This window comes from Carassius auratus, chromosome 40 (genome assembly GCF_003368295.1).
Source record: "Carassius auratus strain Wakin chromosome 40, ASM336829v1, whole genome shotgun sequence".
Taxonomy (NCBI): Eukaryota; Metazoa; Chordata; class Actinopteri; order Cypriniformes; family Cyprinidae; genus Carassius; species Carassius auratus.
In genome coordinates this window covers 14,550,562-14,608,764 of record NC_039282.1, presented here as the reverse complement: position 1 = coordinate 14,608,764, position 58,203 = coordinate 14,550,562, and the positions used below count along the sequence as shown (strand labels likewise).

Sequence of the window (58,203 nt, the reverse complement as noted above, 5' to 3'; positions counted from 1 at the left end):
CAGTCAAGTTCATCTACACCACACTCATCCAACCATGTTTTAATAACCCTTGATGTGCACTGGAGCACAGTCATGCTGGAATAGAAAAGGGCTAACTGTTTCTACGAAGTCGGAAACATAGCATTGCCCAAAATGTCTTGGTATTTTGGAGCATGAAGATTTCCCTTTACTAGGAGTAAGGGATCTATCCCAACTCCTGAAAAACAGCCCCATGCCATTATCCCTCTTCTTCCAAACTTTACAATTGACAGAATGCAGTGAGGCAGGTAACGTTCTCCTGGCATCCACCAAGCCTGGACTCATCGATCAGATTGTCATACGGAGAAGTGTGATTCGTCACTTCACAGAACAGGTTTCTTCTGCTCCAGAGTTCAGTGGCAGGATGCTTTACATCACTAAATCTTACGCGTGGCGTTGTATTTGATAATGTGAGGCTTGCATGAAGCTGCTTGGTCATAGAAACCCATTCCATGAAGCTCCCGCCACACAGATTTGTGTTAATAGCAGTTGAAGTTTGTTAATCTACAGCTTTGGAGCGGCTTTTATGCACCATGCACCTCTGCAATCTGTGAGCCTGCTCTGTGCATGTGTGTTCACGGTGTGTGTGTGTGTTCTCTGCTCTGTGTGTGTGCACTTTGGATGGGTTAAATGCAGAGCACAAATTCTGAGTATGGGTCACCATACTTGGCTGAATGTCACGTCACACATCACTTACATGATCTTCTGCTTCGAGGCTAAACTGTTGCTGTTCCTGAACACTTCACTTTCCAATAACACCACTTACACTTGACTGTAGAATATCTAGCAGGCATGGCATTTCATAAACTGACTTATTGCAAAGGTGGCATCCTATCAAAGTACCACAGTCAAATTCATTGAACTCTTCAGAATGACCCATGTTTTCATGAATGGTTGTAAATGTAGACTGCATTTCTACAGTAGGTGCTTGATTTTCTGATTCAAACACCTCAATTTAGGAATTAAGAGGTGTTTCCCAATTATTTTGCCTATGTATTATATAACTTAAAAGTATAAAGCTTTTATATAGATGCCTGCTTTGCTTATTTGTGAGCAAATGACCATCAGCACTGTTATGTGTGTGTTGAATGAGAGTTTTAAAAATGGTCCCCGTTGACATTTAAAAGTATTCTTTACATGGAATCTTTTATTCCATTCAAAGACATTGGAGACACAATGTGCCGTGTACTCAGTTATGATATTGTTTATATAAAGTAGTACAGCTCACATGCCAGCTTGGTTTGGCACAAATCTCTTTCCTGACATCACTGACTGTTAGTTGCATGCCTGCACATTAAGTTTGAGCTAAAAGCTCACTGATGCGAGGGTAACTCACATTAGCAGTGATCCGAGCTTCTTTTGCACTGATATTTTGTTGGCCTATTATGCTATTAAGTGCTGACTGCGAGATCTGCATTACAAGTACACAATGCAATCCACTGGAAACAATTTTCAGAGACATGATTAGGTAAAATGTATAATGTGGCGAAAATAACAGGCCTGTGTCCTCATCGAAATGGCAGATGGGTCCTGTTAGCCTCCCAAATGTGGCGTTCGGCTGCCAGAACAACCCAAATGACTCATGTTCAGATTGTAGCATTACACTGCTGCTTGCACCAGTTGGCAGAACTAGAAAGAAACAGGCCCATCTTTTATGTCTCCTAGCCTGGAATGAAACCCTTCCATGGGATGTTGACCACAGTAAAATATACAGTATTATGGGATTTGCGGCCTCATTTAGCCTTGTAACGAGATTGTTTATTAAATATGAGGCGTTTAGGTTGCATTTTCCAACTAGATGTTTACACTTTTGTCAGTAATTTGCTAATGGCTTCCAAACAGCTATTTATTGAAAAGTGCTGCACGCAGCATATTTAGACATTGTACTTAACTGAAAGGGATTGTTCATTCAAAAAAATTAATTTTGTCATCATTTATTCATCCTCATGTTGTTCCAAATCTGTTTGATTTCCTTTGTTTCTTGTGTGGAATACAAAAGAAGAAAATTAAACAATGTTTGAACAGTTTTATAGAATGTTATGTTTCAGTTATATTACAAATGTGTTTGTGAGTTATTTAGGGAAATAGAATAGATGCAGAAAGCTGTCAGTCATTTCACAGCTCGTGAATTAGTTCGCTAAGGGTGTAAACAAAATAAATGAACCAGCTATACCATGCATAACATCCAAGAGGTTTAGACCTACACAAAGGGTATTTAAGTCATTTTACCTCTAAAAGTTTAATTTTTGAATTTTCTTTTTTAGTGGTAAGGATTTTTTAAGTGTACATTTATAATTTAGGTGTACAATAACAAAAATTAGTTATAAAAAAATCTGGCAAATGTACATCATTTTGGGGCCAGTAAGATATTTTTTTAATTAATGTTTTCATTCAACAAGGATTCATTAAATTGTTTTAAGAATATATATATATATATATATATATATATATATATATATATTATTTTTTTAATGTTATAAAAGATTCAAAGAATCCTGAAGGCATTTTATCATAGTTTCACTTTGCACAAAAATATGTTTTTTTTTTTTTTTACTGATAATAGTAAGAAAATGTTTCTTGAGCATCAATTCAGCATACTAAAATAATTTCTGAAGGATTGTGTATGTGACACCAAAGACTAGAATAACCGCTGCTAAAAAAAAAAAAAAAAAACCTATTTAAAATATATTCTGCATAATTCTAAATGTAGTTAAATTATTATTATTATTTTATGGTATAATCTTTAAAAATTAACATTCATTTCTGCATATTCATAAAAATGGTTAATTTGTTCTTAATATTTTAAATAGAACAAACAAATCTTTAAAAAATATTTAAAAAATATAACAAATTTGTACAAATATTTCTAAATGTGGTTAATTTGTTCTTTAGATGTATTTATTTATGCAGATGAGTAGATCACTCTCGCTCTCTCACGCTCATTTCCCATAGATACAAACACAGTGGCTCTCTTAGAAGAGAGGGGGGTGACGTCCCCTCCAGACGATGCAGGAAAACACATAACATGCCTATTGGATCGCTGCTGTTGACTTTGAGAAGCATCAGGTGAGTGGAAGGAGAGAGGGAACTGTGTTTAATCTGTTACCAGTGACAACCTGATGGAGCTCTTGACTGTATTCACATTGCCACTACAGGCTGTATTGCAGACCGATGGTGACAGGGTTGAACAAACACTGTTGTATTTAATGTTTTGTGCTTTACGTAATTTGTACATTTGTGAGTTTATGTGGTTATTTTAACGGTGAGCTATGAGTAAAAGTCATTTTGAATGTGGGTTAAGGTCAAGATGAGGCCAAGATCATCCATTTTTCGTAGCCTGAGGTAACGCTGAGAAGAGTTTATTTTGTGTTCTTGACATGGCAGGCACTTTTATTCATAAATACAGATTTTCTTTCAGAAAAGACACTTGCCTCAGGCACTTCCTGCTCTCGTCGCAGGAAGTTCAAAGGCATGACAGGATGTAGAATTGTGTTTGCAGAGTTTTCCTTAAGTAGTGAGGCTTGTAGAATACTTCAGAAATGGATGAGTGCATGAGTTCACTTTATTTCAGAATCGTGCTATCTGGGGCAGTCATCATTTTTTATGAAACTCTGAATGTTTTGGCACAGTAGGCCTAATCACAGTTTAACTGTAATATTTGTTGTGAAATCAGGGAAACTGTTTACTCAGGTGAATATGGTTTATATAAAACAAATATTTACAACAAAAATAGTTTTTAGAAAATATCTGTGGCAATTGATATTGACGATATCTAGATTACCTTTGCCATCCTTTAACATCGAATCGGTTTTTGGCTATAATATGAAAATAATTATCAGTTTATCACTGCATCCTTATAATTGAAAATGCATACTTAATCCCCTTATATATTATTATTACATTTCATAAGGTATATAGACTAATATCTCACATTTAACAAGGTATTTATTTTTATTTTATAATATTTATCTTGAATAACACAATAAATTGGATGTTAAGCCAAAAATGTGGCTGATAATTGGAGGTTTGTATTTTTTATTTTATTTCCTTAATATATGTATTCAGTAAAGACACATTTGTTTGTATTCATCAAGTAATTCTGAAAAATGATCAGTTTCCACAAAAATCAGATGAACAACTTTTTCAATGATTATTATAAATATAGCTTCACAATGCTCATTTTTACCTCTGTGGCTGTAATAATTTTAAAGTGCCTAATTTCTCAGGATATCCAGGATACACGACAAAGGCTGTTTTAATACAAGAACGAACACTTCACACAATACGTTGTTAAAGGGTAAGTTCACTGAAAAATGAACTAAATCTAAAATATCTTAAACTGTGTCCCGAAGATGAACGGAGTTATTATTGACATAATTTTTCGGTGAACCAAGCCTTTAATGTAGTGACGGAATTTATTTTAACCACTAGGTGTCAGTAGTGTTACACTTACAAGTAGAGTGTGTAGATGACGAATCAGAAGTTAAACTTTTGTTGCTATTTCCCGTCCTGAAAAGTAGAAAAAGAAAAAGTTACAAACACGTTTCTTCATTGGATCAAGAAAAACACACTTATGTGAATCATGAGTAATTTAAATCTGTCCGTTCACACAGGCTGATGAACCTTTATTCAAACGTATTTTAAAAAACAAAACAGTATATTTATATCTATTCATATCTAATCAAGAAACCAACACTAGTTACTTTATTTAGAGAAAACATTTGTGAAGTCAGTTTGCACTACCAAAACTAATACCGTAATACATTTTGATCAAATAAACACAGCCTTGTTGAGCATCTTTCTTCCAAAGCATAAAAAAAATAAAAATAACTTACTGTTTTCTCCCAGAACACTACTAGAGCTACAGCTAGTGTAACAATATCCATTAAATCTCTTCATTATTTCCCAGTGATTTCAAAAAGTGACTAATAACAGTTAAAAACAACTTAATTGTGGTTTACAAGGCCTAAAACTTATGAAGTGACGCAGCTAGCCACCGAAGGTGACATCCTCATACGAATCTCTCGGAGGCCGGACCAGAAGTCAAACTTGAATTTAAGATCACTTACACTCAGAAAAAAAAAAAGGTTCAAAAGCTGTATACAGTATGGAGTCTTTAGGTGTGCCTTTTGAAAAGGTACCAGTGACAGCTTTTGTACCTTTTTCCTCTGAGAGTGTACTATATGGTACCATTCCTTCTAATTGACTAGTTTTATTCAAAGTAACTTACAGTACACTTACGAGTCCTTTATAATGTGGAAGAAGCTCTTTATTGGTTCAGGGTTCCCTTTTGGTTCCATAATTGGTTTCCATAATAGAGAAACACGAGGCTGTGCTTCCATCTACTGGCATTTTTTTGTCACATCTCTAATAGTTTTCTGATTGTAATTCCAGGCTGCTAGTTTAGAAACCTGTTACTGTGGGCTGCTCAGATGCTGATAACCTCTCACTGAGGTCTAATACTGCCTCTGAAATGCTATTATGCAAGAAAGAATAAACTGTTTGAATGCAGCACATTAGAGATGGGCTAGTTTTGGTTAAATCGTGCTGAGCTTGATTGAATTGTCTTCTTGAGAGATGCTGCCATTGGCTAATCTGCTGGTTTCCATGGCGACACCCACTTTATAATGACTCACATAAAGCTGAGATTGCGCTGAACTGAGATATTCTTTCCATAGATATTCTTTTTATTTTTGAAGAATACAGAGCAATTCAGTTATCAGATGATTTTAACATGCATAAATTATCCTTGTATTAAATCTTTCTCTTTTTCATCCTCTCTCTCTCTCTCTCTCTCTCTCTCTCTCTCTCTGTTTCTGTCCCAGTCATGTTTCGTTTTTATGACGCAGATGGAAATGGGGGTTTAGACAGTAAGGCAAGACTTTGTCTGTCTCTTTGGCTATCTTACTGTTGAGTTTGTTTCTAGACTTGCCTGCAATTTGTAATTTTATTGATGCTTTTCAAGACATAAAAAGGACAGATTCAAGAAAAGACATGAAAAAATGTGTAAAAAATATCTATCTATCTATCTATCTATCTATCTATCTATCTATCTATCTATCTATCTATCATTAGTGATAAATTGTGATGTTATACTCTGTTTGCCCACTAGATGGCGTCCTCGACTCATTTTAAATGCTTTGACAGCTGCATTAGCGGTCTGGTGTCTGATGCAGATTTGACACTTTTCAAAACATATTCCTTTCTTTTCAACTTTTGCATTCTCCCAGCAGGATTCCAGAATACAGTTTATGTAATTTCCTGTCATCACAGTTATAATAGTTGTTTTATCATTGACGTGCTCATAGCTGACTTCCTCTTATTCTCTTGCTATTATCTTTGTTTTTCCTCACTCTTTCTGTATTGCAGAAAGTAAAGGATGAATGGCAGCATGTGTGGAGACCGAAACACTTCAGTAAACATGCATACTGTAACCTGTCTAAAAATGTTGACTGGATTGGGAAAGCAAGGTCTCTGCTGCTCCTGTATGTCCAGCACCAGACCTCACAACATTTATTATATTAACCAACAGTCACTTCTGTTCACTTATCATTTTTGCTTTATGCTATATGTGAATATGGAAAAATGCAAACCAAGACCATCCAATTAATAATATATTCATTTGGAATATAATTAAGGTAGTGTATTAAATATCTAATCTTTAAACATTGACATTCAAAGAACTGAAGTTGGTTTCAAGGTCATAATAAGACACCTGAATTTCAAATGTTTGTATTTAATTTTTTTGGACCCACTTTATGTTAAGTGGCCTTAACTACTATGTACTTACATTTTAATTAATTATTTAGTACAATGTACTTATTGTGTACATACATGTTTTTACATAGTACTTATATTTAAAAAAACTACATGTAATTACATCTGTATTTAATTTCGGTAATTCAATTTATAATTACACTGTTGACCCATACTTTACACCTTTACCCACTCTTAAACTTACCCATACCTCCAACCCTCACACTAACCTTACCCCTATCCCACCTCAATAGCAGCAAAAGTGTTTTACAAAACAATATGAACACAATAAGTACATTGTACTTATGTTTTTATGTAAGTACATAGTAGTAAAGGCCACCTAATATAAAGTGGGACCATTTTTTTTGTTTGTTTTTGTAATTTGGTGAAGCAAAATGTGTTTTTAAGATAAAAAAATAATAATATATGAATAAATCAGCAATCAAATTTCTTTGCACGGTGAATTAATTTACTGTATGTCTGTTTTATAGTCTGTAAGTACACCGTTCATGAGAGATGTGTGGCTCGAGCCCCACTGTCCTGCATCAAAACATACGTCAATTCTAAGAAAAACACAGAGGTGTGTCGAATTGTAGTGTTTAAAAACCAGCACAATTGGATCACCAATACTTTACGGGGCTTACACCAACGCTTTCTTTTCAGCTAATCAAATTAATAAGAAATTATTTCTCTAAGCATTGCTAATTACATGATTAACCTATTATACACCAAATAATGAGTCCTAATCAAAGCTTATGCGCATTTGTTATATATCTGTTCTTTATTTCTTTCTTTCTCTCTCCCTCTATGAATTTATTTGCATTTTTTATATATTAACAAAAGCCTTTATAAAATAGATTATGCATCATTTCTGGGTTTAGGGAAAATTAAATTTTTGGCATTTATTTACATTTGTAATAAACTTATATACAGGTAACATCAGTCTGTATAAATAATATTGATGAATCATCCGACTTGTTTTAAGTTAGGTTCTGCTCTGTCTTGCAGTTACACAACAAGTGTGCTTCACATGTCAAACCTGAATGTGTCTGCGGATCACTGAGAGATCACGTAATTCCTCCAAACATAATATGCCGTGTTGTACTGGTAATATCTCTCTTTTTTTATGTTATTTTGGAACTCAGTTGTTATGTAAAGCTTAGCTCTTTTAGACCCTGTACATGTGACCTGTTATTCTGAGAAAAGACTCCAGCCAATCAGGAGGCCGGGGGAAAATACAAAGGACCAATTCAGGATCAGTGGATGGACAGGGGCTACAGGTGACCGACACACACTTATTGTTGGATATTAAAGAAAACAGGAAATCAATTTCCTGCAGACAGAATCAAATGAAATAACACAGTGCTTTAGTGAATCTAATAGTTGTAATTCTATCAGACGAAATACCAGATTTTTTTTTTTTAGGTTGATGATGTGAAATACTGTACATCTGGGAAGTAGACATGTTCTGTGGTGTCTCATACTGCATCTAAAATATTGAATTTATATATATATATATATATATATTTGTGTTATGTTTTTTGTTTACATACCATTTAAATGAACTAATGTAGACAAAAAAGTGATTAAAAGGACATTTTATGTAGGGATGTACTGATATTAAATATTCTATTTTTATGTATTATTATTTATTTGCATTTATTTAATATGGCTGATAACCTACAGTATAAATAATATTCATTATTCAAATTCCGAACTGTTTTGTCTAAATAAATATAATAATTAAAAAGAAAACACAACTAAAAGCAGTTATTTTAATGCTACAGGTGAATTTTTGCATGTGGTTTTCAAAAATAAATAATCTTCTTCGTCTTTTTTTTTTTCTTTTGCTAAAGATTACATTGAACAGTTTCCATATCAACTAATGTATAATTTAAAAATAATCATCCAATAACTGATTTGCCACAGATTTGATATAATCTGCATTGTTCATTACTAATTAAACTACAATATAATTATATAAATAACAAAGTCCACTAACATAATGTTAATGATGAACTTCCTAGTTATTATTCCTCAGCTAAGTTTGCCCAATACAACACTATCTCAGAATCACACTTCTAGGCAACAGTTAGGCTGCAGTGACCCGCTGTGATTGAGTGTTGTCTGCGCATAATAATGACAGAACAAAAAAAGATAAATCATGTCCTAGGTCATCCATCTTGGCTGGCGGTGGCTAACCAGTGTAATAATCAGGATTATTATTTATAATTAGAGGAAGTAATGGATCACTCGTCACCGGATGGGCGGCTCATTAATTCACCTGGGCCTGCTGGGATTGTTTCGAAGGGTCCTGTTTTAAATGCTTCATCTGTGTCACTGTCCACCGGAAGACGACTCACACTCTCTGGATTAGTTTGTACGTGCATAGTCCGCTCCAAAACCCCACAATCATCATGCATCCATGCAGAAAAGTGACTCATGGTCAAAGACTATCATCCATCCTTTCGATGAGACGTTAAAACGAGGTCCTGACTCTCAGTAAAAATCCCATCGGCATCCTGGCTAAATTCGCCCATTGGCCTCTGACCATTAAGGCCTCCTAACAGTCCCCATATCTGCTGATTGGCTTCATCTCCTCTCCACCAGTAAGCTGGTGTGTGGTGGGCACACTATGGCTGCCGTCGCATCATCCAGGTGGATGCTACACACTGGTGGTGGATGAGGAGATACCCCCTGACTATGTGAATCACTTTGAGTGCCTACAAAAGCGCTATATAAATGTAAGGAATTATTAATTATTATTAAGGGCTTAATATGGAGCTGATAACTGAGGTCTGCCAGTCACATGACGTGGGTTTCCATGGGTAGTGCATAATATACTTTTTGTACTGAAGAGTTATTCTGAAATCTGTTTGAGATGATCAGATACTAATAACATCAGTGTGATGTTAAGCTCTGTTTATAATTCTGTGTGAATGGAGAGAGAATTTTCACACTGCTGACATGAAAATAAAGGTTCAGGTGGTGAAAGAGAGATATGTTAAGCTACAGAATTAAGCAAAAGCTTTGTAGAAGAATGAATAATTTGTGAATTTTTTTGACATGTATCCGTAATAAATTTAAATGTATGAATTTAAGGACCTTTTGTGCTCTAGGGTTAGGGTTAGGGTTAGAGTTAGGGTTAGGGTTACTCTCTCAGCTGGTCAGTAAAATTTTAATCATGAAGAACAACAGCCAATTTAAAAGTTAAATTCACTCAAAATGTTTCACAATTAGGACATGTAATGTTTTGTGTTGTTGTTGTTGTTGTTTTTAAATCATTTTAATCTGTATATTACACCATCAGAAGGAACTCACCTGTGGAGGCAAACAAGGTGAAAGCCGAGAACTGTAAAAGATGGTGTTAGATTTTTATAAGAAAGTTACACTTTAGTATTTTCATACAGCATTTCAACAGTCTGTATCAATTTTTGCATAATTTATCCATCAGTACATTTTGTTTGACACCAGTACATACCAGTTGCACCCTTAGTCAAATTAGCAAAGCTCTGAATGTGTTTGAGGTTGTTGATTAAACTTCTTTGAGTTACAATTCCAGTTTCAGTTCCATTTCTGGTAACTTAAATGAGGTCTAATCAAATCAGTTGCAATTTGAAATCTATTTTTGGCATTCTAAAGATCCGTATCAGATTTTAGTTCCTCTTAATGGACAGTGTTGGATGAGATGGCCATGATGACCAGTATCTCTTGTATAGCAAACTTCTTGTAATAGCTACAGTAATAATGTCATACTCCTTAGTTGGTGGTAATGTGTCACACAGGAACTTACTGTCCTTTTTCATGATTAATTAAATGGTAATTCATAGTTTTTCATTCCATAGCCATACATTTGACAGTATTTTACAGTAAAATTGCACAGAGCATTATGTAATATAAGCATTTTTAGTGTTTTTAGACTTTTTCTTTACAAATTACAAACATTTTTTTACAGCAAGGGACATTTAATCTCATTTTTCCTAGTCACTGATTTGTTTACAACTTCTGCCCTATCTAGGATCTTCCGAAAGTTCCAGTACCTCCTGAACCCTTGTCAAGTCTACAACCAAGAACGGCCCCATGCCTGGGTGAGTGACTCACTCCAGAGAGGCGTTTCTCTTATCAATTTAACAGAAGCATTTAGTTCCCTGCTGTCTAGCATTCTAGTATTGTTGTGCCACATTCCCGTTTTATGATCACGAGAGTTATGACAACCCGATGTTAACAGTATATTGTGTATGCAGACACTGCTTGATAATAATGTGCACTAATTCATGCATGACAATCTCGCTCTGTATGTTAGCTGTAAATGTAGGCATTATTAAAGGGTTAGATCTGCTATCACAAACACTGCCGAGAACAAAGCTAGGTTGTGGAAGTCTGTAGGACTGACAGTCAGCTGGTAATAATAGATTCATGTTAGTGTTGCCGCTCTCGGGGCCTTGTGTGATCACACATAGCATGGCTGGTGTCAATCAAATGCACGCAACCATGAGGCTCTGTGATCACTGACTGAATTTTCTATTAGTATGCCAGCTGTGTGGTCACTTTTGAGTTAAGTGTGCATGCCATGAGGGTTGTGACAATATTCAATGAGACTATATTTTGAAAATGGAATTTTAAAGAGCAATGAAGAAAGCAGAATGTTTATTGTGGGATGTTGCCATGGAAATTAACTAAGGTTGTGAATATTTGGGTAGACAGTAAATCGATTCCATTCTCGGTTCTTACTGTAGGGTTTTAATTCAACTTTGGAAAATTCAGTATGATTCGGTTTGATTTATTAATTGATTTTATTCAGTAAGTGATATGATTCTATATGCATTTTTATAAATGCATGTATGGGTTTTGGGAAAAAAAGAAGAAACATAAACTACTTAGGTGCAGTTAAAGGAAATAAACTCTTTGCAACATTGATAATAATAAGAAGAAATATTTATTGAAAAAAAAAAATGTAAATCTTACAAACCCAAAACTTTTTTGGCTGTAGTGTATATTTTTTTTTTATAAAATCTCAGTTTATTCAGTGGATTCAGTGGTTCAAATCAAATGATTCACGATTCAAAAATCAAATTTGAATATTGATGAATTGGCACAGTTTTTACTCCACTGAATATTTATCAGTATAGAAATGTTTTGAATGGATGATTTCTGTTTCATCTTGGCCTCTGATAAATTTTTTTTTTAATTATGATTTTATAAATGCACCCCACTGAGCGATGCTCTCCAGACACCATTTAGTGACCTTGTCGGCCAGTTTGTTTTTGAAACTTGATTATAGGCTTTGAAGTCAGGTGTAGCCTAAGTATTGACATTTCTCTGTTGGTGTTCACAGTCACATCACATGAGCTTGGTGTAGTCATGTGATGATAATGTGACATTGCTTTGTCAAGGTGACTGTCAGCCGTAGCTCTGGGCTGTCTGTCAATTACAGTCCAGGCTAACACAATTAGAGCAAATTGAGTGTTTGTTTCTTCATACTCAGACATCCTCAAAGTTACTTTTTTCATGTGATTGGTCATCTGTTTTTGCTGTCTAATATGATTTGCCAAGCCTGCATGTCCTAATAAGTAAAGTAATTGAGAGTTTTATTTTGTGCAACATTCTACCATGTAAGGTCACGCAGTTAGAGCTTTATTATAGTGAAGGAACGGAAGGGGCTCCAATGAGCATTGTCTTGGTAGATCTGATTAGCTTCTGAACAGGCTTGGCTTTCCAGAAGATGGATTTGCATTTGTGATTTAAACAAACGATTTGTTCATAAAGATGTTGTACAGTGAAATAGATAGATAGTAAGATGTTCATTTAGTACTTGTTTGTATACTTTGGCCTCTTTTTGACCGAGTCATTTCTTTGAGCAGTTAATAGTTTGAGTCATGTGGATCAGGGCTTCCATAATGTTGCCATGTTGTAAATTAAAGCCAGGAAGTTTTTATGTTAGATTTAAGGAAAACAGCAAGCTAAAGTAAATGTCATAACGTAAAGACATCTTGAGGAAATACTGCAAAAAGACTTTTCTTTTTTTTCTTCTTTTTTCAGATTTTCTTTTGTACAGAAGTGATTTTGTTATATTTGTTGAAATAGCCGAATGCTTATCTTTCACAGAACAAAAGCTATTACATTCGTGCCTGTATTTTCAGGGCAAATAGGATGATTATCTTTCTTCAAGAAATGGCATATTACTTATATCTGAAGAATAGTCTCTGCATGTGAATATATATATATTATATAATTTTTTTTTAGATGACTACATCCTCATTTAGTTCTTTATTTGTGTCAAAAATTGCCTCTATTTTTGTAATCAATCTAAACAAAGGCGGAGTAATAGATTGGATGCTTTCAGAGGAGTGTATTAGAAAAGAACCACTATAGTTTTGACATTGCCTACCACTGCATACTGTAGTCTGTATAGTGTGTATGTATATGGCTCAAAGCATGTAAATATTACTTTCTTTATCTTTGAAATATCTTTTTCTGTTGTTGTTGCAAAATTAAACAGCACTTTAGCGAACTTTGATAATTGCCTTAATTTTAAAATAACTTTTTAAACTTTTTTGTGTGTTATTTGTTACGTACATTACTGTCTCTGACAGACAGCATGCTTAAAGGATTAGTTCACCCAATAATCAAAATGATGTAATTAATAACTCACCCTCATGTCGTTCCAAACCCATGAGACGTTTATCTTTAGAACACAGTTTAAGATATTTTAGATTTAGTCCGAGACCTCTCAGCCCCTCCATTGAAACTGTGTGAACGGTATACTGTCCATGTCCAGAAAGGTAAGAAAAACATCATCAAACTAGTCCATGTGACATCAGAGGGTCATTTAGAATTTTTTGAAACATCAAAAATACATTTTGGTCCAAAAATAGCAAAAACTACGACTTTATTCAGCATTGTCTTCTCTTCCGTGTCTGTTGTGAGAGAGAGTTCAAAACAAAGCAGTTTGTGATATCCGGTTCGCGAACGAATCATTCGATGTAACCCGATCTTCTTGAACCAGTTCACCAAATCAAACTGAATTGTTTTAAATGGTTTGCGTCTCAATTAACCTTTTTCATGTGGCTGACACTCCCTCTGAGTTCAAACAAAACAATATCCCGGAGTAATTAATTTACTCAAACAGTACACTGACTGAACTGATGTGAAGAGAGAACTGAAGATGAACACCAAGCCGAGCCAGATAATGACTCATTCACGAGTCAAGAACCGGTTTCATCGGTTTTCGGATCACTAGTAGTTATTTCAGACAGTTTAATAAACCGGCTGAAGAAAACGGTTCACCGGTTCTTTTGTGATCGATGTAATGGCGTCATTGCGATGATTGCCCTTGATTCAAGCCTTCGGTTTACCCGCGCTCATAACATTAGCACAGAATCAGTTAAGAATAAATCACCAAAAGAATCAGTTCAGTTCAGACGCCCTGTGTGACGGTCTGTTTCACGTTGAATCACACATGCGCAGTATCATCAGCTCCTCGGTTCTCGAATCGGACACGTCTGACAGAAACGGTTCTTGACTCGTGAACGAATCAATGTTTTGTTCGTTATCTGGCTCGGTGTTCATCTTCAGTTCTCTCTTCACAGCAGTTCAGTCAGTGTACTGTTTGAGTGCATGCATTACTCCGGGATATTAGATTGTTTAAACTCAGAGGGAGTGTCAGCCACATTAAAAAAGTTAACAGCTTAAGTCATTTGTGGATTAATGCTTATTGGAGATGCAAACCGTTTCCGATTCAGTTCGATTTGGTGAAATGGTTCAAAAAGATCTGGTTACATCGAATGATTCGTTCGTGAACCGGATATCACTAAACTGTTGTGTTTTGAACTCTCTCACAACAGACACGGAAGAGAAGACAATGATGAATAAAGTCGTAGTTATTGCTATTTTAGGACCAAAATATATTTTCGATGCTTCAAAAAATTCTAACTGACCCTCTGATGTCACATGGACTACTTTGATGATGTTTTTCTTACCTTTCTGGACATGGACAGTATGCCATACACACAGTTTCAATGGAGGGACTGAGAGCTCTCGGACTAAATCTAAAATATCTTAAACTGTGTTCCGAACAACATGAGGGTGAGTTATTAATGACATAATTTTGATTATTGGGTGAAATAACCCTTTAAGCAGCAATGTTCTCCTTCTGTCAAAACATCTGGAATTGTGGGCTTTCCAGGAAGTGTGTGTACTCACTGAATCTCTGCTTCTTCTGAATACTACATTATATTGTGCATGTTATTTTTTGACAGACATTGATGTTGTGATATTCAGATGGTCCGTAAGGTAATCCAATAGAAAATAATTTTGGCGGGGTATTAGAGAATCTTCTGGAGATGTTCAAAATGCTTTTTGTGTAGTTTCTTTATTTTTTTACGGAAGTTTATTTCATGGCTTAAATATATTACAAGATGCTCAGGGAATGTTTGACTTTTTTACATTAAGACATTTTTTTTATGGTTTTTGATGCATGAAGTAGTTTTCATTGTCTCTTTATAAAGCTTTTTTTTTAATCAATAAAAATGCTGCTTCTTTTGTACATAATAGTTAAAAAATACTTTTTAAAACTGTGTTCCACCATTAGCAGATTTTGACTTTATATATTGTATACTGTGTGTATAACACCATTGAATTTCCATAAATAGTCCTTTTTATTTATTATTGATTTCTTGTTGGGAGCAAAGGTAAAACAAGATATTTTTTCCTCTCTGCCATTACAAAAGCGGAATCACGTTTTTTCCACGGTTTTTCCTATTGTTCTCTGAAGTGCTGTTCTTGCACGGAAGTGATGTTGGACAGGTGGAAGATTGACATCACTCCTGTAGACAAAGATGAAAGAGGAGATCCCGTCCCATACTGCATTGTGAACAATTACTTCTCTATTGGCGTGGTGAGTCTGTATGTGAGGATGTAGAGACTCCTGAGACTCCTTAACAATCCACAAACTTCTACTCTTTCCCTCCCAATGAACAGATGAGACTTGCATATACAGTATGCATCTGGCCGGTGTGCTAGTCTGGTCTATTAACCGTGATACAGTATGTGATGACTGTGAGTGGAGTTTATGAATGAAGAAGTGAATAAGACTCCTAAGTAATAAGACTAAATGAGCTAATCAAGAGGGCTGAGTGCTTTTTGAAATGCCAAGAGCATCTATTACATTAACAAAGCTGTCCCTCATCACTGTGGTGAGGAGCGAAGCTTGCCAGTTGACAAAGAAATATGCCGTAGACGTTACACGGCTCTCGTCTTACCGAACGGTAATCAAACACGTCGTGTGTTGATGCATCTCGGGCCGACTGAAATCTAATGATGCTTATTAAGGCGACTGCATGTCAGCCATTATCCAGAAATGTCAGGGGAAATATGGTAATTGACATTTACAGGTTTGACGGCTCTGTTTTATTTTAGATTTGTACACATCTTAAAAAAAAAAAAAAAAAAGGAAATTGTAATGAGGGAGACATGCTTGGACAAATGTTAGTCAATGTCATCTTGTTAATAAGGGAATTGATGACTTTAAGTATTGATTCATGAAACATTCAGTACCATGTTCAATAAAACAAGTCTGTGGTAGATAGTAGACAGACAGAGTGATAAACACACAAATATATATATATATATATATATATATATATATATATATATATATATATATATATATATATATATATATATATATATATACATATTACATACAAATTAATTTCTTGTTAGATAGATCTCTGTCTTATTAATCATTCAGCTCCATGAAATAACATTTTCAATGTGTTATTGACAAATGCAGTTGTTTGCTTGGATTAAAGAGAAGTGCAAATCTCAGTGGGATCAAGTGATATTTTTCCTATCACATTTTACAAGAAAACACAAATTCCTTTTGAAAACAACTGAAAACCAATAGAGATTACAGAGCAAGTCGTGCTCATAATTACTTTGCAGATTATGCAAATGAAAAACAATGTCTTCCGTAATTATGTATATGAACTCTAAGAGCTAAACAGCCAACAAATGCAGCTGTCGCCAGACAAGATGGTGCAAGAACATTTGAACAGAAAAGGGTAATTTAAGACATTTACATCAGTATCAGTGTCACGGCTTCTAAAAAACTTTAACTTTTAGGTCTAAATTAACATTAACTCAGAATGTGCACTATTACCCATATTTGTAAAATTATGAATGTGGCTTACCCACTTTCTAAAAGGATAAACTGAAAATATCACCGTTTTATGAGTGATAGTGACAGAGTGAGTGATAGAGTGATAGTTCATATAAAATATAGGGTTTCTGCAGCTTTTGTAAAGGTAAATTTAAGACTTTTTAAGACCAAGTTAAGAAAATTTAAGGAATAAATGGAAAGGAACACAGAGACATTCATCAAAATGAAGTGAGTTTAAAGCAAGAATACACATCTGCCAGTAGGGTCTGAAAAATTACCTTTTCTAAAGGAAAAACATGTCTATTTTATGACTTTATGCTCCAGTTTAAAACCTTTTTAAGGCTTTTTAAAACTAAGAAACCCAGTCAAAGTGAAAACTAGCAATACAAAATAAAAAATAAAGTTTTTGAGCTGAAAGTCATGAGCTGATAAATAGCTTAGAAGGAATAGAGCGTATTACTTTTTCAAAAAATTTGTCAAATTTAAACCCAAAGACCAACAAGACTTCTAAAACAAATGAAACGCATAAACAAAAAAATCTCAAATCAAAGCTGTTCTTCATATTAACGCTTGTCTCACTGACTGATCACCTTTTCAAGTGATATTTTGGGTAATTAGGTACCATTTAAATACCGAAGTTGAAATATCCCTCTCAGTTAGACAGGAGGTGTTATCATTTCGGTCAGAGCCAGAATCTTGAGACAGTCCCTAATCACACAGGATCGCCTAAGATAATGTAGTCTGTTTCCTAATGACCCTACGCTCATGTCAAAGTCATTACTCTCCCGCTGAAGGCACATCATCTGTCTGGACAAGCCATAATTGGACTAAATGGTGAACTATGAAAGAACATTACACATGTCCCTTTATTAATTTGGGCACGGGAGTTTTGAAGTAGTAATTATCGGGGTCAGGTGGACAATGACAGATGAAAGATAGCGAGTGACTGACTGCTGCAACTTTGACTTTAGAGTCAATGAAAGGAAATCTGCTCTCTCGCTCATGGACGCCGGATACGATGACGTCTCTGAAAGCTCCTTGAGCCAGCCCGAGGGGAGACTGTGCCTTTGCTCTCATGTTTTGATTTAATGTGCAGTTTGTAAGAAAAGAGCAATGCAATCTTTTAGATATCCCTGTCATTTTACCTTTCTTCTTGTTCTGCGTTGAAGAAAACCGAGCCTGGTGGGACCCCGGGCCTCCCTACGCTCTGCAAATAACAGCGGGTTTAAAAGATGTCAACAGTAAAGGAATTGATTTTTTTGGCTTACACTGGAATTTTTCAGCAGTGAGCTAGCAGGGGGTCTTCTGTGTGGAGGTGGTTTGATCGGAGGGGCTGGATTCACAAATGGTCCTAACAGTGTGTTTGGGGCTCGTGGGAAAGAGAGGGAGGCCCTCTTAGAGGAAGAAGAAACATTTCTCTTCATACTTTTATTTTAGTGTACTATTATAGTCTCTAATATTTTGAATATTTAATTTTTTACATTTTCCCTTTCCTTTCCTTTTTTTTTTTTGTAATTTTGTTGTATTTGATCATTTTTATTAGTTGTATTACTTCAACTTAAACTAAATGAAAATGAGAAATGAAAACTTTATTTATGTATTTATTTGTTTTGACTTTTTATTCATTTATTTTATGATTATAGTTTTAGTTATCAACAATACCTCTGGCTCTATTCTCCAAAAATTAACATTGATAGAATTTCCTTTGATGATTCAACAGAATTTGCATCAGAAGGTCACAAGGCATTTGAATAATGTTTTAAATCAAACAATCTAAAAATTATAGTCCTGTGCCCTGACTGATATTAACAAATCAAAGAAATGTAAACTAAACTAAATCTACTAAAGAAAAGAACAGTGACTGTAAAACACCTTCTTACTTTACATTAGTAGAAAAAGTATTATCAAAAATGTAGTTAGGAAGACTATTTTTTATTAATAATAATAATTGATAACGTATGGTAAGAGTTTTTTAAAGCCTTTTGATCAAAAATGTAAAGTATAAAATCTGTGTAGGTAGAATACTGTCAAAGTGGGATTCTTAAGTATGTTTTTTAATATTCATTCCATTTTCCTGTGTTTTGTAGATGTTTTTATTTTAATGGTTTGTGTCTAATTATCAGAAAAAGGTGTTGTGAATATGCAACATCTCCATAATATGTCAACAAAAAAATATAGCTTGAAACAAATGATAAAAGTGTCATGTTTGTTGTGCTTCTCCTCTTCGTCCTTAGAAATGATCAGGCCTTCAGAATTTACATTTCTCAATCAGGACATGTAATCTTTATACATTTCAACCACCATTTGTATACATCACCATAGCAACAAAACATTTACAGTACACAAAGTACATGCAAGCAGAGCACACGCAAGTGCATCTGAACCTCTAACCTGTGTGTGTGTGTGTGTGTGTGTGTGTGTGTGTGTGATTAATTAGCCTGAGCCACGTGTTCAGTCCTCTTGTCAATACTCATCATCATTGGCTAGAACCCCAGTGAAGAATCACAAACACCTTATCTGTTAACACACATACATATACATGGAGCTCAAACATGTTTCCAGTCGTGTGGAAGGGCGACCGGGCCCATAATTAGTGCTTGGTGTGGGGGAAGGAATTTTGGTTTTGTCGTCAGAGTTTTGTCTGGTTTTAAAATACATTCATCTGGTTTTAAAATCAACACGTCTCTGTCTGCGACGTGTCTGACGCGGGGCTTTTGTTTATAGCTAATGATCCATGATAAAACCATCATGAAACTATTCAATACAATCCTCAATCTGTCGTCTTTTCATCTTCACACAGCTGTTTTGACAAATTCAAGATTTTGAGACCCAGATGCACAGAGGATGATGAGAGAATCTGATGCACGAGTTTAATACGTCAAAGGCTCCTAACGAACCATTGTCAGAAGCTCATGAAACAGCGATGATGGTGTATTAAAGGATTTTGCAGGATGAATCCATTGCTCATCGATTCCACATTATGCGAGAGAAACATCCAGAAAGCTTTAACAGCAGGTAACGCTCGCTCTCTATCTCTGTGTTAACACCAAACACTTCACCAACACTGTACCTTATCTCCCACTGTTTTTACTGTCATCTCAGTCTGTAAGCTCGCCAGCGTGAGTTAATGCGCTGATAACTCTCCTTTGCCCTCAGGTGTGTCTTTGAGGCTTCTGTCAATCTTTTATTCTCTAAAATTAGATGAAGATGTGGGATTGCATTGTTAAGGATTCCTAAAACTTGATCTGCAGCTGAAAAACCTTTTGGTATTAATGCATTAATGAAAAATGTATATGTAATTAAGAGATACAAATATATATTTACTTTACGATAACTTAAAGATTATAGGGCCTAAATACACCATCAGGGGATATTTGTGTATTTGTATATATCATAATTAAAGAAGCAAGTTAAAAATAAATAAATAAATAAATTATATATATATATATATATATATATATATATATATATATATATATATATATATATATATATATATATATATATATATATATTCTAAGGGCATTTTTAATCATAATATGAATAATATGAATAATATAAAATATTATATAGATAGACAGACAAACTACACTAGACAGTTTCATATTTTAATATATATAATTTTTTAATTAAGTTCAATATTTTAAAATAATTTATTGATATTGTGTGAAAAATATGTACTCATACAATCAATAAAAAATTTACTGTAGTATTTTAAAATGTAATAAGACTGTATTTGTTTATTACTTAATACATTATTTTTTTTAACAATGTCAAGAATACCATCTCCACCATTACCAAAAAATGCAATATAACCACTAATATTTTTACTATTTTAAAAACACATATTAATTACTCATAACATGAATTTTATTTTTATTCCATCATACTGTATATGTTTTTTAAAGGCTATATATTCAGATACAGTTTTATATCTCATATGTATAGGTTGATTTCACTGTGGCTCTGTGGTTTTTGTTTGGGGTGGGCCTTTTTCTGTTTGTATGACCAATAGACGACTGGAAAAGCTCTTTGAAAACATACCGTACAATACTTTTGCATTTGCATTTAGTCATGCCAGTGTCACAGAAATTATACATTTCACCTTTCATTTATTGGATATTGCAATTGAAGTAAAAGAGTGACACAGGTTTACTCACGTTTGTATTTACAGAAATAGATTTACTTCATAAAATCCTATTCCTGTAGGTCCCTTAGTCAAGCAACAGATGTAGGTGCTTCTTTGTGTTGGAGTCTTTCATTCTTTGCTGAAAGGATCTGAGTGATGTGGAACATCTGTGATTAGCCCACGATGTGTGCACCTTCTAATGATGAGCAAATTTGATATCTATGCTCCCATTAATATTTAATGTCCCAATAAGTCAGTACGAACACAGGCCAGTAATTGGTTGGGTAATTGAATTTGCTTGGGTAGTTTGACATCATTTTTCCATCACCGTGATGACACAAGACCTTCAGGAGAGTCTTTTAATAATCAAACGGTAATTATACTTTCTACGTGAGGTCCTATATTTCAAACCTGGTGAGCAGACAACATTTTAATTTCAGGAATTAAGGATTGGTCAGGAGTCAGAAGACATGAATGGCTTTGTTTAAGGCTGTGTTGATGTTGTTTCAGATCTGTGTGGGATGTGTAAAGAATCAAACCGTATTCTGATCACACAAAAGCATGTGTACAGGAACTGTTTTATACCACGGTGTCTTTTGAATAATGATTAAGATATTTTAAGAAAATTCCACCATCTGTTATTTGAATTTGATAAATAATTCACATGAGAGAAAGGGTTTAGATCTTTCTATTACATACTATCTTTTCTCACTCAATAATGTATGATGTAGGAAGGTATTGCAGATTTAATTTTTTTATTTTTTCTAGGAACTTTTATCTTTTCCAAATATATAGCTGTTTTAATATATCATCAGATTAGTGAAGCAAATGCCATGCACATCTCTCTTACAGTTAGTGGCACTAGAGTGTTTTTTATTGACACTGATTCGTCTTAACCCAGAGGTCGTTCAATGAAACAGCGCCTTTTCCAGTTTGATGGTTTTTGTAGTTACATTTTGCACATTCTTTACACACACACACACACACACACACACACGAACACACACACACACACACACACACACACATATATATATATATATATATATATATATATATATATATATATATGTACACATACATATAATTGTGTTTTATCAGCTGTTTGGACTCTCATTCTGACGGCACCCATCCACTGCAGAGGATCCATTGGTGAGCAAGCGATGTAATGCAATAATTTTTCAAATCTTTTCCAATGAAGAATTAACTGATGTACAAACTGGCCTGAGGTTGAATCAATTTTCAGCAAACTTTCATTTTTGAGTGAACTATTCCTTTAAGCTTTCAGAAAAGTATCAGTGTAGACAGTTTTAAGGCTGCCACATTTACAGTTTAACTTATTTTGATTTGCTTTATTTGATACTTCAAACAGACCTTCCCTTCTTAAAAATATGTAGCATTAAAATAAGCATATTTTAATGGCTTTTTTGGCTTTTTACTTTATTACATTTTTTTTTTCTTCAGTTCTCACTCCCTGTTATTGCATGTCATTGTGTGTCCTTAGTGAAGACACAGATATTTGATCAGCTTAATAAGCAACCCAACAATGGCCAATTGGTTTTTAATTATAACATGGCATCATCTTGTTGGTAATGGACGCAGGGTCTTGAGCGAACCCGGCTCCCTGTTTTTATTTGCACCTCTGGTGATTACCAGCAGGAAGGTGACCAGATTTGACACTTTGCAGATAGATTAATTTACTGCTGGAGTAAGACCAGAGGTGATAATGAGGTCGAGGATTAAAAGCAGACAATCAGTGTGGCAGTGTCACGTGAACTCCTTCACTTTCTCTCTGGTCACTGATCGTTCATGCGGTTCCAAGATAATCTCTGTCTTCAAGATGATACGAAAAAGGAGAAAAGAACGGGTCTCAGTTGACTTTGTTTAGTGAACTTCAGTTGTGTCTTTTTAGACTTGTGGTCTTGTGGTTGTTACCTACAAAAAAATTTAGCCGTGTTTTACACCAAAATACCATAGTAAAACTACACAAATTGGAATTAACCTTCACTGCCATCTAAAAAGTTAATATCATTTGAAAGCCTCTTACGATGTTTGATGCAGATTTCTTATTAATTATTCAGGTTTTACAATAATAACAATAGGAGCTAAATTATATGTGACTCTGGACATCAAAAGCAGTCTTAAGTCGCTGGGGTATATTTATAGCAATTGCCAAAAATACATTGTATGGGTCAAAATTATAGATTTTTCTTTTTAGACCAAAAAAGTAAAGATTTTCCTACTGTAAATTCAGTATATTAAAACTTCATTTTTGATTAGTAATATGCACTGCTAAGAACTTAATTTGGACAACTTTAAAGGCGATTTTCTCAATATTTAGATATTTTTTTGCACCCTCAGATTCCAGATTTTCAAATAGTTGTATCTCAGACAAATATTGTCTGATCCTAACAAACCTTGCATCAATGGAACGCTTATCGAAAATGTATCACACATATAATGGTGGAAATAGACAAATGGCAGATTTGATGTGTAGCTATGAATATTTATGTACTCAGCCTTTCCACATAAATAATTTTTATTTTTATTTTATTTTTTCCATGGATAGTTAAATAGGATTTCCATACAACAGCTGTTCATAAATATACTTTTTTACTTTAACTTTTTAATTTATTAATTTACATTGAAAAAAAAATCTGTATAAAAACTGTTCAAAATTTGTGGGTCATTATTATTATTATTATTATTATTATCATTTTTTTTTTAATACTTTTAATTCAGCAAGGATGCATCAAATTGTTTAAACGTGACAGTCAATAAATGTATAATGTTACAAAATGTTTTATATATATTATAATGTTTTAGATTTCAAATGAATGCTGTTCTTTTGAACTTTCTATTTTTCCAAAGAATCTTGAAAAAAAAAGTATCACGGTTTTCACAAAAATATGGTTTCAACACTGATAATAAGAAATGCTGAAGTAAAGAATTTATCTATTTGTTTATTTTTTTATCTGAGGAATAAATTATATTTGAAAATATATACAAATAGAACTATTTAAAAAAAAACTATTAATAGAAAATATATTTTAAAATGTAGTCATATTTTACAATATTGCAAATGTTAGTGTATTTTCATCAAATAAATGCAACCTTGGCAAGCATAAGATACTTTCAAAAGCATAAAAAATCGGACTGAACTTTTGTTTTTAGGTGGTGTTGTTTGGTATTTCCACATCCACAGTAAGTGTGAAATGAATTAACGTGTCATCAGTGTGTCATTTATTTTAGCCATGTGATACTGACTAGTTAAGAGCACTTGAGCTGTACTGAGCCATCTTTGAAATGGCTTACTGCTGACCAGAGTGTCGCCTTAAGGGTGACACGCTCAGCCTGAGGCGGTCTTCTTTAATTATTCTCTGTTTAACCTTTCCTTGAGTCAGAGGGAGGCTGAACCATAGAGGGCCGTTTAGTGTAATGAGGATCCTCATCAAAAAGCTATTGCTAGAGCTAAGACTGTTCGACCCACTGTTCTCTGTCTCTCTCTCTCTTTCACACACACACACACACACACACACACACACACACACACACACACACACACACACACACACACACACACACACACACACACACACACACACATATACATCAGCTATCCCACCAGAGCCCTGGGCACCACCACTATGCACACTGCTCCTCATTTCAGATGGAATCGTTGGCCTGACTGAGATGTCATCTATAATTAATGACCACTTCAGAGTGTAATTTATTGAGATCTCACCTGTGGCCGTGTCCCCATCCCTGCTGGACTTTCAGACCCCTCCCTGCTCCACCTCCTCATGTTCACACAATGTGTACACATAGAAATAGCAGACGACTCCACCTGATGTTCGCCACTTCACATACTGAATGTTAGAAGAAGATATCACACCTTGCACAATCATGTCAGGTATCCAGAAATTCACACCATACAGGAATGTTTCAGAATGGATCGCTGAAAACCCCCTCCTTAATAATTATTGTGGTGATAGCCCTGCACAGAATTGTTTATATTTTGGTCTTGGCTAAATGTTCCAACTGAAGCATCTGTTCATAAAGTGATTATATATATATATATATTCGCTCAACCTCATGTGGTTCCAAACCTGCATGGCTTAATTTCTTCACAAAATTACAGTTGATATTTTGAAAAAGTCATTTGTAATCCTTCAAAATATCTTCATTTAGGTTTTGCAGAAGAAAGAATTGGAATGAACTGATGATGACAGTATTTTCATTTCTGAATGAACTGTCCCTTTAAATTACCTTACATGGAGTGCATAACTTGTATGGACTTTTATGATACTTTTTATGGTCCTTTACTTTTTTGATAAAAAAATACAGTAAAATCAGATACATTGTGAAATATTATTACAATTTATTCTATTTTTATATATATTCAAAATGTAATTTATTCCTGTGGTCAAAGCTACATTTTCAGCATCATTACTCCAGTCTTCAGTATCACATGATCAATTTTAATATGCTGATTTGCTGCTCAGTTAATAATAATATATTAAATTTTGTTTCCAGGATTCTTTGATGAACAGAAAGTTCAAAAGTATGGCATTTACTGTATTTGTCATATAATTATTTTGTAACATTATTAATTTAAATTATACATTTATTGCATCTTTGCTGAATAAAAGTATTAATTTCTTACTGACCACAAACTGTTGAATAGTAGTGTAAAGGCATATAGGTTTGGAACAACATGAGGGTGTGTAAATTATACATTTCACACTAGCATTTATAAAATTGTTCAATTTATAAGCTAGAAATCAAAACAATGTCCCTTTCATTGGTGGGTTTATTAGAAGACCCCGTTGTGTGTGATTTCAGATTGATGGCCATCAGCCAGATCCTCTTTGGTTTAGTCTTAGTTAATTCCTGTTGTAGACGTGCCAGGACTTGCTGTCATCTGATTACCTGTGTGTATCTCTTAGACTCAGTTGGCGGATGCCGGTCTCCATCTGCAGGGCCTGTGAGACATTCCCCATCCGCACTGGAACAGAATTCCTCAGGGAAGCCCTTACTCAGAGAATGAGTGTAAACGTGCACTGATGACTGTTGTGTATCATGACCACAGAATATGCAGAGCTGTAGTTAGGCTTGAGTTATATTTTAGGTGCTGATGTGCTCTTAGTCACTGAAGAGTAATGCGAGTCAGAAAAAACCCGGCGGTACTAGAAAGGCCTCCTTCCCCTGCTGAGTTCTCCTCCGCCTTCACGGCAACCTCTTCAGTAGCCGCCGACTCCTGCAGGGCTGCCAGCTGTCAGGGAACCTCTCCTCCTTCACTCTCTCCAGCCATTAACCATCATCACCCAGAGTCAGGAGAGCCTTCTTCACTCTTCAGCTACTCACATGACAGGCCTGGCTTTACACTTTCAAGTGTTTTGCTCCAAAATGCACACTCTGAACTCTTTAAACGTAGTCTTTAAGTAGATTTTAGGTTTGATTCCACATTTTGAAATGCTACATCCGTCGTATGTGTTTTCATGCAAGACTTCAAGACAATACTTTCTAGACTAGATTAGCGCAATTATTAAATATCTTTCTTGTTCCCCCTTTTTTGTTACATATACATGGCTAAAATGTGGCTAATATTTCTATAGGCTAATGAAATAATACCGGCATTTAAAAAAAAAATCATTAGGCTATTTTTGGTGCCCCCTCAGCACAGTGCGTGATGCATGTGGTGGGAGCGGCGGCGCTGCATGCATGTAGTACTCAATATGATAGACTCAACTCAAAACTGGTTTCAGTGTTGTGAACTGAATTCTCTGAATGCATTACACTTTGCATTGTGATTTTTCACTTATTGCAGTGCATTCTGGGATTGCTTAGTCCAAATAGAGGTGTACACACACACACTACATAAAAATTCACACACACACACACACACACACACACACACACACATACATACATACATATGCGTGTGTGTGTGTGTGTGTGTGTGTGTGAGAGAGAATTGGATGTTGGATATATAAGCACATTACCAGTCAAATTTTAGAACAATTAAGATTATTATTATTTATTTTATTTGTTTATGTCTTTGCTTCTTTTATTTGATGTTACAGTAAAATGTAATATTGTGAAACTTTATTACACTTTAAAATATTTTTTTTATTTGAATGTATTTTAATATTTAATTTATTCATTTAAAATGTAATTTATTTATAATCTGCAATACCAGGGTTATAGTTAACTAAAACCATTAAAAAAAAAATATTTTCTCATTTTCATTTATTTAAACTTGATCTACTATAATAAGTAAAACGAAAACTCAAATAATAAACATTATATAGACAAAAACTAATAAAAATGAAACACAACAAAATTGCTAAAACTTTCATTTAAATTCAAATGAAAAAACAAAAGTTAATGTTAATTTTAAGGTTAATGTTATGTTTAGATAACACTGTGCTATACTAAAAGTTTTGGTTTAGAGCAAACCCTAAGTAGGATGTTTGAAGAATATTACAGCGCTGCCAGAGTCACCCATACACTAGTCAAGTGATTTTACTTAGAAACGTCCTTCTATTGAACAGCAAACACCTCTCTCTCTTCCTCTCCCTCTACTCTTCTTCTTGTAGTGTCATGTTCTACAAACCAGCGCATCGGAGCAGTCCTGACAGAGCTAGTTATACTGTATCAATGCAATATTTATCACCTAAGATAAAGAAGAAATTAGTGTGAGAATGAGGTCGTACATCACTGCAGGTTAGATTAGGTGTCAAAGGAAAAAATCAATGACGAGGCCATGTTTGCCTTCCTCAGATGCAGCAGAAAGTGGCGAAAGGCAAAGTCGCCTCGGGTCGACAATGCCACTGTGACACCATGCCTCAAGTCCCTGTTTGGTAGCACAAGGAAGACACACAACTGACAGTGTTGATTCAAAACACTTTTTGTACATTTTTGGTACTTTGTTAACCTCAGTGCTCTGTTTCCACTCCACCCCGCCTAGCGTGTGTACAGATCTTTCCCTCAGTCTTTAGTGCAGCTGTGACCCTGTCTATCAGCCCTACTAATGTGCGTCAGTGAACGGGAACGGAACAGATGGAAATCCGATTGAAGAGATGAGATGCTCCTAATTACCTAATGAGGAAAGGGATCAGCTTGATTTGTCGCTTTAGCACTCTTGTTAGGTTAAGTGGAGGGAATCGACTAAGAAGCCATCATGGTTCAATCTATCCTGAACTTGGATATTGGAAATCAGAGGTGAGGTCTAGGAAAGAGACACATTGTCTGAGATCTGAAGTGTGTTAGAAACCCTGAAACTTCTAGAATTAGACAACTATATTTTGTTTAGTCTTTACTTTATTATTTGATTTATTTTTTATTTTATTGGATTTTGTTTTCTTCAATTATTTGATTAATCTTATTTTGATCCAATCCCTGTTCTCTCTCTCTCTCTCTCTCTCTCTCTCTCTCTCTGTGAAACATAGAAGGAGAAATTTTGACAAATATTTGCACAATGCATTTTTTTTTATCTTGGCCAATTCTATCATCAAAAAATGTCACAAAGCACTTGTATTTTTAATATTTTTCATTTTTTAAAACTCTCCTCCAAAGCCTTTCCATATTCATATTCCGATGCAAAAATGTATTGTCATTTATTTAGTAGTTATTTAGGTTACATTTACATTTTTATTAAATATAAATGAATTAATTTATTTATTCCATTGTTCATTCCTCCGATCATACAAATTCTAAAATCTCATTAATTCATATTCCAATTCAAAAATGAAATTTCAGAATTTGAAGTCTTACAGACTTATCCTTTTAAAGCTGTATGAAGTTTCTTCAGTTCTTTAAAAAAAATACAGCATATTGATTTGGAGCCAAATTCTATTTTATTAAAACAATTTTTTTTTGTAAGAAATCCAGTCAAAATAAGACTAATGGTGCAACACAGGCAGTTACCTGAGGCTGTTGCCCTCACATTCAGATAAAATATAAATTATGCTAACAAGTCATCCCTCTCTGGGTTTTAATGCAGCTTTTAATTAGCAGACTTTTAATTAGCAGTCCTACCTAGATGCATAACGAACATAAAGGTCCATATGTTGATCCAGGCATTCTGTATGTCCTGAATGTATGATATAACTGTGAGTATTCTCTGGGAGGAGAGTTTTCAGCTTCTGTCACTATGAAGAAGTGTGTGTCCATTTAATCTGTGCTTCGAGGTGTGTGTTGTTCCATATGGAGGCCGATCTCAGCATGTGCGCTGTGTTTTCCTCATCCGTTCTGCTGTATATTGACCATGTTGCACATTATAAATCAAAGACGGCGAGGTTCTCCTGCAAGTGGCTAATGAAAGCTCATTTTTAACATCGCTAAATGGTCCTGACAAAAAGTCTAATGAGGAAATCAATAATTCAGTGATTGTTGTCCTGCTTATACTAATAGATCCAGGTTGTTTGGGCTGGGATCCAGTGAAGAGGAGGCCGTTTTTTAGTGCGCAGTTTCTGAACATCAGCGTGTTTTAAAAGGTTTTTCCCCAGCCACTGACCCCTGATTGATAATCTGTTGTGGATTTGCGACTGATGAAAGAATTTTGGTCGGATTCAAGTTGTGGACATTTAAGAAGTGCTGCTGCCATTAATTTAAATAGAATCCATTCTGTGTGAAATTAGATGAGAAAGTACCTGTCACCTCCCTTTTAATTACAGAGGCACAGATTGATGTTAGAATGAGAGTGCTTTAAAACAGCTTTTATGCACTTATCTTTTTCTTCTTTTACAATATTGCTGACAATAAGAAAATGCTTACCCCCCCCCCCCCATACTACCATGCTAACAAATTCCATGGGTCACTGCATGATCACTGCTTCATCTCTTTTATTTTACTTTAACCAGATCCCATTTTTTTTTCTGCTTCAGAATGTGTAATTCTCTAAATCTCTAAATCTGATGTTTGGTCCCTGCTGTAGAAGGTTCAGGTGTGTGAGGCTTCTGGTAATGAAAACAGATGGTTGTTTGTTCTGGTGAGGTCACTGATCATGATCCTGTTTCCCAGAGAGTCTTTGTGTGGGGTGGGGGATAGGGGTCCGGCTCCACAGCCCACTCGTAGTTGAAGGGGCAGCTACATTACCCTCTCTGGACCCTAGCTGGGCTCTGTGATGGTAGGGGTTTGCACCAAGCGCTTAAGTGTTTGAGTCATCCTGGATATTCATCATTTTCTTTACTCTAAAGCATTCATTTATATTTTCATTTTGAGTCTTACTTTTTATATTTCAAGATGAACATTATTGTATGGTTATCCGTACATAATTTTATCATATCAAATATGATGCATCAGGCTTTCAAGGAACATTTATTTGTTCATCTCTTGATCATCATTGTTATGCATTGTTCGCCCCCATTATAAAATTAAGCCTTTAATTAAATACAATCTTACCAAGACATATTGTTGAGAATTATAGAGTGATGACAACTGATACTAGTCTGTTATACTGTCATAAAGTTCTCATAGGTTTACATTCGAAGCTATCAGAATTTGGTCATATAAATATCAGCATCTGAATCGTAATCTATATATATATAGGCATGTGCAATAAAATATCCAATATCGACCAATTACCATTATGGTATCCATGTATTCTGCATCCCTAGTTACCTGCTCAGATATTTAACCACCATGTTTATTGATTGCATAACATGTAAATAATACTTTTTACATAAAAATGTGCTTGGTTTCAGGACGAAGAATAAGCTTTGGTACTTTGAGTTTGGAACCTCAGAGACCTTCTCGGCAACTTGCAAGACGTTGCATGATTATCTTGAGGTGCAGGTAATGAGAATAAGTGAGAAACCACATGCCTTATCAGCTTTCTAACACTTAACACTCCCTGCTGATCCACTGGAAAGAACTGTAGTGTTTTAATTAAAAAATAAAAAATTACATTTTGCCAAAATGCCTTTCAAGATTTTGTTGCATTCACACAAAATACTGATGAATTCAGGTTAAGTGAAGGACCACTTAAAAAAGGAAAACTAAAGTAATATGTTAGGGCTAATGCAACAGTGATAGATTATTCTTCATTGACTGGCCAAAGTCATTTATTCATTCACTCATATAATTGTAATGTAATATACATTTATGATGTGTTTCATGCACTGTTTACACTGCAACTGCAAATCTTTCCCATGTTATTATAGTGTGATGGTGTCACCCTGAACTTCAGCAGCATCTCATTGGAGGGCATTGCCAAAATGGTCTTTGTCGAACAGGAAACATTTTCCAGAAAAGAAGACCCCAATTATTGACCCCAAACAACTTGTCTTTGATGTCCAAGGTATACAAACACATGTTCTTTCCATATCAAAAATAGTTTGATAGATATATTATTTATTTTAATATTTTCATTTTTCTTTTGTTAATAAAAAAGTCAATAAAATTATTTGTTTATTTGTTTTTATAAAAATGCTGTAAAATGCTGTCAATAGAGCTGAACTTTTCCTGAACTTGGAACATTTCTTTAAGGGTCACCTTAACGTTACTGGTTTGCAAAGTCCTTGTTTTCATACCTGATTAATCAAAGGCAACTTCAGAAGAACTTTTCTTTCATGATGAATATTTCACCAGTGACACATTGAATCATGGCGAGTGGCTTTTGTTTGGGTTGAAGGGATGCAGTTTTAATGTCAGTGTTTGGGATTGTCAGTGGCTCTGTAATGGCTTGAGCTAGCGTTGGTGGGCAGACCTGTCTAATCAAAGCAGACTCAACTGTACCACAGTTAAACAGGCTGATTGGGGTTTCAATAACTTTCTAAAGAAGCAAGCTTACTGTCACATACGTCTGCTGCTGCTGCTGAAATTACCATCATGCAAATTCCTGTTTTTCAAAACACAAAATGTCCACAATTTTCAAGCAAGTTGTGTATCTGTGGTGCTTTATAGTCTAAGACTAAGATGGTACGCCTATAAACCGCCCACTGTCTGTTCACTGTCAGTTTAAAGCTTATTGCACACAAAACTAATCACTGAATTTGCCAGATTAGTGATATCACATCTTTAAAAAAATGTTGATGTTTTGTTTAAGGCACTTAGTAGCAATTTAACTAGATAAGACGAATAACTAGCTTTAAGTTATGTTTGTGAGATACTGATTGCTAATAGAGCCTGCCTCTAAGTAAAACGATCTTACGATTTGCTTAATAGACATCATCCTTTGTTCCTTGTATGTTCTTATGCGGGGGAAGCATAAATATTCATACAAATCACCAACTCATAAAATAGTTACAGTACATTTTTCCATGAGATCAGATTGGTCAGTTGTCCTGTTCCGGTCAGAGTGGGCCATTTTTGGTCAAAGTAAGCAGCCATTTCACCTAGAGACTGTTGTGATTGGGATGAATCCCAATAAAAATGCTTCTGAATGCAAGAAATCGGAGCAAACACTGCACCTGTTAATACAACCACGGTAGCAAACACATAAACCCTTACACGTAGTTCCCTGCCAAAAGATATTAACCCCAATCCTGTCAAAGTGCAAAAAACTGCAAAGACATGTTGTTGAGATAAACACTTAGATCTTCCCTCCACAGAGGATCATCAAGGCAGAACACTGTTCACTAATCTAGAAATGTGTACGCCGGTTGTCACCACACTGGGGAAAATTCATGTATAGTGCTGCTTTGAGAGCATTGATTGTAGTTTTGAAGAATCTCTTTGGACCGTTATCATGGGACCGTTTGGGATCACAAAGTACAGAATGAAGGGTGAAACGTCAGAGTCTGTTCGAGTCTTGCAATCATAGAATTTGAAGTTCCCTGATGAGAAATCACCCATTTGAAAGAGATTGTCAGTTATACTTTCTTGTTTTCGAAGGTTAAAGAGTTTACTTGCCTGGCCCAGCTGCTTTCCTTCCACTCGATATAGGTGAAAATTAATTATAACCTCTAATATTAGTATACGTACTCATGTTTTGTACAGTACATCAATATCAGTACATTTACATGCCATAACTCCATGGTATCTCATTCATTAAACTCTTTAATCTGTCCACCTCAGTTAAACCCCAAGTACCAATCCATTATCTCAGGTGTCCTTAGTCTGAGGCCCTCTTTACAGTTCATCCAGCCCTTTGCACTCTTTAATTTTAGTCAATATGAATCAGTTGCTGATAAATGCATCCATTTGTATCATGCATGTTTGCACTTATTTCCTGCCACTGCCTCTCTACTATTTTTTACAGTTGGGTTAGAAATGGAGCGCTTGGCAAATAAAATAGGCTTCTGAAAAGGAGAGCGAGAGGACAAACCCCTGTACCCTCCATTCTATTCCATTTACTCTGGAAAAAAGATCAATTGATTGACGCGAAGGCAACCGTGAGCCCAGGTTTGGATGAGAGAAGGCACTTAGCCTTGGATTTGAAAGCCTTCGTGGATACAGCTTCATATGAAGGAGCTCTGAAGGTGAGAGGACTGTGCTTGTCAGATTAGTCGAGGGAGCATTGGCTGGATGGTAAACAGGGAGTGCATTAGCCCCCGAGGCCTGGCTCTCAGATGGGGTAGAGTCTGACCTTTTGGGAGCAGTTGAGTGGCCCCACTGGTGACGCTAGGAGACAGGCCTCCTCAGGTGGAAGGGAATGGAGGCAGGCTGAATTATTCAATATGGACGTGGGCTGCACTGGGGCTACTGATGTCCCCAGACACACTGTGCAAAATCCCTCTAACCCCTCCTCCCATGCACCTCAGCCCTCCCTGCGCCTGTCACTCCATGTGTGTCATGAGCAACGCAGGCTGTTCAATCACACAGAAAAAAAAACAGGTGACAAGAAAACACCATTATAAGGTGCATACAGCTTTTGTATGTGTGTGCATGTGCAAAAGAAAGAGAGGTTTGTGTTCAACAGTGAAGGTGATTGTAAAATACTTTTTTCGCTTCCCAGCTTTACATGCAGTGTCTTTTAGAAATGGATGTGGAGATTGAAAGCGTAAGTGTTTCAAAAAATTCTACCAGTAATGTCAGCTTGGGGTGGGGCTATTTGTTTTAAAGCAGTTTGATTGGAGTCTTCAGAAAACCTGTTTGAAAACAGTCATTATTTCTGAAATTCTGTTCAGAATCACACACTTTATTTTTTTTATATATATTTTTAGAAACAAGGGGTTAAGGTTTGGCCAGTTAACCCATGCTGGTAGATTTTCAAACTAAACCTTTATGTGGACAAAAGGATCTTTTTTCAATGGGAGCCATTCAGAAAACCATGTACATTTATTTGTATGCATATTATTTTTAAGATTTATTTTTTATTTGAATGTGTTTTTTATAATAATATTTTATTTAAGTTTAGCCTTGTTCTTAATAATTAAAAAATATATATTATTTAATTTAATTTGACTGAAATTGTACTTTTTATTTTTGTTTTTATTAGAATATAATTAGAGCCTAGTTTTTTGTTGGCTAGTAGATGTTTCACCGGCTGTGTGTCTAAAATCACATACTGTCTGAGTAGGGACTATATTTGAATTCAAACTTACTTTGCAACTGATAAAAAAATGCTCTATATTTAGTATTAATCTCGGTACTATGGATGAAATTCAGATGTACTACATCTGCCAAGTTGTTACTGTCCCGTGAACTATACCAGCGTCAGTTGTGTTGTTTCACTGCCATTCAGAAAACCTCTCCCATGGCCTCATGGGATAGGAAAGTTTCCATCGAATACATTCTTAAGAATCTTAGAAGATGTAGTAGGTCATCTGAGAAATTTTTGCGTACATACTTTTTTTCGCATACTAGATAGTAGTATTCAATTTTGGATGGGACGCAGATCTGGGGCAGCATTGACCAACTGGACATTAATTGAAATAAATGGGAATGCAAAAACTTGGTGTTGTGGTGTTGATGTAACTTAAAATTCATGTTTAGACAATCTATTAAATACCCATTTGAAAAAGAGAGAGAGAAAACAGCTCCCATCCAGAGCATGTGAAGCTGTAGTAGAGTGTTCTCTGCTCCCTCAGGTGTTTCGAAATCCCCTCAGCCTCTCTCTCAAGCAAATACAGTAGTTCTGTTCCTGGCTTCTGATTGGTAAGTATTGTTTGAGCCATACTAAAATACAATTCAAAGAATCTAAGATGCAGAATAAATGCAAGGTACATAATATAACAGAATAAAAGATAAATATGTATGAAGAATATAGAATAGAATAGAATAGAATAGAATAGAACAGAATAGAATAGAATAGACATAAGAAACATGATGCATGTGTACATTAATCTATGGTGCATATGTTAGTGGAGAGAGTTCGAACCTGGCTTGCAACATTTCCTGATCACATTCCTCCTTCTCTTTCCATCTTACTTAGATTCCAAAAGTACGAAAAAAGATCAAAATTAAAACGTAAAGAGAAATGGTTGCAGTTCAACGAACCTGACTAGACCTTGAATTAGCTCTAGTCAGAGCTTTGCCAGCTCTCACTTCTGTTTATTTGTGTGGTTTGACTGTTGCCTGTGTGTGGACTGAATGATACCGTGTGTGTGTGTGTGTGTGTGTGTGTGTGTGTGTGTGTGTGTGTGTGTGTGTGTGTGTGTGTGTGTGTGTTTGAGGAGGAAGAGAGGAAGACTCATAGGAGCTGTTACTGAACAGATGGTCCCAGCGCGACTCTGGACCTCCGACCGAGGAAAAATCAATGCTCATAACTTCAAAACAAAAAAGAAATTAATAAATATGGAGGAACTCAAGATTGCTTTGCGTCAGTGTCGCATTCTAATTAATAGGTGTGTTGTTTGTGGGTTGTTGGTGTTCTTTTTTCCCCTCCTTTTCTTCAACGGTGACAATTTATGCTTTTTTAGAGCGGAAGGCAGACTGTGAAGATTCCAAATCAAGCTTGTCTGCTTTTCTCTCTCTTTCCTTTTCTCTCCTTCTCACCCCCCAACAGACACACACCTCAATTGTCTGCTCCTCATCTTCTCTTTTGGTCTTTCTCCTCATAATTTTTCCCCCTGACGTCCCCCACGGGGTCAGGCTTGATGTTTGGTAGAAAGTGGATGGTATAACAGGCTAACACATTTTGACAGGGATATTGATATTGGTTTGTGGCTTATTGGTTTGTGTATTTCATGTACGTTCATGATCATGCTAAATAATTCACTTTATGTATTAGTACATGTCTTACATATGTTACATATATTGTTGTTAATCATTTTGTTTATGATGCATTCAGATACATCCTGTAAGATTCAAGATTTTATGTCTGGATCTAAAAGAAACTGTCAGGTCATTAAAAGTTCAGGGACTTTATCCAAACTAGACATTTTATTTAATTTGATGTGACTGAAAATGTCTGGTAGGAACATAAGTTCCTAAGATGAAGCTCTGCTCATGTGCAACTAGTCATTTTTTCATATTTGATGGTAATTTTAATTTTTGCTCATTTTTAGTTCAGGTTGACCCCTGTTTGTTTTCTGTCTGTCCCAAGGTTTCGTTTTGTCTCTTAGACCTGTCTGATCAGCTGTTGGAGGGGCTGAGGCTGGAGGGGGCAATGGAAATGGGGCAGATCTGCACAGGTCTGAAGAGCACAGGCAGACGTCCATCATTACCAGGTTATAAATTACATTTTAAAATAGTAAACAGTTGTTTTCAATTGTAATAATAGCTTACAATAATTACTATTTTACTTTGTTTTTGATCAAATACGTAAATGCAGTCTTGGTAAGCATACGAGACTGCTTTCAAAAGCAAAATACTGTACCAACTCTAAACTTGGTAGTGGATTATTTTGAGGGACTATGTGGAATATTTGTACACTACTTTGACTACATTCAAAGATCATTTGCCACATTGTTAGAATTGTAAGACTAGAAAAAAAATCAATGGTGCAGAAAAACAATATCTGTAAGTGTTTAAATATATACTGTATATAAACAAAACAATTTGTTTAATAAAAAAACAAAAAATATTTGTTTTACTTCATTTAACATATCTTCCTGTTTCAGTATTATATAACTATATTCTATTGACAGAACCAGTAAAGCCCTCCCAATGCAAATTGATGGTGAGCCACGGATGCAAAGCCCTTGCACTGTAAATACTGCATGACATGCACATTATATTTTTCTACTTACTTAAAAGTCCTTGATATTAAATGTTTAATGTTTTTATGAATGTTTAAGAGTTTGACTTTTTTAGCCATTTTCTCACTTTTCCCTTCTTTCTAAACTGGCTTTAGTCGGTCATTCTTCGATTCTCCTGATATCACGTGTAAAAACCACAGCAGCATTTTACGAGAAAGCTGAAAAAATGCTCCAGCCCGAAACAACCACCTCATTTGCAAGACTCGAAGCTTTGTTTGCTTTTAATTTAACTTTCTCTTCTCTGAAAGCATTTTCTGAAGTGCAGTGTTCATTTACATACACTTCATTTTGTCGATGCCTGGAACCCAAACAGCATGACAACACAATTAATTGGAAGGAGCACTTGTACCTGTAGATTAAAACTCTGGTTAAAGGTAGACACCAACAAAACGGTTACATAGAAGGTGATCTCCATGGCAACCTATGGCTTTGTTGAGGCTTAATTAGTGTCAGTAAACGTAAGGAATGCTTTTGAGGCACTACAGTCAATATTCAGGTGTTCCAGCTTATCCTCAGCAAAAGTGATTATGCTAATCCATTTTTAGTTTGCTCGTGACGGTTTAGGTGTAAATCAGTTTGCATTACAGTATTTTTCATTATATATTCCTGGTAATCAGTGTGGAACTAAATGGAATATTTTTTATCAAGTAATATCACTAAATACAGTATTTTTCCAAATTAAAATTTTAGGAAAATAATATCCTAAATAAATTCTTGTTTCTTCTTTTCAACATTTTGTATTGTGTTATTTAGCAATAAAGATTTATTTTATTCCACGGAGGAACATCAAGTTTATTATTCATGAAAAAATAAGCTAAAACCCTCACCTTATGGCTCCTAATTTAATCTTCCAAATTGGTCCAGAGAGGCACTAAAAAGGGCATGATTGCAGTAAATTTGCATTATATATGAACACTCTCGATTTCACCCCATGTTAAAAATGTCATGTTGACTCTTCCTCTTAATTAAACTTAAATGCTCCAAAGGTTTTATTTTTGAGGTGTTCAGTATATAGCATTTACCTTCTTATTGCCATTACTGTGTCTGCATACTTTCATGAACAAGGCAAATGGGTGAATTCAAAGAGAAGAGCTTGATATTTACCATCACCCTTGATGTGGAATTATAATTGACCCACAAATAGGGAATTCAGCATCCAATTAAATGTGACAGGTACAGAGTTAATAAACAAGATTTTAATGACACTTACATTTCACATTCACTGGCTGTTTTTTAATGTGTTCATGTCTTGGAGAAGATGTCTGTGTTTTATTTTAAAACAAAACTGCTTGGTTTTTGACTAAGAATCAGATTGAAAGCATTTTGTTGTATTTTGTCATTACAAGACATGGTTGTCATGGTCACAAGGTGCTTTGCTCATGCATATTCATGTGCTGTGATGCACTTCTGCCAGAGCTAAAGCAAATGTGTGACTTCACCTTTCCTATTCTTGTAATGGCAGCATGTAAGGATGTGAGATACTATTACACATCCTAATAACTGAATTCTTATGTTTCTTGTTGGGCCTGGTTATGTTTTACTCACTCCATATATTTTTCATTTCATAATAATGTTATGAAAATGAACTGAAAATAAACTTGCCTGATGTATTTGCATGTTGGATCAAGACATGACATATGCCATTTTTAGCTGTTAAAACAGATTTCACAATTCATAGATACCAAGGATCTTCACTGACTCTTTTGGTGGATAAAGAGATTTTTATATTGTATAAAAGTGAGTGGTGCATTTTAAGCCTGGCCCGTTATAACCTGCATATATGATGCTTTTACTAATATTGAAGCCATTAAAAAAACATTATTAATGTACAGCATCAAATATACTTGTGGATTTTAACTATACTTAATATTATATTTTCACAGAATGATCTTGTATGAGATCAAACTGTTTAAGATCCCAGATTTATATTGGAGAAAACATTTTTACAAAATACAATTTTAATTTCAAACATTTTATATAATGCCAGATGCTGGCTGCCATGGTAATGGCATGGTAATGGTCTGTTCGTACCTCTAACAAACACACCTACTTTTACTTTTTGAACCTGTCAACTTCCTGCAACCCTCACCTCTTGACCTGAAAACAAATGGATCAGTTTAGGTTTCCATCAGTTCATGTTTATGTGGTGGTTTACCTGGTCCTGCAAAAGTGACGTTAGATCAGTGTTTCTCAAACTTTTTCAGCACAAGGACCACTTTATCTTCCTATTTTTTTCTGAGGACCACCTAACAGAATCCCACTCTAACACGCCCCCAAAAACCAAAAAAAATAGGAAGGATAAGCTAAATTTAAGTTTAATATGCAACTGTTTCAAGTAAAAAACTAATTATTCAAACACAAATGCAATAATATGATCAGAAATTATTATATACATTTTTATTTAATTTGAAAAAGTAAATGTGAAATGAGTTGCAGCTTAATATGAACAACAAACTGCACATGTGGAAAAAAAACTGAAATTAAACATACTGTAACAGCCTAGGTCCCACTTAATGCCATTCCAAAGAGCCATTAGTTTAAAACTGAGGTGGTGGGTATAGGAAGTCTATGGTTGTAACTATGGTAACAATAAAATGCTGAAAAGAATGTTCCCCTTAATGTCCAATATCACTGAAATTACTGGGATTTTACACATGAAACAAAAACTAGTACATTACAAAACTAATAGATCTGTGGATTCTAGATTTTGAGATTTCCATCTAAAACTTAACGTGAATATTAATGAGACGGGTGGTGCTGCTTATCACATCAATGTCTGGCTCCAAACACTTGCCTAGTTTAGGTCATCGTTTCGCGGACCACTAGGGGGCGATGGCGGACCACTAGTGGTCCGCGGACCACACTTTGAGAATTACTGCGTTAGATGATTCTTAAAGACGTGATTAGAGCTTTGAGATAAGGACGGACACTGGACCGACACTTTTAGCACGTGTTAAATATGGTGCATGTAAATGGATATAATGAACTTCATCTCAAAGGTCAGATAAGGTGTGAAAACAAATCTATATCTATATGTGTTATGGAGGGAAAAATACATCCTCCTCACTTGACCCCCACAAACCCTACATAGTTAGCACAAAGCACAACTTATATATATACTGTGTGTGTATATATATATATTCAAATATAATTATCCACAAAGATTTAGACTTCAGATTCAAACAAATTAAAATATTAATCTAAGTGATTCTTTGTCAATCTTTAGTAATTTTTGTAATATGAAAGGAGAACAATTTGAATTAAATGTGAAATATTGAAGTACGAAAACAGAAGAATTATTTTCTTATTTACTTATTTACTGATAATATAATGTATTATTATTATTTTAATAATTTTTCAAATATATGTATTATTATTATGGTTGCACTTTATTTTACAGTACGTGTACTTACATGTACTTATAGTGTACTTACAGTGTATTTATCTAAGAAAGTTCTGGTAATACAAGGTAACTACGTGGGATAGGGTTAGGTTTAGGGGTAGGTTTAGGGTTAGTACCTAGTTATTACATAGTTATTGTAATTGCTATAATAAGTACATAGTATGTACATGAGGAACAGGACTGTAAAATAAAGTGCTACCATTATTATTATTATTTCAATAATTTTTATTTATTTTTGTTTTAGTTTTTTGCAGTATGCTTAACTCATTACAACGATATTTTGAATTAATTTATTCTGTTTGGTCAATTTTTTCTGAAAATTGACTGCTGTCCATGGCAACAGAGTATAACTCTGCCGTGCAAAGGCAAAAGAACGTATACTTAGATTTTTGTCTAGAATGAGTTCAAGACATTCAAGACGTCATGACGTGTACAAGTATCTTGAGTCAATTTTGTTGTTTTTTCAGAGAAAATATTGCGTCATCTCAACCGTAACTTCGAAAAGCCCAGGAGAAACCAAGGCAGAACACTGTATAACACCAGTTACAGCTCTTTCACTTGGAATGCTCAAATTGAGTTACAGCGTTCTGACTTTTTTTGTTTTCTGACTTCACGTCAATATGAAGTTACAGTGCACCCGGTTTAGAGTTATACAGTGTTCTCCCTTTGTTTCACTGTCCATTAAAGTATGCCGCATTTTAAATACGGTGTAGACATATGAATTAGATAGATCACGAGTTACCAAACGGCTCCATATCACGAAGCACTGTAAAGACTAGATACCTTGGCAGCAATATGTAATTGTGAATAACCTTTAAAGATTTTTTTTTTTTTACTTCTTGCAATGCAGATTATTCGCCAGGGTGTCATTTCTTCTTCAACAACCATTGATCATGTGGAAGTTACTGCCTTTTGCCTTGGTGTGACTCCTCACGTTTTGCAGACAATGCAAAGGCAGAGTACATTAACCTCAAAATAGGGGTTAAAATCAAGTTTGAGCTCTCAATTTTTTTATGTAGATAATTTTGATTACTAAAACATGTAATCGTTAAATTTCCAGTGTCCTACCTATAATTAATTGGGCTGGACAAGTAAAAAACAAACAAGTAAAAAAAGTCGTAATGTCTTTGGCCTTAGTAAGGCAGAACTGACCACTCATTTGTGTTCTGTTCATTGTCTCTAAGATAACATTGGCGCCCTGATGACCATGTGTTTTGTGGTAATGCCATTTTGCCTGTTATATTTAATATTAAAATAATATTGCCCCCTTCGGAAGTTTGCTGTGGTCCTCTAGGGGGCCGTTGAGAGACCCAAGCCCCAGGTTGATAACCACTGCATTAAATTATCTAAAAGAGAGATTTATGAATAACAAATGGTTTTAGAAAATGTTGATGTGGTCATTCTGAGCGTGTCTTTTTATTGAATTCTTTTAAAGCTTTTTTAGCTTGTCAAAAACTGTTAGGTCATTTGTAAGTGTTGTAAACGAGATACAATGAGTGTGTACACTTTTATGCATGTCATTTACAAAACATCTAGCCACAAGAGTGATTATAATGATGTGCTGTGTTTCTCATAGTAGATAAACACTTTATAATTGCAATATCAGTTTTGCATATTTTAATGAAGGAACGATGAAATAGGCTCTTGATTGACGAGTGGAAATCTGATCCGTCGGAGAACAGTGGCAGCCAATGGGAAGCGGGGCGCCGGCTGTTTCTGAAGGGAGGCCCCTGGAGCAGCAGGCAGCGAGTGTGTGTTGACTTGAGCGCGGAGGAGAGGCACGAGAGCGCTTTTCTCACTCAGTCCTGCGACACATCCATGCATGAATGCGGTGCGTTTACTGGGGTGAGTGCTAGCTTTAAGTTCTCCATCACCTTCGAAGCTTCAGTAAAACGTAACTAGAAACAGAAACAAAGAGTTTCCAAAAGTCCAGTCCCTTCGGAGGATCGGTTGACTGCGTTACGCACGCACAGTACCGCAAAAGGACACTTGCAACTTTATTTATAAAGTGTCACGGATCTGCTGCATTTATTGTCTGTTTCATAATAGTCAGCATGTAGTCAGTCAAATGAAAGAAATAGCCTATTTATGAATGGAGTCGCTGAATGCGCTCGAGCGCGCAGCAGTTCATGTTCCATTTCCAATAAGTCAGTCTCCTCCTTCAAAGGGTGATCGGACGACGCGCTCAGAGTCCACCCGCTGCAGAATGGACGGACTTTACGACCAACAAGTGCCTTTCATAAAATCTCATGTAAGTCTGATGAAGGTAAATTGGTGCTCTCCGTGATTGTAAATATGTATCTGTCACATAATTGAATGATGACGAGAATCTGCGTTTTTTATACCGTAACGTGACAGGTCTGTCATCTGTATGTGTGCGATTCTTTACTTCAAGGGAAGCTTCTAGACTGATCTTGAAGACATTAATAACCATTAATGGTTTTAAAGTATTGATTATAATAGCTTTAAACCTTGTTATGGCGAGTCAACCTTCATATGCCAGAATTGCTATATTTTAAGGTTTTTAACTTCCCCTGTAGAATACATTTAAATTGTGTTAAAACAAGGGAAATTATGTATTTCACTTTCTCCTAAGAAAATTATATTTTCAGTTCCGCTGGTATATTTATGTATAGTTTACTAAAAACAAAAAACAAAAATTACACAATGCACAAATGCATTTTACAAAATAATTGTTCCAAAACCAAACTGTTTAATGACGGAAATGAGAAGTGACAGTGTGAAGATTAAAAATTTTTATTTTAAAATTAGTATTTTATTTATTTATTTATTTTTACTTTTAAAACTCGATTAACAAACAGGTCAGTTTTTGAGACTGGAAAAAAAATTAATAAACGGAATAAAAAAAAAAATATATATATATATATATCTGTTGACTTTCTAATATGTTGGATTATTAAGTCCAAGACTTATTCAACATTTTCCTTGAAAAAAAAAAATATTGCCATTAAAATAAAAACTCCACTTGAGACCATGATCATATCTTTTATTCCAGGACATGATGAAACACAGTTTTATATTTCATTTTTAAAGATTCCAAACAAGTCAAAAGTACCAATAACTAAATCATCTCTCATATATTAGCAGCAAGCATGATGTGTGAAGGTAAAGCTGTGTGCTGCATGTCTTTCAAAAGCAAACTCAACACCCTCCATCTTCATTTGAGGCATTGATCTGTTGCTTTCTGCTTAGAATCCTCGGGGAAAGACGTCCAACACGAGACCAACGAAGGACAGGAAAAGAAAATTCATTAACTCTGACCTGGCTTTGGACACCGAGGGTAAGCACTCAGGTGTGGGTGAAAAAGACAATGTTCATTTCACGCCTTCTTAACATCTCACAAAATGCAATATCGCTCATTGCCACCTGCACTCAAAGCTTTAAAATCTCAATCAGCACCACTCGCCTCGGTCTTCAGAGGGCTTTGAGACCGAAATCGAGATGAGCTGAGGGTCAAAACTCATAATTAAAGCTTTGTACCTGTTGTTTCGCCCTCTCAAACTCTGCTGTCTTTGTTTTTAGAGCTGTTTCAAGATCTCAGTCAACTTCAGGAAACCTGGCTCGCTGAAGGTAAGCTGTGGTCTGTTTACTTCAGTCTCGCTCAAGGTTCTCAGTGGTTGATCGAGCTTTTGTTTCAGAGCTGAAGAGAGCGTGGGGGGAGATTTGGGGGAGGGGAACAAATATGCCTCAAGTTACAGACCTAATCTGCAGTCCAATTAATGCATCTGTAGCGAAGGCACTTGGTGTGTCATGCATACATTAGTGCTTGAGAAGAGCAGGAGTCTAGAGGGAGACCGAGGAGGTTCTACTTTGAGTGTCATCACAGATTTCCAGAAGAACTTGCAGTCTCGCTCACTCTCTTCTCCTCTCGTCCGCTTTTGGCAGGAGCTAAGGCAGACGAGCCACCAACACTGCCACCTCTCTCTCTCTCTCTCTCTCTCTCTCTCGGATGCACGCACACGCGCACACCTTCTATCCCTCACTCCTTTTCTTTTTGTATCCCTCTCTTTCTCGCCTGATACTTTTCATATTTTAAGTTCTAAGAGCTTTTTTCTTTACTTTTCTTTATTTTTGTAACTCTTTTTGTTAAAGAAATGGATTGATGGTAGATCGCTTCCAGAACTTCAACTTTCACCGTTTTGTTTTTTTCCCTGAACTTTTTTTGGGGGGGTTGTTTTGGCATTTTTTTTGATTCTCATGGCAAGACATGCTGGTTGTGGTCTAACTCAAACGTGATGCTTCAGGAGTTAAGCGCGAGTGTCTTCCTCCCACCTTGCTTGCAGCACCGACCTTTAGGTTAGTAAATGGTTCATTCTTTGGTTGGTTGTTAATGTGTTTGGAAATATTTAAATGTGATATAAATTTTACATTAATTACAGTGTAACGTAAAAAATAAATAAATGGCAAACTGGCAATTTTGATGTTAAATTGTAAATATTTATTTTTTATAGTTCTAACAATTTTATGTGAAAAATGGCAAGCTGGCATTTTTTTTCTTTTTTTAATTGTTTTTTTTTTTGGCTGCAAAAATAGTTTGAGAGGTTTTCAACATTTTAAAAATGTTGTTGAGGACATGTATACATTAAGGAAATGAACTAAACTGATGATGTGCATGCAATTTCAATGTTTAACTGGTTATCAGTCTTATTATTTGAGTTAACTTTTGTAGTCTTCTAAAAAGGAACAAATATTCGTCTGGGACAATTATACTGTGATGTTTCCATTTTTTGTAGAAGCTTTGTGGGATTTTATTATTTTTATAAATTAATTTAGGCTGTGCAGAAGTTTAAAGTTGCAAATCATAATAGACATAACAGCCTTTGTCTGTTTATTATAAAAAGCAGTTTGGTTGCAAATCAAAAAAATAAATAAAAAAGCAGTTGGACAGCTGAAAGTCATGCAAAGCAGTTTGTAAAACCAATTCCAGCGCTTTGCATTTGTGAAATCCCAGCTGCCTTTCAGCCTTTGAAATGCATTTGCATGCACTTTGGACAAAAAGAGGAAATGAAGATGTGTGTGTGTCTGTTTTCTGTTAGTGATTGCACTACATCTGGCTTGTGTGAATGAATTTCTAAATGCCACATGAAAGTCAGACTAATGCAACTTAAGTATCTTTTTATTTAACATTATCTCAAATAACTTCACTGAAATATACTTTTTACAGCTGCACTACAGGACATTGTTGTGTGTACTAGTCACGTTTGTAGAGCCAAACATCTGAAATATAAGGAAATGAACTGTTTAATACAGTAGGATTTGCCAGATATGCACCTGCATAAGGAAAGAGACTCTTCATTTTTTAATAGGCCACTTTCATGTATTCTTTAATATATTTAAAAACGCTTGCAGTATAATTGTGGATTTTAAAATTAAAAGTACGTTTTAGAACAGATTTCGGACTTTACTGTTCTTGTCGTGAGTTTGATTATGCCAAATCCACCCCAGGGCCTCTAAAAGAATAAGACATGACTTAAATATTTTAGTGTATCCGGCAGGGGTAAAAAAAAAAAAAAAAAAGAAAAGTGTGCAGTAGAACAAAAAAAAAAGAAAGAAGAAGTAGTCGCTGGAGTAGATATTAAAGTGAGGATTGCAATTCAACCTGTCTTACATCCATCAGCCGCAACGCCCAAAGATTTGAGATAAATCACAGATAGATTTAATATATGACTTCCTGTCCATTAGAACCCAAACGAAGAACTAGCGGTTTCATTTCAGAGATTTATTAGCTCAGGTAATTGGAAAGAATACGACGTATGAGCGACGGACAGAATTTCCGGCAGCGTTGACTAAAGAGCTGATGGCTCGTCATTTGACATACATGCCATTTTGGCCAGAGACTGCTGAAAGTCATTTATTACATCTAGAAAAAAAAAAAAAAGGGGGGGGGGGGGTTATATAATGTTTTCATTGTTTTCTAATGTGACTTTTATCTGATTTCTATGTATCATTTCCTCTTTGTTTGTTAGATAAGTGATTATGAGTCTCTTTATGTGGTTCCTGGCCTGCGCTGCAGTTTGTGTGTTTCTGTTCTTCTCTTTTTTTCTTTAACTGGTGGACATGCTCCAACACCTTCGCTAGCCTCAGGAGCAGTGCTGGGATCAGCTGTCCCATTCACAGGTTGACTTATTCACCCCGCTGAGAATACTGGCTGCAGCTCAGTCTTTTCCTTCCTCTCACCTTTTCTCTCTTTAACGGATGTTTACGCTACTCTTAATGCACTTGGTCTTTCTTTCCTGTTCATTCTCTCCTGACTGTTTTATATTACTTTGTGTTTGCTTTGGAACCAGCCAGAGAAATGGCGGTGTTATTTCTTGTCGAGTTCAACCAGTAAAGACATCTGCTGCGGTTGTGCTCGACTTGCCTTTTCAAAACACTGACAAATACTGTAAAGATAAATTGGTTCTGATTACCAAACAAATATATGGTGATGCATGCTTGGGGGCAGGTTGTCACCCTTTTAGTCAAGTGCATATTTTTTAGTTTTTAGTTTTTTTGTTGTTGTTTTTAATTAACCAAAGTCAATTTCTGCATATGCACACACAGTTATATTTATCATTTGTGTATTTATATTTTAACCATTATTGCCCAGGAATAAAAGATACAGTTATTCGTATACATGTGGGCCTCTATGGGCTAAGTTGTCATAGAAAAACGTGCAATTAAGCATTTTTTTTTGCAAACTTTACAATAAAATAAAGCAGAAAAAATGTAACAAAAAAATAATTATTATTATTATAACAAAAGTGCTATTGTTTTGGAGTACAAATATTGTTATCAATAAATAGTTCTAATTGATATGAATTAAAGCATATGTGAAAACCTGCCTGACCTGTCATGTCATATATTAAAAAACATTTCAGTTACAATATATCTTAATTATGCAGTTGTCTCTTGTTTGAATTAGATTTTTGACTTGAAAACCTAAAAAGGTAAAAGAAAAAAAAAAACTTATGACAACTACTCTGAAAATTATTTGGTGTTTTTACTCCGAGATTGCTATTAAATTTTGCAAACAATTTCAAAGAAGTAGCAAGAAGTTACATTTTGAAGTAGAAAGACTACTAAAATAGTATTTTCTTGTGAAAATGTAAATTTTACAGTGCAGTCCAGTCTCATCTATATTTTTCCATTCACGAGCGGTTTTCAGTTAAGCATTCTCCCATATTTACATCATTTATGAATGCATTACAATTTACACAGACGTGAGAAAACACTGCCCGTTTCCAAAAAGCCGAGCAAAACTTGTTGCCTTACACAAAGCAAATGCTGATTTGTGCGTGTTGCGACTTGTTACTGTTGTTGTGAAAATGAAAATCCAATTTTAGCACAGAGGAATAAATGTGCTAATAGCCCTGTGCAGCAAGGTCTCATGCTCTCCTCTGCCACAGTGCACCTTTGTGTCGAGCTGAACGAGCAATAATCAACAGAACTCTTGCAAGAGTGCAAACGCATGTGATATAAACATGAATGTGCTTAATTGAGCTCCATATGAAGGCTTCATTATTTTAGCATTATTATGAGAGAGGGAAAGGTAGGGGAACGTGCTCTGTTTGGACGGCAGCCGTCGCGGCAGGTACAGGTGCATTCACCAGTGGGGATGTGTCCCAATTAGACAGTGTGAACAATAGGTGTTTTCTCGCTGCATGGCTATCCTTATGAAGACACTGTGTAAAGCACTTTTGATCACAAGGCAATGTGTTTTTCTTTTGGTTTCCTGGTTTGTTTTATTTATTTATTTTTAATTCTCAAATTACGTTAATACACATACGTCAGTGCATTATGTAGCTGGATGGCAAAGCGAACTACTGAGACACATATTGGATGCGTTTCACATGCAAAAGCCTGCTTTGTCCAACAAATTAAGATGAAATTAAATTACTGACATAATTAGAGGATATGTTTTGTCCGTTTTAAACCAATAAATGTCTTTATGGGGTGGTCTGAGAACTTCAGATCATTAGTGTTTCAATTACAGAGGATTATTGGAGGAAATTACTCATTAAAGTGATTATTAGAGTAGAGACTGTGTTAGCTCAGTTTGTTGAAACCAAATATGTGACCATGGACCACAAAACCAGTCTTAAGTCGCTGGGGCATATTTGTAGCAATAGACAAAAATAGCCAAAAAATATGGGTCAAAATGTTTGATTTTTCTTTTATGCCAAAAATCATCAGGATGTTAAGTAAAAATCATGTTCCATGGCGATATTTTGTAAATTTCCTACTGTAAATATGTCAAAATAAAATTTTTGATTAGTAACATGCATTGTTAAGAACTTCATTTGGACAACTTTAAAGGCGATTTTCTCAATATTTCGATTTTTTTTTGCACCCTCAGATTCCAGATTTTGTATCTAGTTGTATCTCGGCCAAATAATGTCCGATCATAACAAACCAATCAATGGAAAGTTAATTTATTCCGCTTTCAGGTGATCTATAAATCTTAATTTCGGAAAATAGACCCTTATGACTACTTTTGTGGTTCATGGTCACATATAATAACTATGAAGAAAAAAAAATCTTTTTATTTACCATTTTCTCTCTTTTTTTCTTCTCCCAGCTCAAGTTCCTGACAATGATGAGCAGTTTGTTCCAGACTTTCAGAGCGAAAACTGTAAGTGTGGCCTTTTTTCTTTCACTGTGGCTCAAAATAGTAGCTTATATTTAGCAAAATGTCATAGTTTAGAAAGGCCTGACTAAAAGAAGCGTGTGAAAATTAGCTCACTTTTTCACTCGTTTACGACATGTCGTCGTTCGCCGCTGTCGTTTCTGTGAATAAACAGAGAGAGAGCGCACGAGCGGCGTGTGTTCTCTAGGTTGTGTACCCTCTCAGCGAGTGCAGCCAGAAGCAATAGGCCTTTAAATGGGCATAGGAAGTAAAGTTGGCGCGCAGTGGTCGTGGCAGAGCCGGTGCCAGTGTCGGAAGTGGCATGGACTGAATGAAGCACAGTGGGGAGCGAGTCCAGCTTATGTCTTAAAGAGGAGCCAAAACAGACTCTGCTACAGAGGATGTAGAGGAGAAGAAGGGGGGCTTTGTCTTTCCCTATACAACTAAAGCTCATTAAGCAAATAAAATATACTAGTGTTTGCTGATAATGGACTATTGTCCTGTATTCTTTCCTTAGTGTGAGCTAGACTTTATTGTGAGTGTAGTCCATGACAAAAGAGAAACGAAATGTCACTCAAGGAAGCCTTTTTGTTTGCATTTATATGAACATTGTTCTTTATTTTTGTTCTGTATTATTAAGTAAATTTTATTCCGTTCCAAAATGTATATTTAAGCAAAAACGTTGTAACTGCAGGGTGTTAGTTGGCGTTGCCGGCAGAACAGGGGAGGAGAGGAGGGACAGGCAGATGGAGGTAGACTGAGGGCATCCTGGCCCTCCCATATGGGTCTTAGTCGACCGTGCCAGTGGATCACTTCCGTTTCATGTGGTCCTTTCTCACAAAACACCTCGAAATGGGATATACAGGGATAACACAGCCAGAAAATACACCTCTCAAACGGCTGCTGCTTCACACTAGACCTGCGTGGCCTGATACACTGGTTGTTTGTGAAATTATTTGTATCATTTGAAGATTTGAAGTTACTTTTACCATTGAAAAGTTTGGGGACCATTGTTTATTTATTTATTTTTTAAAGAAATTCATATTTTTAATTAGCAAGGATGCATTCAATTGATGAAAAGTAACAACAAAGTAAAAAAAAAAAAAGTTTATTCTATTTCAAGTAAGTTATATTGAATAGTCTATTCATCAAAAAATCATGAAAAGCAGTAACAACTGTTTTAAACATTTATAAGGAGAAAATATCAAACTCAAATCAGCATATTTGGCATATGTGACACTCAAGACTGGAATAATACAAATATCTGAAAATGTATTTTTAAAACATTATTGTAATTGTAATAATATTTCACAAAATTACAGTTTTACTGTATTTTTGATCAGATAAATGCTGCCTTCATGAGCATTAAAAAAAAATCTTACCGACCCCACATTTTTAAAATTATATTGTATATACTTTTATTTTAGAAGCATCATTAATCGTGTGTGTTACTGTAAAAATATCAATTGATTTAAACATTAGGATAGTAGGGATTTTTTTGGCATGGTAAGTGTTATCAAACAGTGTTTATATTTGAGATTTTTGTCCTTTTGTAAAGGCCATCATAATTCAAGCCCAGAGTGTTTAAGAAGAAGGTGTGACTGAATCTATTATCAGCGAGTAACAGTCAGCGAAGTGCTGAGAGTGAGAAAGAGAGAAGGGTGAGAAAACGCACGACCATCAGCACAGAAAAACAGACACAGTTTGACACTTAGAAACAGTTGTGTTTTTACCCAAATGCACTTTCATGTAACACAAGGAGCAGTGAAAATAGTGTTCGGTAACATACATGGAATTTAGGTGGAGGTGCTACATTTAGCTATTGATTCCTGAAAATCAAATCTATAGGAGTGCAGCTTATAATGGAATACTATGGAAATAATTTGTGAAAATTTTGCATAAATTGAGATTTGAGAAATTAATATTTAGCTCTACTCAAGATGTCCTTTTGATTTTATAAGAGATCTTATTCAATGTACCGCAGCTCCTGTTCCTTTATTGCCCACTTCAGTTGACATCTGATGTACTCAGGAGTTTAAATGCATCTCATAAATTGCAAGGATACAACAATTTTTAAGTAAATGTCATAAACGACTTCTTGAAAATGTTGTCCATTAACACCAATCAATGCACGTGTAATTGTTGCAATCCTGGAATGACATCCTGCATGCATGAGGTCCTGTGATGCTAACAGATTTTGTATTGATTCGTTTACTCGTATTCCTTTGCGTAAAATCAATTATGGCATTTTTTTTCTTTGTCTGTCTACGTGCTTCTTAATATGGTCCATCAAGAACGTCTTCTCAAACATAAATTATTCATCCATACTGCTACTTTTAGAATCCACTATCATGAACAATGACAAATCCTTACAAGACCATTTCAAATTTCAGAAGAAATCAATGAAGGTTTTTACTTTAGACATTAAGATTTGTATTCATTTTTTTAATTTTTGGTGAATGCATAAAAGAAGGTAAATGGTGTAGGTCACCTTAACTTCACCTGCAGATGCCTTGTGTGAGCAAAAGAATGATTGCAGTTTCAAATACCATTTCTTCTGCATCCTTTGAGTAATGAATATAGTGTTATATTCTTTAGCCATGATTTCATTTTGATGTTCTGTTTAAACATCCATACATTTGTCTCTTTCTCAGTGGCGTTCCACGGGCTGCAGTTGAGGATAAAGAAAGAGCCCCACAGTCCGTGTACTGATCTGGGCTCAGCCTGCAGTCAGGAGAGGCCCTTCAGACTCCACTATGGGGAGAAGTGCCTGTATAACATCAGGTACCCTAATGCAGAAACCAGTGTTAATTTCGTTGACTAAATATTTTCGTCATTATTTTCGTCACGAATATATTTTTGCGGACGAAAACGAAACGAAAACTAAAAAAGAAGGCACTGATGGAGACTAAAACTATGACTAAATTGATTGACATTATCGTCAACGAATAAAGGACGAGACGAAAATAGACTTTGACGAAAATCAAATCAGCAGACGGGAGAGATGCGAGGAATGAACAAAAGAACCGGCAAAACGGAACAGGCGAGACTGCATGAGAGAAGAGAACCAATCAGAGCCTGACTTATTGAGACGTGAAGCGAAGGTTTTCAGTTTTTAAATGAGCTCCCGGGAAGACGGCATTCAAGGAGGTGATGTCTAAAAGAGCGACAAAATGTCCACAGCTCACTTCACGTTTGACGACGAACAAAACAAAACAAAGTGTATAGCACGCGGAGCGCTCATTCGTGGCAACACCACAACCAATTTGAAAAGACATTTACAGACGAGCCACCTGGACATTTTCTCAAATGTAATTTTACAACGATGTTCTTTTGTTTATTGAGCTAAGCAAAATAGGAAGACTGCAGTGCGTAGATGTTGTAGCATTAAATATTACGAACTGAAAAGTGCTGTAAAATAGCCCCTTCTTCAAGTTAGATGAGAGCACAATACTAATACGTAATATTATGATACATACATTTGATTAATACTAATGTTTAGTATATTTTATAATGTTCTACTTGTTGACAATATCACAAATATTTCTATATTAGTCATGTGAAACGTGAATGTTCACATCCTATCATTATACATACTAATCTAGCAATATTGTAGTATTTAAAACATACAATATTGCTAGACAAATGAATACCTTATAAAATCTTACTTTTTTTATCCACCCAACTTATTAAATATTTACTTTAAATGTATGCACTTATTGTTCAGCTCAGCTGTAAGCTTTAAGGTCCTGGACCTAACTTTATTTTTCTTTTATTGATGGTTTACATTATCATGACAGTGTTTGTTGCTGCATAAAAGCTTTTGAATCGAAATAAAGACACAGTTGTGTTGAAATAAAGTTGAATTTGTGTTTTATATATTTTGGTTAAGTTTGTTTCCTATACCAGCTGTAAAAAATTGTCTAGTAAATCTGTTATTGATTTTAGTCTTATTTTAGTCGACTAAAATACCAAGCAATTTTAGTCGACTAAAATACCAAGCAATTTTAGTCGACTAAAATAAGACTAAAATTAAAACAAATCAGATGACTAAAACTTGACTAAAACTAAAAAGAATTATAGTCAAAAGACTAAGACTAAAACTAAATTAAAATTTCGTGTCAAAATTAACACTGGCAGAAACACATTCAAACAGAATCACACACACACACCACTTGTTCTTCTTTTAAATAATCAAATCGTGTATATAACACCAAGTTATTGTATAGACATGCTAGACTGCTAGACTGTTTGAGAGAAATGTGCGTGAAGCCGTAAGTGTTTTTGCACCAAAGCAGTGAAAATCAACTCTAAACTTTATATTTTCAGCTGTTAGAGCGACACTAACATCAAATGGTTTTGCTTGCAAATTCAGCCTCAGCAGCAGGTGTGAAAGAGTTAAATAGGCTGAATATGTCTACATACTGTACATTTGCAATACAGAAATCATTTAACAAATAATTTTTACCCATTATTTGTCAATTTAGAGTGTGTTATTTTCCTAATTACAGATGTTTTGTAAAAAAAAAAAAAAAAACTATTTTCTGAATGCAAACGTTGGGTTTGTTAATCACGTTGCTTGTGACGCTGAATTTTCAAGTGTTCAAATAAAGCACTAAGGTGTTACATTTGGTGTGTATTTCACCTTTTTATATGTGACTAAAGGCTGAATAAAAGCACAGACGTTCATTTGACAGAACAGCCCTAAAGCAGGTGGGGTCTTGGCATAGATTTGAGCTAAGAATAGTCTTAAAGATTTATGAGGGGGGAAAAAACAATAATAATAGTTTTCCTTTAGTTATTTACTCAAAGGCAACTGTACAGCAGGTGCTGATCAAAATGATTTAAATGGGATCCACCTGAAATTGGAAAGGGGGAACAAAACACAAAAAAGAAACAAGAAATTACGCTACGGTGCATTAAGTGCAATAAATGGCTTTTCCACTTGGAAAAGCGTCTACCGCAAACACTGTTGCTTGGTTACAGTCATCTTCCTATTGATTTGATTTGAAATTTATGACATTTCACTTGTTTTATTTAGCTGGAGGAGCCAACCTGCCCTCATATTGCAGATGGCACTCAAGCTGAACCAACAACCTCTGTGATGATGTTCTCTTCAGTGGTGCTTTAGAGATTGTCAAGCCCCATAGAAGCCTGTTCCTTCCTTGTCTTTTAATGTTTCTGAATGGAGTGTAATTGCTTTAAGGTTTATATCTGACAAGATATCTGATGGTTTCTCTTTGGTACCCTGTCGATTGTGGGATGTGAGGGGTGGAGAGCCAGTAGCTGGATGGCTAGGGATAGATGATGGGAGTTGTGGGAATTTTTTTTATTGTTAGATTATGGAACATGGAAAAAAACATTAAATAGTTTCTAAAAAAATCTTAAGCAGCACTGTTGTTTTCAACAGTGATATTATTTTGGCTATAATGTTTTGTGCATTTATTTATTTTTCATTAAAAACGTAATTCAGAAGATATATATAAAAATTTGAATTTTGAAATATCAGTTTAGCATGCATTATACAGTATTCTGCAGACAAAAGCTTTAACGTTCATTTTTTTTTTTATTTAAGTCTAGCACAGTCTAATGATCTCAGCAGCCTGAAAGGCCCTCAGGAAAGACTAACTTAAACTGCTCTTGTTCCCTGGTGTCTCCAGTGCCTACGAGCAGAAGCATCCCTCGGGAATGAAGGCCTCCAGCCCAGTGTCTACCCCCTGCAGCACGCCCGTGTCCCCTGGCCAGCATGGGTCTCCCACAGCCGCCCCCACACCGAAACCAGACAGGACGTACCCTCACCTCGCACCCCCACAGCCCCTCCCTGACAGTGCTTATCCCATGGACCACAGGTACTGCCAATTACCAAAACACTTCTGACAGACAGACAGACAGATATATTTACATTTATGCATTTAGCAGAAGCTTTTATCCAGAGTGAATTACAGTGCATTCAGGCTACACATATTTTTACCAGTATGTTATTCCCTTGGAATTGAACCCATTACCTTTAGTGCTGCTAACGCAATGCTCTACCACTGAGAGACAGATAGACAGACAGACAGACAGACAGACAGACAGAAAGACAGATCATGTGTGAGACTTATTCTATACAGTGTTTTGTTCAGATTTCGGCGGCAGTTGTCAGAGCCATGTCATTCCTTCCCCTCTCCTTCAATGTCGCGGGACGGACGGCCCATGTATCACAGACAGATGTCGGAACCCAGCATCCCCTTCCCTCCTCAGGGGTTCAAGCAGGAGTACGGCGACCCCCTCTTCGAACATCCGGCCATGGTGGGTGTGCAGCTTCCCCAGACGTACACGCACTCCATGATGATCAAACAAGAGCCTCGCGACTTCACCTATGACTCAGGTGAGTTTCGTTTCTATCTGTTTACATATCTGTTTACATATCTGCTAATGCTGACAGAGCAGTATACTGCTTGATCTGTAACGTTTCCGCAAAATATTAAGCCGCTCAACTGTTTTCAATATTAATAATAAAAGGAAATGTATATTGAGCTCCAAGTCAGCATATTAGAATGGTTTCTGAAGGATCATGAGACACTAAAGACTAGTTATGACTGCTGAAAATTAAGCTTTGCCATCACAGGAAAAAAAACTTTTTAATATATATTACAATAGAAAATGTTTTAAATTCTAAAAAAAATTGCTTTTTTTTTTTTTACTGTACTTTGTGCTAATAAATTCAGCCACTTTCAAAAATATGAACAGACCCTAAAATAATTAAACAGAAAAATAAATAAATAGATTTTAATAAATAGGTAAGACATGTTTAATAAAAAAAATTAAAGCATGACTTATAATGGTATGGAGACAGTATGTACATCTCTAAACTAACAGGAAATAGTCTGAACATCCTTTTTCTTCTGTTTTCTTCTGGGTTCACATACAGCCAGATAGCAACTTTTTTTAGGGACGATAGATTAATAGAATTAACGTGTTATTTAGGTCTGATCTCATTTCCTGAGGGCCTGGCTGGAAAAGACAAGGGGCCCCTAATCTCTCCCCCAGGGACCCCCAGGCTGTCGGCCCAGCTCTGGCATGAATGAAGAGGCTTTTGGTTTTCATTCATAAAAATGGAGGTGAAAGCAGCAGCCTGTCAGGAAAGAATGCAGCACTGTTCTCAGCTGTTTCCTGTTGATTATGTAAATCTGTAAAACACAATCTGAGGATAACAGCAGTAATACCAGGGCCTTTTCTGTTTACTTAATGTCAAAGCAACAAATTCAAACAAATTTAAAATTAATGCTACGAACTGAAATTGATTTATTGTATGTACATACACTATAAATTTCACATTTTATGTTGGCATTACTATCTATAACTTATTGTCTAATTATTAGCTATAAATTAGACACACTAAAAGCCAATAAATAAAGTGATGAGGGCTTCATATGTGTGAGTGATTTGTCTGCATTAATTCTTTACATCAGTGGAGGAGATCATTGACATGTTTTGCATCCCCTCCCAGTCATTTAGAAGCATTTATTCTGCCTCATAAAGGAGTTTGTTTGTTGTGAGCTGTGTAAGGACTGGGCAGTCAGTGGCTAATTAAATCAGTGGTAATTTCCTCGACAGGCCCATTACTTGAATGAAACCCAGAGAGATCTTTATAGGTCCAAATGAACTGGGTTAGATGTTTTATGGAGCATTCACTTAAACTGTCTTGCTTTGCTTTGATTGAATCCCAGCTCCAACAAACAACGTGACTGACGTGGAGCACTGTGGTTAATCCTCACAAATCTGTTGTCCAGAATGTTTTAACCTACTCTTTTGAATATTAAATGAGATGTTGTGCTGTATATTTATTATATATATTGCCTTAAAATGGAAAATAATAAGCAAATAAATGCATACATACACACATGGGTTTTAGCTTTTAGCTGAGCCCATGCATCATTTTTAAAATGCTTTTTTGCTTTCTTCTTTTCCAGAAGTGCCTAGCTGTCACTCTGTATATCTTAGACAAGAAGGATATCTGGCCCACAATAACAGAACAGAGGGTAACTATCCACAGTAATATTTGATCTTATATATTTTATTATTTAAAGTGTCTAATTTGAAGTTGTATTAAATGTATAAAGTCAGATTATAACAAAATCTCAACGTCTTTATTCAATAGGATGTATGTTCGACAAAGTTGCAAGGCACTTCTATGATGACACCTGTGTGGTACCAGAGAAGGTTGAAGGTATGTTTTTATATTTATTTATTTATAAATATGTATTTATATTTTTTTATTTATTTACTCATTCATCTATCTTTCTAAAACAATATCATTGTGTGTGTTGCCCCTAGGCATTATGAGATTTAATGCTTTTTATAATTTTCCCTCCCCCAGGTGATATAAAGCAGGAGGCGGGGCTGTACCGTGAAGGCCCAACCTATCAGAGACGAGGTTCGCTGCAGCTCTGGCAGTTTTTGGTTGCCCTATTGGATGACCCCTCAAATTCAAACTTCATTGCGTGGACTGGCCGGGGCATGGAGTTTAAACTCATTGAGCCTGAGGAGGTACTAACTAGCCTCAATATAAAATTTTTCAACCAAGATTGTATCTGTATGTGGCCTATTAAGCGTTATGTTTGGGCTATTTAATAAAAAATATTTTTGGACATTAATAATTTAATTTAAAGTAAGTAATTTATTATAAATAATTCAGCCCTGTAAAACCTGACATGAAATAAAAACATTTAAAAAAAATTTTTTATTTAATTTAAAAAACATTTTATTGAGCATTTAGACTTTTTTGTCTAGATTTTTTTTTAGATTTTTTTTTTTTTTTTTTTGCTGAATATCATATTTGATACTGCAGGCTTTTATGGTTGATATATTAAGATATTAAGATATAAGAGAATATATCCCAGCTCATACCTGGGGAAAAAAAAAACACTTTTATTCAGATGGCCAAATTGAGCAAATATATAATGCTGCAGTTGCTTTTCAGCTAAATTTTAATCATGCTGATACCATAGAGGCTTTTGAATTTTGTCTATC

The 58,203-nt window shown here is 35.3% G+C and overlaps 1 protein-coding gene and 1 pseudogene across 4 annotated transcripts in view; both read left to right on the top strand.

Annotated features, from left to right (window-relative positions):
* The first annotated feature begins 5,125 nt into the window (after nucleotides 1–5,125).
* On the top strand, nucleotides 5,126–37,121 carry LOC113058934 (diacylglycerol kinase beta-like; annotated as a pseudogene).
* Nucleotides 37,122–42,534: 5,413 nt separating this feature from the next.
* LOC113058666 (ETS translocation variant 1-like) overlaps nucleotides 42,535–58,203 on the top strand; it is a 17,308-nt gene continuing 1,639 nt past the window's right edge. Inside the window, exons 1-10 of one of the 4 annotated variants that reach the window (XM_026226785.1) lie at nucleotides 42,535–42,810; nucleotides 43,773–43,860; nucleotides 44,103–44,150; nucleotides 49,141–49,194; nucleotides 51,843–51,972; nucleotides 54,849–55,037; nucleotides 55,302–55,558; nucleotides 57,144–57,212; nucleotides 57,332–57,400; nucleotides 57,551–57,720. In XM_026226785.1, the coding sequence (XP_026082570.1) occupies nucleotides 42,652–42,810; nucleotides 43,773–43,860; nucleotides 44,103–44,150; nucleotides 49,141–49,194; nucleotides 51,843–51,972; nucleotides 54,849–55,037; nucleotides 55,302–55,558; nucleotides 57,144–57,212; nucleotides 57,332–57,400; nucleotides 57,551–57,720 (1,233 nt within the window). In that variant the 5' untranslated portion in view covers nucleotides 42,535–42,651. Of the gene's footprint in view, nucleotides 42,811–43,772; nucleotides 43,861–44,102; nucleotides 44,151–44,815; nucleotides 44,877–49,140; nucleotides 49,195–51,842; nucleotides 51,973–54,848; nucleotides 55,038–55,301; nucleotides 55,559–57,143; nucleotides 57,213–57,331; nucleotides 57,401–57,550; nucleotides 57,721–58,203 lie in introns of those variants that run through there. The other 3 variants (XM_026226786.1, XM_026226788.1, XM_026226787.1) reach the window with 3 other exon arrangements.